The following is a 54,390-nucleotide window of genomic DNA, read 5'->3' as shown; positions in this document are numbered from 1 at the left end:
ATTTTGAATTTCAAATTTTGAATTTGAAATTTGAACTCTTTGATCAAGGTTTTCATATCGATGGTCTCTGACGCCTGATTGCCCATCGGATTTGGACTCAATATTTATGAGAGGTTTAATTAATGATTTAATCACTAATTAACTCAATTTGATTGAGTAATAATTTTTGGATCAAGTCCAATTGAATTGGATTCAGTTTGGATTGACCCGATTAGGTTAAATGTTGACCTAATCGCTAAGGTGGTTTAGTCCCTGATTTGATCAGAGATTAGATTTAGTTAATTTCTGATTTGATTAGAATTTTATTGAGCCTAATTAAGCCTAATTATGTTGGATTTAATCTGGTCTAATTGTGCTTAACCTATTTTAAACTAGGTTGGCTCAATTTGAATCAAACCACTTTATTTTAAATTCCCTGCGACACCCAACTTCCTTGCACCCATTTGAATTCACGAGAAGAAACTTCTCATGAAATTTTTCTCACACAAAACCCTTCCCCACGCCCTCATTTGTGTGCCATATGGATGGATAAAATAATTAGTTAGCCATTCAAATTCAAAGCATGTTTGAATTTGAATGGATAACTTATCACTTGCCCTTTCATCCTTATCCATTTTGTGTGCCACATTACTTACACGAGAAAAGGTTTCTCGTGAAACATTTTCCACGCACAAAGAGCCACGCCCCTTCTCTTCTCACGCCCAAAAGGATAGGGATAAGTTGGTTTTCGTTTGAATTCAAATTTGATTTGAATTCAAATGTGCAACCACTTATCTTTATCCTCTCACGCGGATAAGACACGTTCGACATTGTAGAGGAGAAAGGTGGGACGTGCGTAGAAAATTTAGGAGAGAAACTTTGGGGCGTGAGGAAGGCTTCTGCGTAAGGTGAAGGTCCAAAACCTTTCGAGAGAAAAAGAAATAAAAGAGAGAAAATTGGGCGCAGGGTTTTTGGTGTGTACCCTAGGGTTTCTACCTAGGGTTCGGGAAGTGAGATTGGTGTGCCACGAGTGTCGTGAGTCCACCAAATTTAGAGAGAGATCCATCAGCCTCTCAAGCAACTGTGCAGATGATCCAAAGCATCTGAGAAGTCGGCACACATCGATCGAAAGAGTTCGATCAACATCTGCCATCAAAAGGGTGAAATCACGAACTAGCATTCGTGAGGAGCTGATCAGACGGGAGCTTCGTGTGGATGATCCGCAGAGGCCAGACATTTGTGTGGCTACGACGTGATGATCAGAGCCCCCAACGGTGATCAGATTACGGTGATCGACTACCCGCAAAAGGTGATGTGTTCTGAACACAGTACTGTAAAACGTTTACTGATTCAAATTTGAATTTCAAATTTAAATGCATGCTGTGTATCATATTTAGATCCTAGTGTAGGGTTAATTAGTATTAATTAATGAGATTAATTAATAATTCTGCTGTAAAATAGTAATTTTGAAAAAGTTTTAAAATTACCATTTGCCCCTGCACTAAATTTTCGCTTCAGAAAGGTGGGGCTTAAATAGGCAACGAGGCCTGGCGCAGTTATGGTGGCAGGTGTCCCTAGGCCAACCAGTGCCCACCACGTGTCCCGCGTGTCCCACTCACCGCGACCTGGGGTTGACCATTCGTAAACTTTCATGGCGCGACGCTTGGGATCACGTCCCGGTGAGAGTTTCGAAAAGACTCTTCGGGTCACCCTAATCGAAAAAAGGCTCTAGCATGCGCGCATTAAATGCCAAAATATCTGAGGACGATCGCGCGCAGGCATCGAGGGAGCAACTTCGGCTGTGACAATCTTTCTGTACTTCCTTCATTCAAAATTCGAACTCGGAAGTAGGGGGACTGGTGTTGGGTATAAAAAACCCTCAGCCGAAGTTCTTAACAGGATTGACCCTCCCGAGACTCCTCCAGCTTTCGACCGCAGATGGTATCTCCCCGGACTTCTCCAACAGCCGGATTCCCGCAGTGCTGACCGAATTTCCCCGACGGACGAACTCCCACTACACCACCCGAGCTCCTTCGACATGAGTTCCCCCAATCATCTATTAAACCGCCCCGAGCGCTCACTAAGCTCCGCCGACAGCCGACTTTCTATGACTATCAGCTGCTCCCCGAATCCCTTCCAGACTTCTTCCAGCCAGGTTCAACTCCAATCCGAACTACTTCGGACTCCGCCGACAGCTGAACTTCTCCAACGGTAAATTCCTACAACTACCAGATCTCAGCCCAGACTCCTACAGGAGCCGGATCTCATCCCCGACCTCGACTGCGGAAAGACTTCGCCCGGACTCCTATGGGAGCCGGGCTCCGCCCTCGACCCCGATTGCTGGTAAACTTCGTCCGGACTCCTACAGGAGCCGGACTTCATCCCTGACTCTAATTGCAGGTTGACTCAGCCCAGACTCCTACGAGAGCCGGGCTCCATCCTTGATCTCGACTGCGGGAAGGCTTCGCCCGGACTCCTACGGGAGCCGAGCTCCGCCCATGACTTTACTTACAGGTAAACTCCGTCCGGACTCCTACGGGAGTCAGACTTTGTCCCTGACCTTGATTGCAGATGGACTTCGACTGGACTCCTACGGGAGCCAGATCTCGTCTCTGTCTCCAGCTACGGGCAGACTTAGTCCGGACTCCTACGGGAGCTGGACTTCGTCCCCAACCTCAACTGCTGGAAGGCTTCGCCCGGACTCCTACAGGAGCCGAGCTCCGCCCATGACTTCACTTACAGGTAAACTCCGTCCGGACTCCTACGGGAGCCGGACTTCATCCCTAACCTTGATTGCAGGTGGACTTCGATCGGACTCCTACGGGAGCTAGATCTCGTCTCCGACTCCAGCTACAGACAGACTTAGTCTGGATTCCTACGGGAGCCGGACTTCATCCCCAACCTCAACTGCTGGAAGGCTTCGCCCGGACTCCCATGGGAGCCAGGCTCCGTCCCTAGCTCCGGCTACTGGAAGATTCCATCCGGACTCCTACGGGAGCCGGACTTCACCCATGACCCCAATTGCAGGTAGACTCCGTCCGGACTCCTACGGGAGCCGGACTTCGCACCTGACTTTAATTGCAGGTAGACTCCACCCGGGTTCCTACGGGAGCCGGACCTCATCCCCGCAGCTTCAACTGCAGGCAGACTTTGTCCGGACTCCTACGGAAGACGGACTCCACCCGCGATCCCAATTGCAGGTAAACTTCGTCCGGATTCCTACGGGAGTCAGACTTCACCTTCAACTGCAATTGCAGGTAGACTCCGTCCGGACTCCTACGGGAGCCGGACTTCGCACCTGACTTAAATTGCAGGAAGACTTTACTCGGGCTCCTACGGAACCGGATCTCGTTCCCAACTCCGGCTGCAAGAAGACTTCATCCGGACTCCTACGGGAGCCGGACTCCGAGCTCCTCTCAGACGGGTGGCTAGCCACCTCTCCCCGCCAGATACTCCAGCCGAACTTCGGCCGACAGGCCTAGGCCCACTGGTAGGCCGCAGCAATAGCCACGACCCTGCTTTACCTCCTGCAACAGATTCCGCGCGGCTCCATCACTCCCTGGCAGGCCGCAGTGACGGCCACGACACTGCTCCACCTCCTGTGATGGATTTCACGCGGCTCCATCACTCCCTGGCAGATCACCATAATGACCACGATTCTGCTCCACTCCCTGCGACGGATACCGCGCGATTCCTCCCACCTCCTGGCAAGTCGCGACAATGGACGCCGTTCCACTACCCGCAATAGAGTCCACGTGGCACGTCCCGGCGGTGGCCACGATCCCACTCCACTACTCTTCGCAACAAACTCCGCCTGACTCTGGGCAGCCCACTGCCAGACGGTTACGGATATCGCTATCAGTCTGCTGCCCCCTTTCGCCTATAAAAGGGGGCCCCAGATACGTTATTCTCTAAGCTCTATTTTCTACTCCAAAACTCTGCTAAAATTTTCGTTCGAGTACTCCATTCTTGTTGAGGCAGAGAACTGACTTGAGCGTCGGAGGATCTTGTCGGAGCAACCCCACCTCCGATTTAGACTTCTTTTGCAGGTCCCGACGGCGACCGCGACTCCCTCGACTCCAGTTCTCCGACGCAAGCGATTTTTGCACCAACAGTTTTCAATTTCAATAGTAGAATGAACTTAGGTTGCTACCCGATTATATTTGAGTTTCTTCTTACTTTGGGCAAAGTTGAATGGGTAAAACTATAATAACTAGTAGATAAATAAATTTTCTTCACTTTAAAGATAAAGCTATTATGAAACTCAATTATACTATCTTTATAAATAATTAAGAAAATCAACTTCATAAAATTTCATGGAACTACTAATGGTGTCCTATTTTTTGAGCCAAGCTCATAGCAAGGGTTGAAAGTGGGCCCATGCTAGCCCAAGGCCTGTTAGGCTAGGTGGGCTTCCTATCAGGCTTTGTGCCTACCTGAGAGGCTTAGGCTCAAGTTTGGGCTTGGATAGTAAAGCATGAGGATGCGCATAGGCTGGATTAATTCAGGTTAAAAGCTAATCCATAACGAACCCAACCTCAATAATTTTCCATTTCTTTAGAACAAGAATTGAACAAATCAACATTGAAACCAGTCCAACCTAACCTAGTCAAGAATGGGTCGATTCCGATTGGTCCTCAAAACATCTAAAACTCAAACAAAAATATCCATAACAAAGTATTGATTTCGTTCAAGAAACAAATTAATAGTGAACAGTAAATAACAAAAAAAAATATAGCATATTCAAACATCTTATGACAACAAAATTAATAAATCTAGCGATAACATGTTCAAAGTAATATTTCACCAAAATCATTAGTACACAAAAAATTTATGAATTAACCATGTATTATATTTATATAATTGATGTACTATTATAAATTAAATTTGTGTGGAAATAGGGTGGCCTACTACTCAAGGCTCCTGCCGCTACAAGAATTGGGGAGGGTTAAATGTAAGCAGCCTTATCCCTGAATGGGAGAAAGCATATAAAAGACTATTATATACTTTGAACCTATAACAGCTAGGTGACAAAGAATCAAGCTTACTATTAAACTAAAAATCATCCTCTTTTATATAGACAAATATAATACCATATATATATAGATCAGTTCAGTCAAGATCATCCAATCACCTCCGTATTGCATGCACCAGGTGCAATTGAACCGTGCAAATCCCACGATGGATAACATGCCACGCTACCCTTTGTATTTCACCAATTCCTAATTGCGCATTCTGCACCGTGTATATGCTTCGGGATTTGCCCTGGTTCACTTGCACCTCGTTCATGTAATAATTTCTCCACCTAATCCCTTAACCTAAACCCAACATGGTATGATACGGTTTCTAAAATTGGAACCAAAATTAACCTGATCTAGCTTTGAACTTAAAGAAGAATAGCCAATGAGGGCAGTGCAATTTAGTCCTTGGGTTGAGCCAATCCTGTGCAGACCCCTAGCAAAGCCCAGTTAAAAATCAAGCCTGACTTGAAGCCTAATTTGGAGCCTGACTTGGCCCAGCCCACTACGTAATCCCCCCACATCCCCACCCACACCTACCCACTCCATCTACATGTCCTACCCCTCCCCTCCGACCTCCCTCCCATTTCCCTCCCCCCACCCTACCTCTCTGCCTACCATACTTTCTCTCCCTTCTCACCCATCTCTCTCACCACCCTTCCTCTTACCTCCTCCCCTCCTCCTGCCCCCATTTCATTCTCTTCCCTCTCTCACTCCTTCCATCAATCTCTCCTGATTCTATACCTTACGCTTTTCCAAGAACTACCATGAGTTGCCATCCCCACCATGCTGAGATCAATTTGGGTCAAGCTTAGATCAAGTTAAGACCTGACCCTGCAAAACAGTTTCAAGCCTGGGCCCAACACAAAGCCTGAAAAGATCATCCAAGATGGACCAGCTTTGAAGTTACAATATATATCTCTAATTTTTATAGATAAAGACCAGCATTACAATTACAAAATGTATTACTCTTTCATATATAATGTCTCTGTTATGTAAAGAAGCTAGATATGGGGTTAGCAAATCAATTAGAAAATACATAAAAAGATGAGGATTTGTGTGGTTTAGCCTACAACCTCCGTCCATGGGCTGAGAAAATCAAAGAAAACTCAATAGTCAACATTGCCGACGCTCAAAAGCCTCAAAGATAAGAAATAGTCTCCGAACATTAGAAAGGGCAAATATACTCCTCTTGATGGGGTGGGGCGGGAGGTGTAGGGTTGGGTTGCTAAAGTTGTGGGGGATGGCATCTTTAGTCTCATATTGGTGATGAGTCAAGAGAAAATATGACTTATATAGATTGGAACCTTCTTTTCCATATGAGACGTCTTTTAAAAGACAAAATCGTGAGACTCCAAATGCTCAAGATCCACTGAAGCTCAAATATGATTAGAGCCAAAACGGACAATATCTCACGTATATAGGCACAGAGTCAATTCAGTCATCTAAGCCATTTGACCTCTTAATTATGTAGAACTATTTTTCATATGTTTCAGCGTCCTAGAATTCATTAAGCAACAATCCTTCCTGGCTCATACACCTGACTCTAGTATCACACCCTTTTCAATTGATAATTTACAAAACTAAGCTTAGCAATTTGAAGAAGAATAAGCAGTGTGCACAAGGTACTAGTGCAGAAGCAAGACACTAACTAAATTGCATGGGGGAGACAACTGTAAGATGAATAAAGCATGTTTTAAGAATTGATTTAGCTATCAATGGTCAGGCTCGTTGATACTACGCAGCATGATGGAGAAATTTCTGATTGGATTTACCTCACTAAAAACCATAGCATAGAATAAATGGATAAAATCCCCTTTGCATGTAGTCACTTTGAACTTATAATTTTTTGGCCTTTCTTCTTTAGCCATCATAAATACGGTGGAATCCACCTTTTTGTCTTAATTTAAAAAAAAAAAAAAAATTCATGCACCCTTCAACTAACAAAGATGTCAACGTTTCATATATATCACTCAATGCTTGTACTGTTTGCAAGTAAATCAATGTATGTACAGCAGCTTTAATTAAATAAATATATATTGTTGCTCTCTGAAAAAGGAAAATCTAATGCTTGCTTTTCTTTGGCTTGGGGTTAGAAGAAAATTTAATGGTCATGAAATACAATGATATTGCCTCTTCATTGGCATATTAGAAATAGCGAAAGAATGCAATAACTAAATTATTTGATGAAGAAGGAATGTTTACAGAAGTGTATATTTTCTCTTCAAGAGAGATTCAAGCCACTCGGAAAAGATTTCAAACATTCAAGCTAATTTCTAGATAACAAATACATGATACAACAATGAATAAGTACTAGAACACAAAGGGTTGGGACTTGGGATTCGACAGCCGAGCTGCAATAGGGTCAGGGACAGTGTTTACCTTGGGAAGGTGGTGGTTCAGTTTCTAGGATGGAAAGCTCCAACTTTAACTGACATGGTGATTTATTGGAGGGTTTAGATTGGTTGGTTCCCTGTACGTTCTTGTTCACTTATCCACAAGCAAATTGGCCCATCAGAGCTGAAGCAGCGGTAGGCTGGGCACCATAAACAGATGCATGCATGAACACGTGTACAATAACAGATTTACGTACTCGAACACATAGGCACGAGAAACACGTGCGCCAACATATATGCAGACCTTAGCATGGACATCCAAGACAGCAAGAACAAACATAGGTAACGAAAGGCTTGCAGTTTTCTTTTAAAAAGCAAAGACATTGCTGAGCATGATCAAAGCTGTCAACACACTAGACTGATCGAGAAATCTAGATAATCCACTGGATGGATTGATAACTATGATTTTCCAGAACAAAGTCGTGTTTAAATTAAAACAGTAAATCCTCTCCATGCATCATTGCAGTGACATCAATAGAGCTTTATTCTGGTTTGAATTGAGCTGCGACAGATGGGGCAGGACGTAAGTTTTGGTCCACAGTCACAGCACGTCTGCAATGGGAGAGAAAAATAATCACAACGATGATAATAAGAATATTTAAGATGGGGTCTTGCACATAACGCTGTAACATGTAATTACTTCACCTGGTGCCCACAGCCAAAGGCCATGTCTCTGGGATTCGAAAGGCAGACAGGACAAACCTACCCAAGATTCATGAGATGCAAATTGGTTAGCAGAGCTATATATCATGACAATATGCATCTGTGCCAACGGGCAAAATGTAGATCCATCCTTGATTAGAAAAAAGAAAATGATAATTTGTCAGGAAATTAATTGCCCGTTGCGAGATCAACCAAATGAGCATAATCAACATTAAATAAGATTTGTAAATACTACTATAAAGCATAAGCAACAGAAAGGAATTGCTCTTCTTCGCCCAGCTATTATAGGCAGGATAATATTTGCCAACATTATGACAGAGCCCTATATTAGAGAAAAATTTGCAAAATTTACAGAATTGGAGGAACGATCCAAAAACGTAAACATAGGTATGGGAGCAATAAGGAGAGAAGAAGGCAGCAAGAGAACGTTGTACCTGGGCTTCCCATGAAGCGCTCGCAGTAGGCGCTGTAGTTGGTATCGCTTTATACGCACTGTGCCGGTAACCGGTTGATCCAAAAGCTTTTGGGCCAGAGGAAGCTGCACCAGAACTTCCAATAGGTGGTGGGAGAGGGACTCTTTCAGGAGAGTTTGCAACTTCATGACTACCGAACATTAAGAAGAACAGTAGTATTGGTGCATCAGTCAATAACAATTAACATAATTAACACAAGATTAAGAATACTGGTCCTCAAGGGGCCTTTAATCTCCATACCCTAAGATCCCAAGTTCTACTGTTGCTTTGTACTGTGCAGGGATTTCCATCAGCGCTGCAAGAGCAAACTCCGTCTCTTTTCTTGTTTGAGGAATGTTCTTCGACATAGTCGCGGTAAAATTCACAAACTAGAAAAAAAAGAGGGACCTATTCAGTTACAACTAAATGCACACATAAGAAAAAGGAAACTACTTTCTATTGTATTTTCTAATCTTACTTGGAAATTATCGAAAGATCTAGCAGGAATATTATCGTCAAATTCCTTCATCATGTCCCACGGTCCATCCCCAACTCCAACTAAGATAATAGATAATGGAAATTCACTGTAGTGTGAAAAGCACGAAACAAACATATATAGCACAATTAGATAAGACCAAAAAAAAAGGAATAAGTTCATGATAATTGTATCTCTAATTGTTCATTATAATTTTTGTAACAACGCAGAACTTTATCTAAAAAGATCAGTTAGAAGATGTTATTTGGATTTCTTAGTCCTGTATAAGTATCCAAGATCTTTTTAATAAATAACGGATATAGGACTAAATATATACCCATATGGATCCTCACATACTCCACTATTTAAGTCCTGGTATGCTCACTAAGATATATATTTAGTCTCATATTGATTATTCGCTGAGAAAATCTTGGATACTTATACAGGATCAAGAAATCCAAATAACACTTTTCAGTTAGTCTTTTTGGGTGAGGTCCTGAGTTATTAAAAATGACATGAAAGCCGATTCAACCCATAACCCATGTGGACTAAGGGATGCTATAACACGGATTCATTGGGGCTGACCATGAGCCAATCATGTTGTTTAAAAATGGATTTGCATGAATTTGAACTCTTAGCCCAGTGAGGACGCTATGACTCAAAAACAAAGAGAGTATGTGAGGACCTATACAAGTGTGTATTTAATCTCACATCAGTTATTCGCTAGAAAGATCTTGAATATTTATACAAGATTAAGGAACCCAAATAATACTTTTCGACTAACATTTTTGGATGAGATCCAAGGTTTCAACAAATGGTATTAGAGTTGACCAGCCCAGCCTATAAGTTTATATGGACTAGAAGATACTGCAACACAGGTTCATTGGGACTGACTATGGACCGATCGTAGTATTTATAAATTGATGCATGAAATTGGACCCTTAGCCAGGCAAGGATGCCAGGACTTAAACGGACAGAGTATATGAGGACCCTTATAGATGTTTATTTGGTCTCATATTGGCTATTTGCTGAAAAGATCTTGGATACTTATGTAGGAGCAAAAAATCCAAATGACACATAGTGGTTAATATTATCACTTCCTAGATTAATTAATAAGAAATAAATTTATTTTGACTTCTTAATACTTCATATCATCTAACAATTCAGTCCAAAATAATCATATAGAAAGATTCATAGAAATTATACATCATCTAGTGATCTAACTAGCATTACCTAGCTTTGACAATGGCATCAACTGTCTTATGTTCTTGTGAGCTTAACTGGCCAAACTCAGTATCTACACTTCTGGTAACCTGTAACAACCAAAATCTCTAAATATATAAATAATATAAACTACAAGCAGAAAATCACTTGACATTATAAGAATAGTATAATATGGTCCAACTAAGGGAAGAACAATCATAACTATTTTTTCCACCTTTCCCTTTTCTTTTATTTTCTATTTCTTGCTAAGATCCAAAGCAAAAAAAAATTATTGTGCATTAACAATAAGAAAAAGTTTATATTGTGTAGAGAGAGATTCTAATCCTAGAAAGATAATTTCAGCTCAAACACTCACTCTAGAACACATGATGGGTCATATAACTTGATAAAACAACATAATCAATCATAGTATCCAAGACCCTTGATCATGATCTTTGACATTAAAATATTTAAAAATAGAAATTCATATGTTTCAAAGATTTTTTAGATACACATCAAGTGAAAAACAATCTAAAAGTTACTACAAAAACTAAAATATCCAAATGTATGGTTCTCGATGCTTTATCATTTTCTCAACAAATTTACCACTCCTATTAGGATTTCTGTAATTGAAGGTTGATCACACAAATCCCAAAATCTAGTGTAGCATTCTATTCTATGTTAGGTTTCAATATTCCTACATTACATTGTTCAAGCCCATGATAGACTAATTATGTATCCATTTCTCTTGCAACATAATTGAGAGCATGGTTGGCACTACACTGAACCACCCGATTTAGGGCGTAACAGACTGAACTAATGGAGAACTATAACGGTTTGTCCTATTGTCTCAAAAAATAGGCTCCACTCAATTTGAGCCCAAATAGTGGTTTAGGATTGAACTAAGACAAAGTCGGTTCACCTCAGTTTGGCTAGTTTGAGCTCAATTTTTGCTAGTTGGGGCTATAATAATAGAGGTGGGAGGCTAAGAAGGCCACCTGTGCCTTCTTAATGTCCCCCTCTCTATTTTTTTGACTTGCAGAAAACAAGAAAAGGCCTGATTTTTTGTGGATCTCAGCCCAAATCGATGCTAGAAATCAGTAAGGGGCCTCTTCATTGTCCTTTCCAATATATCATATTTTATATGTGATACCTAACGAGTACAACTAAAATATTTCAAGATATTCCATTAGCAAGGGCAAAAACCTCCAAGATGATAAACTATCTTCATATAGTATAAAATAAATAGGAATCTCAAACTCAAACTAGATCATTTGAAATTCTTGAGTAATTACCATAAGTATGAAGTCATGGATTCAGAAATTGCTATAATGGGATGTATGACTTGTACCATATTATTTGAGAGCGAGCCGAGACCAATATGGATGCCAAGATGCCAAAACCCTGATACCTATACATACTGTCAACACCAATACATATCGATAGTTTTTCTTCCCTTTTCTTTTAAAGCTACCAATTTTAGTGCATAGTAGTGTTTGAAGCCCATTGACCCCAAATGGCCGAAGTTAGCTAGTAGGTCAGAGGTGAATGGTTCAACTATGGGTTGACCAGGGGTTAATTGAATGACTTGCAACATGGTAAATGATCTTAAAATTCACACATGATAAATTGGATAGCATGTTAATTTGTAGTTTGGTATTTGAATGTAATTTTAGAAAATCGAGCAAATTTATATTGAGTGTTTATTATCTTAAAACCTAGGTGGGCGATCTCAGCTTATGGGGTTGATCAATCCAAAAATAACAAAACATTTATATACCTAGTAAAGCACACTGGCCTAACAATTTAAACTTTTGAACTACCAGGTTAGACCATTATTCGACACATAAGTAGTTATTTAGATGGCAGGGAAAAAACAAAACAACCTTTTAGCCCTATAAAACCACTTATTGAGTCTCTCATTATTTGATCTAGATCAGTTTCTCATCACCCCATATGCTTTTTATTATCCTTAGGACATCTTTGCTCTTTTCCAACATAGGAAAGACACATCATTGCACTGATAACCATTAGGGGAGGACTGAAATCTGAAAATATCATTGGACTTATTGCTTAATACTAATTTTCTCAATTTTTACCTCATTTATCTACATGAAACATCACCTCTTGTTTAAATCATCATTTGAGCAATGCTATTATTGTTTCCATTGCTATGCGAAAGAAAATTAATGGGGTATGATAAAGGAGAAAGTTGGTTCCCATTGCTAGTTGCCATTGCCAAGGAGAGAAGGCTGATTGTCAAAAGGGACAGCTTATATCTAGCATTCCTACCAAGGAGTAGGTTAGAATTTAAGATGGTGCTAGGATTCTATGATGCAAATAAGGAAGGAGACGGATTTCATCTAACTTACATTGTAAAATGTTAACCCATAATTTGACCATGACCAACTACAAACTTGTTGATCACTACCAAGAATCAATATGTTTAGTATTAAGTGTTTTAAGGAAGTCAAGAAAACATCGAAACATCTTAAATTTTGTTGGAAAATCTAAATGACCGGTAGTAGTTGTTTTGAGGAAGTCTAAGAGTAGTGCATAGTCGCTATTATAAAGGTAAGTGAGGAGTCAATTAAAAAATTTATATATAAAACTCAAGCGATAATATTTAATCAAGTTAGAACATGGAGTAAACATATTCAAATGTTTATAGAAAATGAGTCTCCATAAGTAGAAGCAGAGCTCTATGATTGGAAAGAAGACAAACAAAATAAACACAAAAGGAATAGTTTGCTAAGGAGAATAGTAGATGGGGGTTGTATAAAGTGAAGGTTCGTCAAACTAGTGCTGAAGGTCGTGCTGGCCGTTGAATGATTTGATACAATATGAGTCCGTACCATGCCATTTTTTAGCATATCGAAACAAGGAGAACCAAAGAGAGGGGGAGAGGAAGGAAAGAGGAAAAGAGAGAGAGAGAGAGGGGAGAGAGATTGGGAGAGGAGGGGAGAGGGAGAGGGAGATCATCATCGAGAGAGCGCAAGAGAGAGATAGTACAAAATGACCTTCGAAATTTTTATGAGCTAAATATTATTTAATAGATTTGGCTCATTTTTGTAATTTAGTTTCTAATTACCTTGGTAGAATGAATTTAGGTTGCTACCCAATTATGTTTGAGTTTCTTCTTACTTTTGGCGAAGTTGAATAGGTAAAGTTACAACAACAAATGGATAAATAAATTTTCTTCACCACAAAGGTAAAGCTATTATGCAACTCAAAATGATACGATCTTTATAAATAATTAGGAAAACCAACTTCATAAAATTTCATTGAACCACTAATGGTGCCCTATTTTTTGAACCAAGCTCATAGCTAGGATTGAAAGTGAGCCACACTGGTCAAGGCCTGTTAGGCTAGGTGGGCTTCCTGTCAGACTTTGTGCCTCGTTGAGAGGCTTAGGCTCAAGTTTGGGCTTGAGTCGTAAAGCATAGAGATGCACATAGGCTAGATTGATTCAAGTTAAAGGCTAACCCATAACGAACCCAACCTCAATCATTTTCCATTTCTCTAGAACTAGAATTAAACAAATCAATGTTGAAACCAATCCAACCTAGCCTAATCAAGAATGGGTCGGTTCAGGTTGGTCCTTATAACATCTAAAAGTCTAACAAAAATATCCATAACAAAGTATTGATTTCATTCGGAAAATAAATTAATAGTGAATGGTAAATAACAAAAAGAAATATAACATATTCAAACATCTTATGACAACAAAACATAAAAAAAATTAATAAATCTAGAGATAACATGTTCAAAGTAATATTTCACCAAAATCATGGGAAAAATTTATGAATTAACCATGTATTGTATTTATATAATTGATATACTATTATACATTAAATTTGTATAGAAAAAGGATGGCCTACTACTCAAGGTTCCTGCCGCTACAAGAATTTGGGAGGGTTAAATGTAAGCAGCACATAAAAGGCTATTATGTTCTTTGAACCCATAACAGCCAGGTGACAAAGAATCAAGCTTACTATTGCACCGGGGCTCACCCTCTTTTATATACACATATCCAATACCATGTATATATAGATCAGCTTAGGTCAAGGTCACCCAACCCCTCAAACCTAAACCCAAAATGGTATGATAGGGTTTCTAAAATTTGGAACCAGAACTGACCTGATCCAACTTTGAACTTGAAGAATAGCCAATAAGGGTAGTGCAATTGGTTCTTGGGTTCAGCCAATCCTGTGTAGACCCCTACTAAACCCCAGTTAAAAATCAAGCCTGACTTGAAGCCTAATTTGGAGCCTGACTTGACCCAGCCCACTACCTAATTCCCCCACACCCACACCTACCCACTCCATCTACATGTCCTACCCCTCCCCTCCTACTTCCCTCCCATTTTCCTCCCCCCACCCTACCTCTCTGCCTGCCGTACTCTCTCTTCCTTCTCAGCCATCTCTCTCACCTACCCTTCCTCTTACCTCCCACCTCTCTCCTCCTGCCCCCCAACTCATTCTCTCTCCACTCTCACTCCTTTCATCAAGCTCTCCTAATTCTATACCCTTGCTCTTTCCTAAGAACTACCACTGGTACCAGGAGTTGCCATCCCTACCATGCTGAGTTCAATTTGGATTAAGCTCAGATCAAGTTAAGACCTGACCCTGCAATAGTTTCAAGCCTAGGCCCAACACAAAGCTCGAAAAAATCATCCAAGATGGACCAGCTTTGAAGTTACGACACATAAGTTCTCTAATTTTTAATAGACAAAGATCGACATTACAATTACAACATGTATTATTCTTTCGTATATAATGTCTCTGTTATGTAAAGAAGCAAGATATGGGGTTAGCAAATCAACTAGAAAATATACAAAAAAATAAGGATTTGCATGATTTAGCCTACGACCTCCGTCCATTGGTGGAGCCAATCAAAGAAAGCTCAATAATGGTAGAAGAGTACAAGAGAGGAAAATTTCAAATATAAGGCTCTCTACTTCGCTAACACTCGAAAGCCCCAAAGGTAAGAAATAGTCTCCAAACACTAGAAAGGGCAAATATACATGTGGGAACACACCATAATTGTGTCTAAGATATCATTTTGTCATGTAGAACTACTTACTCTTCAGATGTTTCAGCTTCCTCTAATTCATTAAGAAACGATCGTTCCTGGCTCATACACCTAACTCTAGTATCACACCCTTTTTCGATAGATAATTTATGAAACTAAGCCGAGCAATCTGAAGAAGAATAAGTAGGGTGCTCAAGGTACTAGTGCAGAAGCTAATTGCATGGGAGACACAATTGCAAGATGAATAAAAGCAAGTTTTAAGAATTGATTTAGCTATCAATGGTCAGGCTCTTTGATGGTACACATAACATTATGGAGAAATTTCTGATTGGATTACTTAAACATTGCACTTCACTAAAAACCATAGCATAGAATAAATGGATAAAATACCCTCTTTGCATGTAGTCACTTTGAACTAATGATTTTTTGGCCTTTCTTGTTTAGCCATCATAAGTATGGTGGAATCCACCTTTTTGTCTTAATTTTAAAAAAAAAAAAAAAAATCATGCACCCTTCAACCAACAAAGATGTCAACGTTACATATTCTCATGTCATAAGCTGTAGGAAGTTCATCATCAGACTAATCTGTTGGCTCCAATTAGGTAACTGGGTTGGAGAAAACCCACTAATTGATCCAATGCAATCAGAATTATGATACAAGCCAAAAAATGCCAAGGATCATGACTGATGCTGGGTAGAAGGATAAAGGTAATTAAGTGGTGACCTCTGTGGTTCAATGAAATGAGAATGTAATATCTGAGAAGCATACCATTATTTGCATGCTGCAAGGAACAAAATATAAATGTGACCATGTGGGACATCATGAAAATAAGTAGCCATGGCCATGGGAGGTATAGGATGAGAGCCTTAGGCAGCAGCATGGGAGATCATAGGAATGAGTGTGCTTAAAGATGCAAGCCTTAAACAGGAAGGGAGCTGAAAAGAGAAGAAAGCAAGAGAAGAAGAAGAAGAAGAAGTAGAAGAAGAAGAAAGGTCAAATCAAGGGAGAATATTTACAGGGGATTATATGGATAGTAAACTCAAAAAAGAACTGAGATCAGGAAGGACAAAGAAGCTGTTGCAAGAACAGAATCATAAAGTCCAACCACAAAAAAAATGTTTTGAAGTAAAAATAAGAATGAAGAGGCAAAAAAAAAAAAAAAAACATTTCAAGAAAATCACTAAAGAAAAAGCAAAATAACCCATGAGGAAGGCTAAAAATGCTATAATTGAGGTTCCCACTTTCAGGATAGTCTAGCTGACCCAAAAAGGGATTATTTCATGGAAAAACAAATCATCTAACTAACAGGGAACACTGCAAGGAGCCTAAAACGCAAAACTAAGAACAAGGATATGAACCTTTCAATAGTAAACAACACTCCAACGTTGTCTACTAAAGAACAATATCTTAAGAACTGGTCAATTACCTAAAATTGGTCTAGGTTCTGCATTCGTTCGCCAATGAAAAAGAAAAAGACACATCTGGCACACTTAGCAGTTACCACAAGCAATTAGATCAGTGGTATTTTGATGATGATCAGAGAATCACTTCTGGCAAGGGTTCCACTATGGTAATATTTAGATTATCACATCAAACATTGGAGATTTACTTATATCAATCAGCCATAGTAGATCTATATAGAGTTCACAACTGAGGAAGATGATTTTGGGAAGTAACATGATGGATCTTGAGCATCTAGGTTGATTGGTCGTCGCAGAGCTCTTTTATCATTTTTTTTTTTTCTGAGAGAAAGAGACAGTAAACAAGAAAGCAATATATTAAAAAAGAAATAGCTTTAGATCTAGAATTACCATGTGTTTAGCCCTTTAAAATAGCACAAGCATGATGCATGTCAAAATATTTGGTGAATTTGCAAAATATGAGAAATTAATTAAAATATCTCGAAAATTGTATGCGTGCTCAAAAATGGAAAAGAATATAACATCAAACTAACTTTGCAATTGATATAATGACCATAATCAACAAAAAACAGTAACATCTCCCGGAAAAGGAGGAAAGTTTGGACCACAGATGTTATACCTGCCCATCAGCAATTATTAATAAAACATGGTATTGCCTCCTGCTCTGCTCCACGATGGTCATAGCCATTTCAATTATTGGAGCAAAGGATGTTGGCCCTGGAGAAAAAGAAGAGCAAAGGAAAAAAAAAAATTTAAGTTATATCTGTTTATAACTTGTCTTGCATTTATCAGAAATAAAGCAGCTGAAACAATGTAGCTACCAGCCAATCGCAGATGCGGTACAATTTCTCTATATCGTGCTAAAGCCTCTGCAAAGCCATTACAAGGTCTTTCATCTGGGTAGAAACTAAAGACATCTTGATCATGTGTCGATGCTGCCAAATAACACAGGAATCCATCCTTTCATCAGAAACAGAACAGCTTTTAGAATACTTCGAGAGTATTAGATGAGATATATATATATATATATTACCATCTCCAAACCCAAAACAAGGGATTAAGTTATCCTCATCAAATGTTGACAAGGTTTTTCCAATGATAGATATTGCTTGTTCATAAGGATTCTGAATATCACTGATGTAATGCAAGCTGTGGTGGTTGAATGAGTGCTTGCCTGCTTATAAAGATAAATCAGATCAAGTACAAAATTCTATAAGTAAAATAAGAAAATACAGGTCATACCTGTCCACTCATTGCTCTTTGTGAAATCAATACCAACAATTAGATTTGAAGATTCAAGTCCAGCTTTTGCAAGAGCCTCAGTGACCTGTAGTGGTGATATAGCAGTAAGCATTGGTTTGATGGAAACGAAATGCTTGATGTAGCATCATATATGAGACTGACATAGTGTCCCCTGCCAAGGATTCCTGATTACCTTCCTTTATGGGCATAGCACCATCAGATAGCAACAATATTAAGCAAAAAGTTCACAACTTGATGATTTTCTGTGATGACATACATAACTGACAGAAAACAAACCCTATATGAACCAGCAATTTTTGTCCTTGGACAATCCTCCATTGAAGCATTCATGCAATTGGTATTTCACAAATTTCATGAATTTTTATTGCATAATTAAACTCATAAGCATCAAGCCCTGTCAAAACTATTTAGGACCAGCTTTATGAAAGAGAAGCATTCTTTAATGCCCACAAATGCACAAAGCATAAGAGAATAAAAAAAGATCTGAAGGATCTCTTTGTGTGATGACTTCTTTCGAAGGAAGCATCTACTTGAGACATGGATCCTCTTGTTGATTAATGTTTTCCAAAATTCTTTTTTTGATACACGATCAGGTTGCTCATTTGCTTCTTTTTGAAATCTTCAACAAATTTATGTTTTGGTCAGGTTTCATTTCATCTGTTTAGCTTGCTTGGATTCCTTTTTCAAGGTTTGCTTCCAGTTCTTACATATTATAAATAAGGTCTTCCCTCCTTGATGCTGGCATGAAAGATTAATATCATCTTTTTAGTTTTTTATTTTTGTCACTGAGTATCATTTTAAGCATTATGAGTTATTATTTGATTTCCGTGAATTAAAAGAAGGGAGAAGCATTTAATTTTTATTTTAACAATTGTCATTATTTATATTTCAGGTTATTTGAAATTTACATTTCTGTATGAATAAACTAGAATATTCCTTGCATAATGCATTATGGCATTCTGATATATCACATTTACTACTTTAATTATCTTCCTACTATAGAATATATAAGAAATTGACCAAGTCAACGGTTGACACATTCAGGTCAATATGAATTTGAAAAATTCGAGCTGAATCCAAGTTATGAGTTTTCAGTGATGGGCCCAAGAAGTTGCATCAGACAAATCCAAATTTCCAGCTGCAAATTAGTCATCAGGGTGCTATGTAGGGGTGCAAAAATCTACACCTTGATGCAGTACCCATCTGTATCTTGTTTTATGTAAAGCTTGATTCATGATATCATGGATTGTGATGTTACATAGCATTTAATGTTTGAATTTTTAATATTATTCCCAAGGCTGCTGTCTCTTTCTCATATCTGCCGTAAGCTAACAAGCCATTGGGTTTTCTTTTTTCCTTTTTCAAATTTTTGCACTTAGCCGATTAATCTATGGTATCCTATCTACCGTATAATGTCAGCCATATACCAAAATCCTTTTCGAATGAAGTAAGCATTAGATAAGTCGAATGAAGTAAGCATTAGATAAGTAGAAGATATCTCATTGACCTTATGATATTTTAGCAAAAAAACCATTAAACAGCAAACACAAACCAGACATAATGACTTGGAAAAGTATTAGGGAAGTTAAAAAAAAGATTACCTCTTCCAACGAGTTGTAATGATCAGTGATCTTCGAATATCTTTTGTCCAATTTGGGATGCAAACCGGCAGCAGGTGAGGAAGGATTTTGAAACTGAGGAGGCATTGGATGTCTTGAAGTTTGTGGTAGGTACCCTTGAGGAGTGTAGCCTTTAGGTGGGGAGTCTCGTTGAGGCACAGGGTAGTCTCGAGATGAGGAATCATGACCTTCAGATGGAAGAGGATATGGAGTCCATTCGTGGGAGGAGGAGCTCTGATTAACCTGCTCTTGTCGATAGCTGCGACCATGAGAAGTAGGAGAATGCTTGACATTACGGCTGCTGGCTTCTGTGAAGCTTTTGCCTTCCATTAATCCAAACAATCTATGCGTGCTCTACAAATTTAAGCAGAGAAACCACAACAGAGGTCCAAATCAACAATATGATTAGAATCTTGTGGCAAACGAGAACCCTGGCTTTTAAAGATGATGCAAACAAAGAGAAAGCAAAATGAGAGGTAGGAATGTAACAATTGAACATTGAAACGAATGCTGAAGAGAACATATAGAAAAGAGAAATTGTTTCTTGCAACGAACATCCAAAAGTCTTAACAAGAAATATAGAAAGGGAATGTAATTTCCCGGCAAGAATCCACAGAGAACGCAAGATCAAGCAACCACGGAATATATTAATTTAACTTTTTTATTTTGAAAAGAAGTAGACATGCTTTCCCTTAAAATAATGAGAGTGGAAGCTTAACGGATCAAGTCAAGAAGATCCAAATCCATAAAGAAGACATCTAAAGCAACTAAACGAATACAAAATATGTCCAAATCAGTTAACACCTCTCCATGGGCAAGTAGTAACTACTGGACATCTAAAATAGCATTGAACGGGGAATTCCGGATGCAAGACATAGATATGCAATTCCAGAAGAAAGTGACACCGGAGAAAGAACCCAAACCGTAGATAAAAAACGCCTTCTCAGAAAATGAACTGGCAACTACTGGCGAGAAGAAGCAATCAACAGAGTTTTTTTTTCTTTCCTTTTTTTTCTCAGAAAAATGAAACTCTACGGATCAAGTCAGACGGCATGGACACGGTCAGCTTAACGAAAGCTCTTCCACTTTCATATTCATTATCTCCATCTAGTTCTTCGAAATAAAACTGCTAGACTTGAATAAAACACCAGAAAGTTGCCCAAAATTTCTTATCCAATAGTTTCCTCACCTTTTCCTCTTCACTAAAGAGTACAATTTCGACATATTTCTCAAGAGAGAACAAAGTTCCGCACGCCAAAACAATCTCTTCTTTTAGAAATAATGGATTTCTTAGGATGGATTTAGGCATTACCTTTAGAGAGTTACCTCTCGCTGCTCTTCAAATATACAATCCTGCTCTTCTTCTCCTCTCCGCTTTATGCATTCTTTTCTTATGTTAATATCTGGTTAAGGAAGGCGCAGGAGGGTTGGAAGGTCAGTTAAGTAATTATACTGCAGAGGTGTCAGACTCAGTAGAGCAGCAGCTGCATTCATGAAGACACAGAGAGAATTATATTTTTCTTTATAGAGATTTTGAAGCCGGCAGGATCAACGAGCGATCCTAAATATATTCGTAAAAGAAAAATCTGTCTTAACCATAAAATAATTTTAATATGAATATTAGCTAGATATAATATGACCATCAAGTTAGTTTCGGTGTGGATATGATCTATATTTTTGTAGCTTGGGTGATCGGGTTGACTGGGTGGGGGTTGTATGGGAAAGAGATTCTATCTTCGAACGAATGTAATTATTATAGTGCTTTTAGATTTGTATGAGATGTGATCCAATGATCCACATCATCGAGGAGGAATAAGATGTGAACCTGGTGAGAACCATATTTTATATATATATATATATATATATATATCAAATTATTTAATAAAAAAATTATTACATCATCTATTATTAGAAAAAATATAATTAAAAATTTTTAATAAAAAAATTTTATTGATTGATTAATTTTTATTTTTATTTTTTAAAAATTAAAAAAAATATTTTTTTAAATGATATAATAGCTTCTCGTTGAATGATTCAATATGCATATGGCGAGGGCCCATAACCCAACAATCCATTAATATAGAGAAATACTCTGTATGTAAATATCACATCACAATAAAGACAGGATGGACCATCCTTCTATTTTTATCATATATATATATATATATATATATATATATATATATATATTTGGTAAAGAAAAGAAAATGTGCATGATAAACCATTCTGAACAATAATTTTCTTATAAAGGATCTGATCGGGACGTCAACCCAACTCTCGGCGTCAATGCTTGGTGGGATGTTCGTGGCCAGATGACGTAAACGCTGATCTCATAAACATGACATCAAGGATTGGGATGTTGTCTCTCTCACCATCAAAACAAAGTTCGGATCTTGCCCCGCTCGCTATTAAAACGCGCAGTCTAGTCTCCCATCCCCGCGGTCAGCATGCGGAGAAATAGCGGATAATGGGATCACGTTGCACGGGATTTATATGTATATTATTTCTTAATTTAAAATATATTAGATTTTTCATAGATTTTTCATATCAGATTTTGTGAACAAATCTGAGAAAAAAAAAAATGCAAAATAAACTTCACGGATATTTCTTTCTCATGCATGCACTTGGAGGAAAATTCTTTTTTCTTTTTTTTTTTCTTAATCTCTTAATAATTCATAATCTAATTAGAATTTTCAATGGCTTGGAAATTTGGAATTGGAATTTTATTAATTATCCACTGCTGCGCTCTTTTATACTCACCCACGCTCCTAAGTCTCGATTGCAGCTGTTTCATGATTTGAGAAAGAAGAAGATTTTCTTACCTCTACAACAAGTTTCCAAAAGTGAATAATGTATTTTCTTACTTTTACAACAAGTTTCCAAGAGTGAATGATATACTTACCCACCGTAATAGAACTCTCCCTCTCTCTCGATAGGAATGGAAGTGCCCCATGCCAAGCAAACCAGATTAGTCGCCAAATACTTTACATATATCCTTCTTAGATAGCCGTGAACTGAGTCACAAAGCCATTGATCCAACCAATAATGGTCTCTGAATCCCCATCAGTCCAATGCTTAGCAGGCTAAATGAAAAACATGATGGAAGCAATGCCCTCTCATGCCACTTGTAGCATAATCAAAGGAACCAAGGATGACCTGGCTCTCAGCGCATGGCCTGTTTGATCATAAACAAAGTAGCTTACTACTCCAGGGAAGTCAATATTATGAACACAATCCAAGTTAGGGATTTATTGGGTCCTTGGCAGCTTCTTCATCTACTATTTAATAACTCATAATCATATCTTGTTAAAAAAATATTTATTACTTGATAATTTTAAACAGACTTTCCAAGTACTAAAATATTGTTTAATAGATAAAAATAAGAGCATTTATAATCTCAATCCAAGTGGTGACATAACTTTGAATCCATTCCACCTGAATTTGTGCTTTCTTCAGTATGATTATTTTTAGGAAACATCTACCATAATTAGTGTTGGACAATTTATTTATGAAAATATATGTCTATTCAAATACAAAGTACACATTAAAAAAAAAAAAATCTGCTCAAATTTAATTGTTCATATTGATCCCTTGGTTATAAGTTTAAATAAACCCTATTTGGCCGCTCCAAAAGGAACTATTTATAGCCAATATACAGAAATCTTTTATGAAGAAGATACATTAGTTACATTTATATATGGAAAACTGAGATCCAGTGATGTAATACAAGGTCTTTCAAAAGTGGAACAAATCTTAGAAGTGTGTTCAATTAATTCAATATCAATGAATCTAGAAAAGAAAGTTGAAGGTTGGAATGAACATATGCAAATAATTTTTAAAATACTCCAGACATTCTTGATTGGAGCTGAGCTAATCATAGCCCAAAGTTATCTCTTTGGTTAATAAGAGCCAAAAAGTTTATCGATCCTAGGGGGCACAAATCCATATAATAGATATAGAAATTATTGTACATCAAGTAGTATCAAAAATATTTGTTTCAGAAGATAGAATATCAGATATTTTTTTAATCTAAATAATTAATAAATTTTTACCAAGCAAAGTGAGCAGGGCATACTTCAGACAGAGAGTTATTATTTGCCAATCTTATTGGAAATAATAAGGGCATCTTTAAATACTCAAAAGTTTTATATCTGAAGTAAATTTTTAAGACATCACTCGAGTTTTATGAAAAGTTGCTCCATGATATTACAATGGTTGGTTGAAAGGCCTGAAAGAGAATATTATTTTTGGGAGAGGGAAGGCGGGAGGGGGGATTATAATTAGTACAACATCAAGGCAAAACAAGAATATTCATTTAGAAATCAAATGAAACAATCTATTCAAATGTAATTTACTTCTTTTATTTATATTAGTGCATCTAAACCCCAAATTTAGATAAGATTTTTTTATAGTTAAAATAGATTAGGATTTTCTTAGAATAGTGATCAATAGGAATAATCATAAAAAGCTAAAATTCTTCGTGGAGCTAACTTTGTCTTCTAAAGTATTACCTAATTCCTTATAAGCTGAAAACCACAAACTTGTTTATTGTTTTGTTCCACAACCATATCTAATTTTGGATCTAAATAGCTTCTAAACTTTTCTGGCCTAATTATGTTCCCTTTCCACCAATGTTGGAGCATCATCACTGACCAACTTCTTGAACTTGGCTGCACGCTGGGCGACTATCATCCTGCTCTACTCTAATCTTTCAAGCTTCTAAAATTTCTAATAGAAAATACTCTAAGAAAGATATTTCTTACAAAATGATTTCATAAACCTATCTCAGGTGAAAGGTATAATATAGACCTACTTCAAAACTAGATGGTCCACTTGAATCATCTGAGCTCAGACCATTTCAAATGGATTTGTATTTAATTTTTAAACCTGAAGAGCTGAGCTAGGTTGAAATTTAGGCCTGCCCATTAAACAAATCAAGCTCATGCCTCCATCAACATAGCTCGAGCTTGACCTAAACCTGATATTTATAATATATATAATATAAAATATATTATAAAATATAAAAAATAATATAATATTTTATTTTTATCTTCTTCCTCATCTCGTCCTTCTTGCCTCTCTTTTCCTATCTCATCCTCCCACCATTGTCCCATCCCACCTTTTCCTCCCCTACTCCTTCCACCGCCCTATCTCACCTCCCCCTCCCCTCCTCCTCATCTTCCTCATCAATTTAGTCACTCTGACTTTCTCATATCCCACCTCTCCCTCCTTTTCTCCTCCCACTACTCTAATCGCACCCCATCTCACCTCCTCCTCTTGTCCTCCTACTGCCCTGATCGTCCTCTATCCCACCTTCCCTTGCTCCCCTCCTCTTCCTCCTCCCACCACCTCAATCAACCCCTAGTCCCACCTCTATCCTTCCCTCTGCCTATTTTTCCCCACCAAGCCGACCACCCCCCATTCTATCTCTCCATCCTCTCATTAGTAAATTATATTTTACATCACATGCATCAATATGGCCATTCATCATGCCAATTAGGGTCTGATTTTCATGTGTCAATCATTGAAATGAACGCATGATAAAAGGAGCCTATAGAAATGGGACAACTTGGTTAATATGGTGTAAGACTATATGGTGTATGCAGTGCATGATATAATTTCTCCTCTTCCTCCTCCTCGCACCACCCCAGACACTACCTGTCCTACCTGCCCCTTACCTCCACGTCCCCATTAATCCGACTGTCTCTTGTCCCACATCTCCCTTCTTTTCTCTCTCCTCTTCCAAACCAACTTCCTCCCACACCCCCTTTCCCTCCTCAAATGTTTTTCTCTTTAAGGGAGAGATTCTTTAGCAAAGCCCACAGCCCAACTTGAAGCTCGATAAGTAGTGGGCTTGGATTTAGGAAGCAAGCTTGAACATTGGATCAAAACAGACTAGATTTAGAAAAGCTAAATAGCTTAGGTTGAGCTTAGCCAAAACCTAACCGCATCCGTTAAGCAAGTCTAGTGTAACATCAGGCCCAATTTTCTTTCCTCCATTTTCGACCAACCACTTGCCTCTCCTTTTAGTATAAAGCAAGTATAGGAAACCATCTCCTCATCCAAACACTTTAAGACCTTAAAAAGCTTCTCTATCTTGCCAGTTGTCAACCTCCAATAAATCGAAGTTGTCCCTAAAATTGGTGGGGCAAACTCTTAAAATTTGCTAAAGTGATGCAATTCTCCTTATGAGCTCCAATATTTTATTAGGGTTGAGATAGTAATATTGCTATTACTACAACTAGTGTTGATGCAATAAGTACTATTGCATCAACTATTACTACATAAATTGATATTGTTATCGCATAAATTATTATTATTGTATCTTTTGTTATTACATAAATTGCTGCTAATATTGTGGCATCTCTATTATTGTCACCATATCAATTTTGATAGTAGCTTATTGTTGCACCATTCTAATAAATGTTTACGTAACCTAATAAGGGTTAACTTTCTCACTAACATTATTCTCCAGTTACCCTGATGCCCCTATTATTTAGGCACCAAACCAATGATGTTTTTGAGAATTCTCCACTATTGCATGCCACATATTATTTTGATATTATAGTGGTATTAACAATGATAATTATAATATTATATATTTATACTTATATTATATCATTAAAAATTATTATTATAAAGTATTGATAAATAATAAGTTATTTTTAAATTATTTTTCTTAAAATTTTATTATTACAACTCAAACTTGAGTCACTTAAGAAAAATGACTTTCAAACATATCAAATAGAGTTTTTACTTAAAAGCAATGAATCAACAGTTTTCCTAATAGACCTTTTTCAACCTTTTGAGAAGCTAAAAAGCTATGTCAAAATTTTTATCAAATATATTAAAAATATCTAAAAAATTATCTAGCCCTCCCGGAAGTATTTTTTGGCCCTCTAAAAGCAATGCCAAAGTAGATAAATGGTAGACCGTAGATTAGAAAACTTATTTAGGAACAAGAAAACTTGATAGATAAGTCCATCTCTACGTGGTAAATTACAAAATTGGTTAGATCATACCATTTGTTGCTTTGATGCCATATTTACATATTGAATTCAATATGTGATAGTTTTGAACAAAAACTAAAGAAGATGTTTACCAGTAGTAAGAAGAAAAAAATTGAAGGTGCTAGTTTATCAAAACTAGGCAACTGGAACAAGCACTCAAGATTAAATCATTTCACTGAGGTTTGAGTGATGAAGATATTTGGGAGAGGGCTATCTTCTGTTACATAGCTCATTCCCTATGGGTCTTTGTATCATCGTCATAATTATCCAATATTTTTCTCAATTATATGGGATCAATTTTATGGATTCTTATTTGCAAGCAGTCCTATCTAGGGTCACATCTCATATTATTCTACATTTCTCCATATCCTTTCTCACAACCTCTGTCTATGCTAATTTGGATCTTTCTTTTTCTTTCTTACAATCTTCTATACAAATTAAACTATTTGAGTCCCCTATGGGCCCTTATATAGAAAAGGATGAAAAAGTGTCCAATGCCAAGAGAAAGAAATGATGCTTTTGTAGTTGATGCAAAACAATTTACTAGATGATTGGTCTGATAAGGTTTTCAATTAACCATCACTTTTCATAGAGCATCAGTTAGGTAGGTGAAATATTAGAAAATGAATAACTTTAAACTCAAATGCTAAGCACGGAAACTTGTAACAAAAATAACTAACATAAAAAATATAGATTGGGAATGATTATTTGTGAGTTATTTTGTTCTTTTATATTTTCACCAATTCCCTCGACAATAGGAACAATTTAGAAACCGCAATATTAATATGAAATTATAAATAGCAAAAGAGAGACTTATGTTAATTTTCATAAATATTTTTATTAAGTTTTGCTTAGTCACATTTATGATTTTTTTCTCAACACATGTGGTAAAACTTATAATGCTAAATATGCATCTTATCAATTAAAGGGCATTTTTTTTTGTATTTTATCCAAATTTTATGTTAGTTTTTAAGTTATTGAGTTAACATTTATGAATTTTTCTTGTGATTTGAGCTGGTGGTTGTCAAGGATGCACTGTTTTCGTCGAAGATAAAGTTGGACTCCCATCTAATATCCACAACATTGGAATTAAATATTTAAAAATAAGATGGATGGATTTCACCTCCAAATCGGAATTCCAAATTAACAACCAAACATTGCTATTCGAGAAATTCTGTTTCCATCTGATATCCATATGACTTTGAAATTAAATATTCAAAAGTGAGATGGATGGAAGTGGAGATGTGTCCATTTCCTTTTTATTCAATTCTTAAGTTCTCTTTTATCAGTTATCCAGCTTGTGTGAATTACATGACATGTATGTTTAAATTCACGTTCGACGAGGTTGTAACCTGGGAGTTGATTAGCTGACCCGCTACTTAGTTTTTGGCCTTAGTATTTTCATGCAGAGAAATTTTTTGTGCTACGCCTGCGGTGCAGAAAATCTGATGTGAAGCATATCACTTCATTTTAGGATATTATTTTTTTCATGCACATCTAATATCGTAGTTTTATTTTTTCATTTAAAATTTTGAATGATGAAAATACTCTTCTATTTTGATAAAATTATGACATCTAAAGTAAAAATTATAACATTATGGATCAAAATTATGATATTGGATGTTATAATTTTGATTCAGAATATCATAATTTTTATCTTAAATGTCATAATTTTATCAAAACAGAAGAATATTTTTGTCATTCAAAATTTTAAAAAAATGATAATTTTACTGGATGAAAATGCCCTTCTGTTATGATAAAATTTTGATGTCATAATTTTATCAAAATAAAGAAATATTTTCGTCATTCAAAATTTAAAAAAAATAAAACTATAAATATTAAATATATATTAAAATGATCCAATAAAATAAAATGGTACACTTCATGTTAGGTTTTGTACACCGCAGGCGGTGCGCAAAGAATTTCTCTTTTGGTCTATCCATGGATGAACATTCTAGGCCCAAAGTGGGCTGGGCTGATCCTGGGGTAATCTATCAATACTACTCAACCCAGCAAATACCGCTATGAGAGGTGCATGCCTGCATCCCGCCTCCATTCCTCCTCTCTTAACATTTTTTCCCCGTTTTAAGATAACCTGTCAAGATATGCTAGATAATATAAGTTTATAGCTTTTCTAATGAAACCAACAAATGAAAAAATAGATTTTTTTACCAAAAAATAGATTTTTCAAGAAAATAAGTTTTCTTTCATTCAAACATAGATTACAGGACATATAAATTCCAATGAGACGTGGTCCCACGCGGGTTTCCAAATTAGAATCAAAATTCCATCACTCAATAAGAAAGCATGACCGGTCGGCATGGGAAGTCCAGCGTGCTTCCGAGCAGCATTCTTCTTCTATTCTCTCAAATCAATAATCAAAATTACATTCTTCCCTGGATCGACTTTTCTCACTAACCAGTACATGATGCTTCACTGTGTTTGATTTTGTTTCATGGGATATTTTCTCCAAAAAAACAATAAAACTAAAAAAGTTTCAAAAAGAGTCTATTGTTGTTTGAGATCATTACCTGTTCTATTATGGGGCTGATTTTAAAAAGAGTCTATTTTCCTTAAATTGTCGATTTATGAAGCTGATTTTGAGGCATCCTCTTCTACCACTCTGATTAAAACATGGTATTCCTTATCACTAAATGATCAAAAAAATACCACAAGGTTCAAGATGATGGAATTCATAAATCCTCTGATTCCTCAAGTTTTCAATCATCTCAATCTTTTCAAAAGTTCTCATGCAGGCAGATCTTATCCAAGAATTAACTTGCCCTTGGGAATCCAAACAAGTCCTAAAAAATGCTGTTATAAGTTTGCATTGCATCTCAAGCAGTAATAATAATGACAGCATAAGCTAGCATCCCTGACAGCAGTAAACCATATGACATTTAGTGCCAGCAGCCAGGCCATTTGAGACAGATACTTGTGAAAAAGAATAACACATTCTAATTTTCCATTGACTTTGCACAATTCTACCCTTCTGTTCGTTCATCAAAGACTATAGGAGGCAGGATCCTAACTTTAGATACGAAATGCTAACAAAGAATACAAAACTTGGCACTATTTCCTATTCAAATTACTAGTGCTCACTTTTGTTTATAAATCAGATGAGGGGTTCTGAGAGTTCCATCTCATTAGGACTTCCCTGTGTATCAGTATTGTATCTTAGAAAGTTTAACCCTAGCCACTGCCATGGCCAACAAACATATCTGTGACTGTTCTGATTCCTCGAATCATTTGTATTTTCAGATTTCTCAAGCTGCTGCATCAGCTCCTCCAACCTCTCCCTCAGCCTTGTTGATCTTAGGTCTGCAAGCCTCAAAGATTTCTCAGCTGCATCTCTTGCAGCCATTGCTGCAGCTGCGGTCTCTTCCTTAAACTTGACCTTGTTCTCTGAATCAATCAAGGCTTGTTTTGCCTCATCCAACTCCTGCCGTAGAGTTGACAACTGCAACCAAATCAAAATTCATCAATAATTGTAGTGGCACCAAGAAGATGATCCATATATGAAATTACTAAATTGTATTTTAAGAATATAGGAATGGAAGTATCATCCTGCATGATTGATTAAGAATGTGAGGATTATCATAAAGCACCAAAATTTAGTTACTTTTTATGGTGGTAGTGACAATGGTTGCGGGGGTTTATATAGTGTCTTGGAGTTTGCTATGAAGCCTAATTTTATAGAGCTAGTTGTTGCCCAGAATCAACATGGTTAACAAAATACTATAATTGGCTGAGGTGTATAGTTTGAAATGTAGGCTCGAGATGAGCAAAAACCACATGAGAAAGATCAAATAGATGTTGATGAATCCCAACAACAGAAGTTCCAAAAGGTTCAAATGAGTATGGACTCAAAAGAATTACACTGGTGATGAAGAGGAGTTACGGGCTGTTATCTAGATTACAGGAAAATGGCCATGCCATTGACATCATCACCAAATTCCACAAGTGTCAGTGACTGATGTGCAATCCAAAAGTCCTGATTAATTGGCAGTGATGCTGCACATGGTCTGATGTGGACTTGGAAGGCATGTGGCAGGAACGTTGAGTACAAACAGTGTCAGAAACTAAAGTATGTTAGATGCTAGGAAAATTCTCCAGCAGGGCTTCTATGTACAGACAAGGTAAGCAAACCTGATATAGAAGATTACATGCAAGATTGTGGAACATATGATTAATGGTTTCCTTGCTTCATAAGCTTGGTTTTATTTTAACAAAGACAAAACCATCCACCTCACTCTGGCTGTAACAAGGAAAACTAGGCAATTTTTGCTTTTAATTAGCTTCCCACTGACTGGTGCAAGCAAGGAATGTTGACTTCAGGAGCAGGTAGCTGGCTTCAGGTTGACAACTGATTGCAAAATCGCGAAACATTTATGGTGCTTCTAGACCTGGATCTACAATAGGTTATCCAAGTATTTTGGAAACATTGATTGTTCATTCTGGCTGTAACAAGGAAAACTAGGCAATTTTTGCTTTTAATTAGCTTCCCACTGAATGGTGCAAGCAAGGAATGTTGACTTCAGGAGCAGGTAGCAGGCTTCAGGTGGACAACTGATTGCAAAATCACAAAACATTTATGGTGCTTCTAGACCTGGATCTACAATAGGTTATCCAAGTATTTTGGAAACATTGATTGTTCATTCTTTCTGGCTATAGAGAATATTTATACCATTGAAAATATTCATCATCATTATATTAACTTTGCTTAGGGTTACCAGTCATCAATTAGAAGAACAAGACTATTTTTAGCATAAATTATTGATTGACTCTAGGACTCCTTAGAAAAAAAAGCAAGACCTTATATTAAACCAAAATCCGCAATCTCGATTCTAGGTACCATATCCATATGTTACAGGTTCGGTATGATATGGGTCCGGTATGGTGCACATCTCATACCAAGACAACCCTAGAGCAATTTTTCTCACTTTTTATCTCAACACAGCTTGGTATGCCTCGATACAGGTCAGCATGCATCTTGGTTCATGCTCATACACCTCCAAACAGGTTCTATACCGACCTGAAAATGATTTTCATACTGATTTTGACCTAGTACCATAGGGTACACCCCAAGCTGGGTGGTTTGGAACAATGTGGCAGTCCATGTATAAAACCAAGATCTCATTTTAGTGAAGTCTATTGATTTCTTAATATAAATAAGTCCTTGACCTCTTTTACATAAATCCTACTATCTTAGAAGTCCTTGTAGAAGAGAAGGGTTCATGCCCCACTTCTGGTTATGAGATCGAGGGATCTCTTCTTTTCTGAGTAACAAGGAGAAGAAAGGTAATTTTTGAAAGTATGATGACTAGCATTTCACCCCCTTTTTTTTGAAAAATTAGAGATTGAGGGTTATCTCTTTTGAGTGTTCTAGGATAAGAGATTTATCAATGCTTCAAGTAAGCAACCATCTAAATCTTAGATGCCTTATTTTTTTTATAAGAAATGCAAAGGATCCTGGCAGATCAAATTAGCTGTCAATATTTTCTGTATGAAAAGATACACGACAGATATAAAATATAAACTACTCTGTGAGCATACCTGTGCAAGAAATTCTTGTTCAACAGCTCTGCCTGCTGCAGCTTCTTGCTCTGCTGCTGTTTTCCATCTTACAATTTCTTCTTCTGCAGCTACAATGTCCATCATCAGGCCTTCGACCTTTAAGAACAAAAAACATTCTGCTTAAGTCCAAAAAAACTAGAATACACCTTATATGAATAGTGCTCACAAAAGGAGTTTGCACTGCATAAAACTTCTCATACTATGGAAAGTTACTTACACTTTCATTTGCCATCTGCTCCTTCTCCTTAAGTTCTTTAATTTGTTGCTTCTGCTGAGCAATCTCTTTTGTTTGAGAATCCACATATGCCTTAAGTAGGCTAGTCTCTGCCCTTAATCCAGTAAAAGTATATGCACAAAAAAATCCACTTAGTGGAGTGCAAAGAACCATAAGGCCCATGCTAAAGACAATTGCCAACATATTTGCTTTTAATAATATAGTTTATGCATACATCAATATTTCGCTAATTACTTCTTAAGGTGAATCTAATGCACGACTTACACCACACTGACAATCATGGGCTAACTTTAGAAATCCAATAATTATGGTATGCATCAAGAGCCATGCAATGATATGTTTAATGGATCCTGAGAAACATGTATATGTGGATCACAAACCGAAACATTGCATTGAAAAATTCATTATGAAACCCCATGGAACATGCATAGGTCACCATAAGCCCAAATGCAACAACAAGATCCTAAAGAGAACTGAATTTAGTACTAATTTTGAGGAAGATGCATATGTAGATCCCAAGCCCATATTTAGCATGGCAAGTGATGCTCGGACACTCCAAATTTTGGATTATTACACTTGGACATTTGATACACTTGGGACATTTGATGACACTCAACACATCATACAATCAAATTATGATGCCATTACCATTATACATCTGCTTATCTCACTTCTACATGAAAAGTTCTAGGTCTTACATAATAATTAACAAACATTTGTCAAATTATGAACTTAAGAAGCACAAAACTGGATCCTAATTCATTATATGCATACATTAAGAAATATTTACCCATACATATATAAGATATAAATGTGTCCATGTGTCCAATATTTAGACGATTCCCATGTCAGATTCTTCTAGATACCTGGAGAGTTGACACTGATGTCACATATCCAAGTAACATTAATGGGCATAAAAGGCAGAAGCCTATGGAACCAAATATCTTATGGTTTCGTAAGAAGCACATATATATATGTGGATCATCAGGCTAGCCTAAAGAACATAAAGACGGTATGGGGTCAAGGTTTTGATTCATATTATCTGAATGGTCCTATAAGTTATTTAGGTTATTATTCAAGTATCACTTTAGCTGCACATAGTTGCTGATCCATCAACATGTAGGGCTCAATCATGACTATGCTGGGCATGTGGGAACAGTTTAGCTGAAGAGAGCATGCAAGACCCACTTATGGCTTTGTTGGGAATATGACAGCAGACTTGGCCACACCTATGGCCTTGATGGACCTTTATAGTAATATAAGGCTCTTAATGGATTTAAGACCAGAATTTTAGCTAAGTAAATATCTGAATCACAAATTTCTAAAAGAAAAAGAAAAATGAATTTTGTGGCTCTTAACAGGCTTCTGGTCTACTTAGACAAGGGTGACATGTGAGGCCTTGTGGCTTTTAAAGAACTATTAAATTTAAACCAAACTAAGAAAAAGTAGATATGAGAGACCCACATGCTGATCTAAATGAGTTTTTAAGAGCAAATATATTCAAGCTGGACCTGCAGGGCCTTCTTGTGTGTCTTACTAGGTTATGAATGCCCAAGCAAACACGAGAGGGTTCACTTGTAGCTCTCAATAGAGCTAGATTTAGTTTACTAAATTTGAGCTTGTGTTGTATAAATCATGACTTAGTTTAGGAGTTTTCTTGAGGATAATAATTTAGGAATTATTTAGGTCCAAAACAAGACCAAATTGGCAAAATCAAGGATCGTATGGCTTATACATAGAACCTACAAATAGTTTCAGTCCAACACTCAACTGGATAGAACATTTTTTTGGCTCAGGTTGGGACTTGACTAATTTCCCAATAACATAAATTTGGTGTTCATTTGTTCCATTAAAGCTTTTTTTATCGAAAGATGTGAAAAATCTATCTGGAAAACATGATTTTCCATAGTAATATGAATGGTAACTTGAGGGACTGTGTCATACATCAAATCCTCAAATTCTCCTTTTCAGTCAAGTATAAAAATAACCATGCACATATGTTTAATCTCCATATTCTCAATATCATTCAGTCATTCTAGATAATAGGGGCCATTATGTCCATAAAGCATAATCAACCATGTTTTTATTAAATCTTCCAAACTCCTGCAGTTTAAATTTACTTTCCCCTTTTCTATTGGTTTGGTCCGTTCTCTCTTTGAGCAAGGTTATGTCATAGACATCTAGAAAAGCAGAATAAGTATTTCCAAGTCTCAACCTGAGTAGCTAGAAATGCTTCTCCATGTTTGGAAATAGAGACAACTCCACAAGGCAAATCAAGCATTGTACACAGAGTATTCCCAAGATTAAACTTCTTAAGAACATGTATGTTTTTTGTCTAATTTTACGAATAGAAAAAGTATGGTGATTGACATGGATTTTGCCTTAAGTTTTAGTGGAAGAGAGCAATCGGGTCTCTGGCCTTTCTAATATCACTTTCAAAAAAAATTTGGATTATTCAGGATGAAGATTGGCAGAGATAGGACTATGACTAAATTTCATCTTTACCAAGAAGGATTTAACTTATTAATCATTGACAATTTTTCAACACAAAGGAAAGCTTAGATGGAATATACTTCTCGAATATTATATACACGTTTAGATCTAGATATAGCTGACCAAGCTCCAGATTCATTGAATGGACAAGATTTCTTGACATAAAATCTGTGATCGTTTAGGATATTTTGCTCTTACATCACTCTTATGTCACTGATAATATCAAGAAAGCATGGAGAACCCACGGGAGAAAAGATAAGCATCAATTGCTTATTAAGAAAAGAGGTTTATCCAAACAATCTGCTAGCTAAACACTACATAGAAGTATATTTTATTTGCTTCAAGGCACATGTTGATTGGTACTAGAGGTTCTCATGAAGCGTTTAGAATCCCAGGGTTCGTCAAACGCATACATGAAAGCAAATTCTAACACAGCCACTCCTTTACGGCTTGCAATCATGCTTTGCCTTAATAACTCTCTATATTTGAGATTTTTACAGGAGGCTGTCTTAATCCCAAGGCTGTCTAACACACGCCCGCACACGCAAGACCAAACTGCACACAGAGAGAGAGAGAGAGAGAGATGAATAAACACTCTTAATTTGAACTACAAATTTACCTAGTTGGTTGTTGACTGCAGCTTATTGCAGTTCATTGATCTATTGGTCTTCAGATTTGTGTTACAATAGGACCAAACTGCAGAAAGCAATCTACACCACACACCACACACAGATGAACAAACACTCTTAATTTGGACTACAAATCTACCTAGTTGGTTGTTGACTGCAGTTTATTTCAGTTCCTTGATCTATTGGGCTTCAGATTTGTGTTACACTAGGACGAAACCGCAGAAAGCAATCGCTACCCAAGCAAAAGAACCTCAAACTGATATTGCCAAACATGCAAATTGCTTCCTCAAACACTCTCATAGTATGCATGCAAATTGCTTTCCCTACATCCTCCACCATCTCAATTTTTAACAAAAAATCTAACTCTTTCTGTCCCAGAATTTCCATTCTCATAGGAATCAAGTCCCAGATGCCACTATTTTAAAATTTAATTTTACCCCACACTTAGGAAATGCACTCATAGAGCTTTGTGTCAGCCACTATGCTCCATTATGGTTCATAAAAGTCTCCAAGATGAATATAGACAAATTGAACCAAAGGAACAGGTGAGGAATATAAGGTGAGGAAATATATTCCCATCACTCTCACCATACAGAAGCAAGCTCTATACTTAACCTCTTTTCAGAAGGCCAAACCAGGAGAAACACAAATGCTTTTTAAAATTCAATGCATCAACCCTACTTTGGAAGATTTAAGCAAATTCGATGGGTGAGTTGGAGATAATAAAAATTCACATTGATATCTCCTCTAGTTTCCAACTATCATCTCATGTCCTATGACAAGGCCTGTACCTGCAAAGGACAGACTAGATAAGGTTGAGCTCCTCAAGTTATGGTTACCTCATGTGGGGTGTCACATAACTCAATTTTATTAGTCTTTACACTTATTCTAAACCAGAATTTCTTTCTCTATGACAAACAAAGAAGAGCATCCTAAGCTTCTCCATCGACATCTGGGTGCAATGATAAGGTTGCTCTATTATAACCTGGGTGTCATGGTTCAAAATATGAAAACAACCTCTCTACATACAGAAGTAAGGTTGCATTCATTTGACCCTCCCCAGGCCCCACAATGGCAGAGCCTCGTGCATTGGGTTGCCCTTTTCTATCCTTGGTTCCTTGACAAGATGGTGAAAACTTGAAAACCCTCAACACAGCATGCTTAATCTAAAAGATTTAATTCCTATCTAGGACACAATTCCACTAGCTTGAGACCACATATGGGTTGAAAGTACTATTCATGAACAGTCTCCTCGTATAACCTAGCCATAAACAACCATCCTTGACTTCATACCTTAATGGAATAATCTCCATAATAACTTCCCATGGGCGATTTTCATTTTTCAAATTTATCCTAGCCCAAGCTCTCTCCTCTCATTAGTTGAGAGACACCATTCCACTTCAGGCTAACCATCCCAAATAACCCCATTCAAAATAAGATTCATCTACATTTTCACCACTTAACTAAACAACCAATGGTCTACCAAGAAAACTCAAGCCAAGCCATGAACATGTCAAAGAAAAAAACAATATAAATGTGATTATTTCTTAAAAAGAACTAGCTTGGCTGGTGATATCTCTGATTAAATGTTTATTTTCTGCCCAGCAAGCCCTGTCTATACCAGATCAAAACATGGATTCAAAAACTACCAGCATGAACCTTTGGTACCAGCACTGATATAGATGCTAACACTGAAAAGGTTTGTACTGATACATATGGGGCATGCCTGTCTGTAGAAGTGAGTACCATATAGACTGTACCAGTCAGCACCCAGAGTTTTTTTACTCTTTTTGACATTCTTAATTTCAGTACATACTGTTGTAAATGGTACCGTTCCGATAGATGGGGCTCATATCGATATTTAAACTTCGGACCAAAGTGCACCTTCAAACCTCCTATCTTCAAAACTTACCTGGAGTACCACAAAGAAATTCTCTTACCATGCAGCCCATATAACCTGCCACTTGCACACATCAAACACATCAGTCTCCAAAACAGTTGTCTTACAGAAGTTCACTTGAATTCCTCGAATATATTGAAACATCTTGGCAGAAACTTAAAGTTGCTTTCTGCACCACATAAAAGTTCATGTTTTATTACCAAATTTTGGGTACACCATGTTCCAAACCACTCCCACACTAATCGTCTCCAACTACCGTGCCCTAGGAACTACAAGAAACCTCCAAAACAAGAGTAATAAGAAGATGAGATGAGATAAAAGGATCACTTGAACACAACCCTTATAAGAGATAAAAATATGTCCTTTATAGACACTTAGTGAACATGCAAATGAGAAGCCAAAGAAAAAAATTATAATTTCTGGTTCATCCATTTCCTTCTCAACCCATTCTTTGCAGGGTGTACAAACATGAGGCACCTAGTGCCCTAGCTTTCTGATGTTCCAGCTTACACAAATAAACCAAGTAACTAGAATTAAGTTGAATCAATAATTGAATCCAAGAAAACCATTCTGTACAATTTTTTCAGTTGTACATATCATTTTAAATAGTTGCAATAAGCATTTCATAGACTTTCCTTTCCAGCATGATTTTTATAATCTTGCATGTTTTGTCTTTAATTCAGTTTCTTAGATGTGGTGATAATCTAAGAATAGACTTTTATCTGGATGAAAGCAGAATGGTATTTTAACATAGATATCTAATATGTGCCTTAGAAAAATTTATTGAAGTTTAAAATGAATATTTGTAAAGGAGGAGCATCGGAATAGGGAATAATATATATTTTGGATAAGAGAAGGGAAGGTTGAAGCACATATGGAAGTTATTAGGTAAATGGAATGACCCGCTAATGATGGAGCAGTATTTTGAAGAATCCACAGAACCCATAATGCAGATACCAACAACATTGATATTGATTTTGCTAGTTGTGCAAGAACAGAGCTCTTCAAACAATATAACAGATACCTTAGTGCTTCCACTAAATGCTGCAGCTTAACGATCTCAAGTTGAGATGCTTTCACAATATTCTGCAAAGCACCAGCCTGTACAAGGACATGCAGAGCAAGTTTCAATAATCCACCTCATACAAAATCCAAAATCAAGATCATCATACATCATTATAGTAATAGATAGACGAACAATATTTAGAGAGATGTATACCAATGTATAGACTTCGTCTTCTTCTCTCTCCTCCACACCATGCCTCCCATGACCATTGGTCTCAAATCTATCCCAGCCTCTCTCAGCCCATTTTCTGCCATTTGCAGCACCTTATCTGTCTTTGATGACAATGTGCTTCTAAGCAAGGTACCAATATGCCGCTTCTCCACCAATAATTCAGCCACTTTATCACTCAAAGCTCTTGTCTCTTGTCCTTTCTCTTCCATTTTTTCCCTTAATTTGTCTACAGCAACCTTGGCCAGCTTATAGATAGAAATCGATGCTTCCAACAAAGTTCGTAAATTCAAGTCCACATCCAACTGTTTGCCCATAGACAAAGAATCCAACAACTCTGATTGATCCAATGTCCTTGCATCCGCAATTTGAATAATATCATAAATCTGTTCATAAGCCTTAGACATGTGATTCAACAGATCGATAAGCAATGGCCTCTGCAACTCTATTTTGGTCTCCAAGCTCCTGGATTTGCTATAAAAATCCTCCCTAAACTGCCTCAGTTCTGAATTCTCCCTTCCCCAGATATAAATCTTGGCATCTCTCTCGGCAACCAACTTCTCCAGTTTCTCAATCTCAGAGCCCTTCTTAGAGACCTCCTCTCTAAGCCCACCAATTGTTGCTTCAAGCTCTGAGACCTCAATGGCAATCTCATAGTTCCTCTGCTCCACCTGCTCACGAGCTGCATCTCTGGACCTGGCCGCCGCATCAATCTGCTTCACGAGCTCCTTCACGATCTCGTCCGCCCTCTTGACGACGCCGTAGGCCACGGCCGGCATCCCGGTGTGCTTCTCCGACCTCGGCAGGCCGCCGGCGGAGAAATTCTTAAAGTCGGCGACTTTTCCGGAAACCTTCTCGATGCCGGAAACCAGCATCTGGGCGGCAGACTCCATCTCCGACCGGAGGGCGTCCTTCTGCCTCAAGGCCTCGTCCTTGAGCCTCACGGCCTCGGCAAGCTCCCCCGCCACCTGGGCAGCGGAGCGTGCGCCGTCCTCCTTCTCGCGAAGGGCGTCGTCGCGCTTCCGGATGACGTCCTGGGCGAAGGCCTTGAGGCGGTTGTGGGTGGACTGGAGACGGGAGAGCTCGTCCTCGGCGGCCTTCCGGACGCGGCGCTCCTGTTCGAGCTCGGCCAGGAGGTTGTGGACGCGGCGGTCGTCGGCCGTGGAGAGAGGCTGGCCAGAGGAGGCGGGTGCGGGGTTTGTGTCATCGTCGTCGTCGATGTCGCTGAGGACGGCGTCGTCGTCGAGGACTTCTTGGGCCATGAAGGGAAGCGAAGGAATGCTCGGGGTAGCTACGGACCAGTTTCTTGCTGCCTAAGGGTCTAATAGAGTGCATCTGCCCCTTCTTTCTTTGAAGTTTAAACAAACACTATTTATATCGTGCCTTAATTTTCGCAATTTTGAACGAAGGATTCCGATTTCTGTTTGGATTAGGGTGCCTTAGGGTTGTGTCAACCTGGGTACCGAATCAACCCAATCTTATTGGGTTGGTTTGTTCCAGATTTTACGTAGGATTTCACCTATTCTTGTTCAATTTTTTCGAAATCCAATTGAACTAGATTTGAATCTATGCTAAAGGGTTAGGTAAGCCGGGCCTGACATGATATGATCCATAAACATGCACACTATTTGTTGGATTGGAACGTGTGAGATTTCTTCCATCATTATCATTATTTTTTTTTCCCTCTCTACTTTGGAAAGATAGATTTGCTTATACTTGTTTTAAATATTTAAATAATCTTAGTGATATCTATACTCAATTCTCTTCCCCTTATTTTATGTATTTAGAATCGTAGATCCACTATTAATTTTTTGACATGAATAGAATAAGTTTATGGTTAAGTCCTGGACATAGAATTTGCTTTCATTTGTTAAGTTAGAATTTGTATTAGACAACTTATAACTTTATTTTTTTAATTTTTTATAAAAATTAAGTTATTATTGTTGGATTTTGTTTTTTATTATTTTATTAAACATCTTCTATGATAGCTTTAAATTTAAATTTGTTGAGGCTCGAGATGTTATATTGTTCTCGAATAAAATTTATAATTTACTTGTGTTTTTGAAAATGGAATACCTCGAGAACCAACCTGATCTTGATTCGGTTGGGTTTGGGTTGGGTTTCGGCATTGATTGGTTTAGTTCCGATTCCAAAAATTAAGGACCTATTCGAATCAAGTTGGTTCTGAATCAATCTTTGACCTAAACCAACTCACCCTAATTGCACCCTTAGTTTGGATTAGTTTAGGATTTGAATTTTGTGGGCTACTAGCTAGGCCTAAATATATAGGGTTATGAACTACTATTAATCTTGGCCCCAAAAGCCACATAAAACCATGATGGATAAACACAATCTCTGTCCCCTCCCTCTCTCTCAGTGAGAAAAGGATGAATGCTAGCTCCATCCAAGTAAGGTATACTTCATGGAGAAACACTTATATTCCTAGAAATTAGCATAGTGGTGAGCCTATTGATTTTGCAAATATAAAAAAATAGCCACCATAATAATAATTTCAACATAAAGCAAAATATAGATGTAATAATTTAGTTTGCAATTTAATTGGAACAAATAGAAAAATGAGTCAAACATTCAAAATAATAGTTTACATCAAAATGAACTGGAACAGTGAAATTGTTTAGAAATTAATAATTTATGGTGTTTAGAATAAAGTAGATATGGTGAAGTATGAAGCATAATCTTCGGATTTTAGTATATAATACTTTGTTTTAAATCATTCAATCTTCATCAGAATACACGATTGCATTCTTTCTTAGTTATTTAAATGTGGTTGATGGTTGGTATTCATGGATGATGTCATCAATTATCTTTTCAAGATCAATCCTTAATTTGAAAAATGTATGTCTTACTACATAGTTTATTGATAATAGGAGGAATGTCTTTAGCATCACCATGTTGTACATTTAGAAGCTCCATGGCTGATACTTGGACTAATTTTTTTCATTTTTTTATCGAATATCACAATAATGGTAGATCTACTATCATCTTCGATATCAATGTGCACTTTATATCTATGGATATTATAGACTCTATGAGCACTGGGGTCCAAAAACAATATAAATGAATGATACACTACAAGAAAATATTAAATTATTGACTTTTTTTTGCCGACGCTTTTGGAAAGCGTCGGCAGGTTGCGCTGACCTGCCGACGCTTTTAAAAAGCGTCGTTTGTTAACGACGCTTAAAAGCGTCGTAACATTTGAGCACTGTCAACGCCGACGCTTTTAGCAAAAGCGTCGTTAAATAAAGAAAATACCGACGCTTTTTAACGATGCTAAAAAGCGTCGGTAGGTTCGTTTAATACCCCCCTCCTCCCGTGCCCTAATCTATCTACCGCCGCCCCTTTAATTTCCACCCATTCCTCCACTGACCCCGGCCCATCTCCGCCGCCGGCACCGCACCCGCCATCCATGCGCACCCGCCATCCACGCCTCACCTCCGTCCGTCGCTCCCCTCTGCTGCCGCGTCCGTCGATGCCGCGCCCGCGTGGTCCAAGCCATACGCCGTCCGCCCTCCTGGAAGCAGCCACCCGACCGGCCCTCCTCCCCTCCCCCCTCCCGGCGGCCATCTTCCCATCACGATTCCCTTCGATTGCCGTGCACTTTTTCTTGGATTTTGTTTGGCGCGGACTGATTCGTGTTCCACCGATTAAATTTCGACCCAAAGGTTCGATCTCTCTCTCTCTCTCTCCCTCCCTCCTTCCCTCACTTTTTATCTTTTCTCTCATGTTTCCCCCCTCTCCGAGGGTTATTTTGGTTGGATTTTGGATTTTGGATTTTGGTTGGATTTTGGATCAAGTCTTCAGGTCTTCCGAATTTGAAGAAGGAAGAAGACAGATAAACGTAAACCGTCAAATATTTAGCATCTGTTGGAAAAAAAATAAGCATCAGGATCTGATTTTGGATGCAATCTTAATTATAATTTGATGCATATTTTTTACTTGTTCAGTGTTGCTCTTGATGGATGGGAGAAAAGTAGCATCTCAGGTTCCAGGACGCATAATGGTCGACAGTTTTAGCAGATTGGTGCCATCTTCTATGGCCAACAGAAGTTAGGATGGCAAAATAAATAAGCTTTGTCCAACCTTGCCGCCGCCATGGCAACTTTAGGATCCGTTTGGTTGGAATTAATCTAGTATAAAAAAATAAATTTTATATCAAAATATTATATTTAATATAAAAAATAAAAAAGAGGTGGTAAAAAAATTAATGAGTCTCATATTTATTTTTCGAAGGGAGAATATAAAATAAATACTCTGGAGGATTGATATTTGTAAAGTTTTTGAGTAACGATAATTCATACTTGACAAAAATATTTTCAATATTTTTTTTGAGGCTTCTCGAATATATTTAGTTCCTTCTTCTTTTCATGAGTGCTTGATATTTCACTCGAAAGGAAAAGAGAATTCTAATCTTAACAAATTTTTATCTCTCTCGAATCCATCCATCACCCAAGGAACCTCTGTTGCTCACACAGGCCATCATATTAAATTTGCTTGCACACTTTCTTTCCTATGCATATGTGCACTAGGCCATGCAAGAGAGAATGGACGAGCAATTGATGCATTCTGTGTGAGTAGCTCAGCACAATAGCTTAATTATATAATAGCGAGTTTTTGTTGGATTTTTGGGATGCAAGCTTGAAATTGTTAGCAGCTTTGATTGTCGTAGAGCCGGTAGATTTAGCATGGATCACCCTGGAGCCTGTAAGCTACAGGGATAGAGACCTAATGTTATCGTCGACTTGTATGCACATGAGCTTGCTTACTTCAACTGCCCCTATTGGACTGATGATTTGGGTTGAATTCATGGAATGCTTCTGATCTTTCCATATTCTCGATTCTTGGGTTATTATATACTTGCTGGAGATCAGCTGGTGTAGAGGGTTTGGAACATGAACTTCCTAGGTTTGGAAATGTAAATGGCTGATTTTGATTTCGATATTATACGTATTTGGAGAAATTATTAGAATGATCAGATCCGGTGGACCAATCTAATTGTCACTCACCATAATATTACTTCTTGTGTGTATACTCTTTAAGATTAAAACAAGGATGACAATTCATCCTGTTATCCACCATACATTTGCCCCAGGCTTTGAATCGGTCCACTGGGGATATCCATCTAATAATTTCTACGTGTTATGAATTATTTTTTCATTTTTTGGGGTGTCAGTTTTCCATCTTTTCTTGTGGGTTTTAAAAGTTCCCAACGTGGACTTTGTTGCAGCTGACTAGGTGTTGTCCATATGAAATGATTTCCAGCTTAGATTTAATCTCAAATGGTTTTCCCAAAGTCTTTCCCCAAGGCCTTTAACCTCAAGTAGAAAGGCCTTCTTTTTGGGCAAAAAGAAAACAACTTTCTTCATGCTTTATGGTGTCTTCTGTATGTTGACGGTATAAAATATTCGGTTTCATATGTTTGATTGGAATTCTAGATACATCATCATTCTCTATCAAATTCAATATTATTTTGAGTTATTATTCTGACTTTTAGAAATAGTGTTATATGTAATTAACTGTATTTTGTTTTTGATAAATTAGCTGTATATGATGTCGCCATTATTTATTATTTCTGATCATGTTGACGGTGGTAATGATCATTTTTGTGCAGCGATAAAATATTTATAATTTAGTGAAAATAGTAGATTGTTCAAAGGAGGAATCAGTTTTTGAAGATATGCCACCACCATCAGGACTTGAACTTCAACCTAGCTCTTACCAAAAATATAAAAATAAAAAAAATATTATACACAGGAGTGGTGCCAACCAGCAAAGCTAATATATTATAGCTCTTGATGATAGAATTAATCATATACATATAGAAAACTAGCACCAATTAAATATATGCTAATTAGATTTTGATTTTATTTGGCCTAGATAGAGGATAAAATGACATGATTTGGAAAATTAATTATAAAAATTGGCTTAACTACATAAAACACTGAGTAGGTCACTATCTGGTTGGTGTAATAAGTTTTTCATGATCTAAAAAGAGGGGTGAAAAAGAACAGAAAACCAGCACATGATAGCACATAACCAGAATAATATTGAGATTTTTTAAAGATAATGACAAACAAATAAAAAATCTAATATCGAATGATGGTTGGTTCATATGTACTTGTGGAGCGAACGTATAAGTCATGATCATCTTCATCCACACCTCTCCTAAATTATCAAATATGGTAAACATGTATAGCATAAAATAAATGATATAGAGCTAGATCAATTTACAACCACACCCTCTTAGTATCTCTCTATGAGGTTCACCTGAAAATATATAGTACAATTAATTAAGGTTGTGATACATGGTTGATGAATGGATAATTTCATAGTTTCATGAATCCTGATTGATTGCTTATCTGATATGTGGCGCTCGTTATGTGGCTGGACCCTGATATCGTGTGGCCTACGTTATCCTTATCTTCGTGACTGATGAAGACTAAGCATCTGGATTAAGCTGGGTCAAGTTTCTTTATCCACTACTCCCCAAGTTAATATCAGGTATTAAATCAAGTTAATTATGAATTAATTTTAAAAAAAATTACATTGCATAGAAACATAGACCCGTCTTTTGATTAATGTACATATTCTATTGTATCTGTACATTTATTTATTTTTATACGGATAAAAGAATTATGTACATTGATCAATTGATTGTGCAGTATGGACAGTTTGAAAAATGTGAGTAATTCTATAGGTCATTACCATAATCAAATGGTATGCTGAGGGTTCGAAAAAAATTTTGGATGGTATTTTTCTTTTGTTCTTCCTATACGGAAGAACTAAGGAGAAATGCTGCCGAAATTTTTTTGGCTCTTGTTGCATATCATTTGATTTCTGTAATTGACCTATAGAATTAATGCATTTTCTGAATGGGATAGGACCTTCTTTACCTATTAGTTGATGATAGCAAGTATTTACTATATAAACTTTATCTAGCTGTTATTTTTTTGAATTTTATGAAATGACTGATATTTTTTACTCATTGCATTAATATAGATTGTATAATTTTTTTTATTTTTAGATAAATTACAAGTTCGATCATTTTTATCCTACAATGGACAAAAGTTGGATAAATAAATCAAGGAATAGTAAAGAATATTTAGATGGAGTTCATGACTTCATTAAATTTGGTATGGAGAAAAGTAGTTTGAATGGAAAGATTTTATGTCCATATCGAAAATGTGTAAATAGTTCTTCTTTAGATCCACAAAATGTTGAAGAATATTTGGTATGGAATGGTTTTTTAAGAGGTTATACCGACTGGATTTTTCATGGAGAATCTATGTTGCCATCATCATATAACCAACCCCTGACTCATTTTCGATCCACTAGCCTACAAGACAATTCTGCAAGAGATGATGATATAAGGGGTTTGATCACAGATGCTTTTGGATTTGGTGTTCAAAATTTAGGAGAATCCAGTAGTATATAAGAAACAGTTGGGATGTTTGATGGATGTACGCATACGGAACGTATGCATGTTGAGGAGCCCATACATACATCTAATGATGAGACAGCTCGTTATCACACCTTAATGAAAGATGCAAATGAAGAATTATATCCGGATTGTACGAAATTTTCTAAGATTTCTTTTCTTATACATTTATTTCATATAAAATATTTGAATGGATGGTCTGAAAAAGTTTTACCATGCTGCTCAAGTTATTAAAGGATGCATTTCCAGAAAGCACTCGTTTACCACCATCGTATTATGAAGCCAAGAAAGTAGTAAAGGAATTGGATCTTGGATACGAAAAGATTCATAGTTGTCCGAAAGATTGTATGTTATATCGGGGTGAAAACGCTAATCAAGAGTCATGCAATGTATGTGGATCTTCAAGATGGATAACACAAAAAGAAGATCGAGACGATGTACTGAATGAATTGGATGCAATGCAGAGTAAAAAGAAACCGGCCAAGGTATTGCGTTACTTTCCTCTTATACCTAGATTGAAAAAGATTTATGCATCATCAAAAACAGCTTCATCAATGAGATGGCATCATGAAGGACGTACAAAGCATGAAATGTTGAGACATCCAGCAGATAGTCTTCAATGGAAAGTATTTGATGATAGGCATCCTGATTTTGCCTCTGATGTTCGCAGTGTTAGGTTTGGCTTAGCTTCTGATGGCTTCAATCCATTTCGGACCCTGAGTTCTACCTACAGCACTTGGCCAGTCATTTTGATACCTTACAATTTGCCACCGTAGATGTGCATGAAACAATCATCACTTATCTTGTCAATGGTTATTCCAGGAGATAAGGTCCAGGCAATGATATTGATATTTTTCTACAGCCTTTAATAGAGGAATTGAAACAGTTGTGGGAGGGTGTTGATGTATTTGATGCTTCCAACGGCCAAACATTTAAACTACGGGCAGCTTTGTTATGGACTATTAATGATTTTCCAGCATATGCCAATTTATCTGGCTGGAGTACAAAGGGACGGATCGCATGTCCTTGTTGTGGAGATTCAACACATTCAATTTGGTTAAAACATGAGGTAAATTTTGTTACATGGGACATCGTCGATGGTTGGAAGTAAATCATCCGTTTCGATTTCAGAAAGATTTGTTTGATGGTACTATAGAATTGGGATGTGCCCCTATTCCACCTTCTGGAACTGATGTTCATAGACAAATGGATGGCATCAATTACAGCTATGGTAAGCACTCAAAGTCCTCTAAAAAAAGAGGAAGGGATGATGTTGAAAGCTCAGTGCACGAAGGGTTACCAGAGGAAGTCAGTATCAGTACTATAGATGCAGAGGTGTTTCAAGATCCAGATAATTATTTCGAGGATGAAAATGAGAAAGACACACAGATAGCATCTACACAACAGCCAAGTAAATATTTATGGAAAAAATGAAGTATCTTTTTTGACTTACCTTATTGAAAAATAATCTTATTCGGCACAATCTTGATGTCATGCATATAGAGAAGAATGTTTGCGATAATTTACTTGGAACATTTTTAAACCTTGATGGAAAGAGCAAAGATAACATGAAGGCACTCTTGATTTAAAAGAAATGGGTATCCGACAGGAACTTCATCCTAAAATGCTTGCTAATGATAGAATTTATGTGCCTCCTGCATGTTACACAATGTCTGCTCGAGAAAAGGATAATTTTTTGGGAGTTTTGAAAAGTATCAAGGTACCCGATGGATATGCATCAAATATTTCACGATGTGTGCATCTAAAGGATCGAAAACTTTCAAATCTTAAAAGTCATGATGGTCACATATTGATGCAAGATATTTTTCCAATAGCTTTAAGATCGTCATTGCCGAAATAAATTGTTACAATTGTACTTCGATTATCGTCATTCTTTAAGGCATTATGTTCCAAAGTTATTGATCCTCGAGAACTTGATCAGTTAGAATCCGATATTGCAATTACACTTTGCCAGATGGAAAAATTTTTCCTCCTGGATTTTTCACTATTATGGTACATCTGCTCATTCACCTAGCTTCAGAAGTTAAAGTTGGTGGACCGGTACATTATAGATGGATGTATCCTATTGAGAGGTATTATTGCAAACCTTAAATCTTTTGATAATTTTATTAGAAACAACAGCATACTGATATTTTAATAAATATTTAATTCTTGAAGGTATCTTGTGCGTCTTAAAGATTATGTGCGAAATAGAGCCTATCCCGAAGGCTCGATTGCTGAAGCATATATTGCGGATGAATGTTTGACATTTTGTTCAAGATATCTTCAAGTGTAGAGACTATTTTTAGTTGACCTCAACGGCATAATGACTTTGTGGAGAATGCAGAACTGTATAAGTTCTTAACTGCTAAAAATTCTTGGGAAGAGCTGAAAGTATTGTACTTGATCAAAAATCTTAGCACAAGCACATCGTTATGTGTTACTTCATAGTGACATAATATCTGACCATCGCAGGTTAGTATATTTAAGGAATGACATCAAAATTTAAATTTTATATTAGATATAATGTTCTAAATGATATATTTATATTTTATGCAGTGAATTTTTAATTTATCAGAGACGAGCCAATCATAACATTCGTCCTAATGCAAGGATTGAACAGCGATGGTTGGTCGAGTTATTCCTATGTGGCTTTCGAATCAGGTGTGATTTATATTTAATTATGGAATATATTAATTTTTGATACATATTTAATATCAGATAACTCAACAGCACTTCGTCATATCATTTTTTTTTAGGTATCAAAGATGATGGAGACAAATAATTCAGATGAACTAATAGCTCTTGCTCGAGGACCTAACAAGATTGTGAATAGATATAACGGTTTCATAATTAATGGCTTTAAATTTCATACTAGAGAACGGGAGAAATTTAGAAAAATACAGAATAGCGGTGTTATGGTGGAAGCGGATGGAAAATCCTATTATGGTGCACTTAAAGATATCTATGAGTTGGATTATTATGAAAAATTTAAAGTAGTACTGTTTAGATGTGATTGGATAGACATAAACTCACCAAGGGTTTGAAACAAGATGCAAATGGATTTACACTTGTAAATTTTTCAAGGTTGATAAACACTGGTGTGTTATTGAAGATGACCCATTCATTTTTTCATCTCAAGCTCGTCAAGTATTTTATGTACAAGACGCAAAAGATAAAGATTGGTTTACTGTCATCAAAACAAAACCTAGAGACTTATATGATATGGAAAACAAGTGGAGGATGATGACGATGACACTTATACACAATGTATGCCCTACAATTTTGTGCCAGCTGATGATTTAAATGCTACGACGACGTTGGTTAGAACAGAATTTGAAGGAAACACTACTGCTTGATTGTTACTGGTAATAATTATTTATGATGTATATATTTTCATTAATTATTGTGTTATTTTACTCCATATATTAACTGATTCTACTTTTATTTATATAAATGCTAGGTGACATCATGCGTCGCAGGGGACGATATGCTGGTGTGCAGTTCCAGTTTTCACAGACAGAGGCTGGTACGTCTTCTTCAGCACAGCAGCCTGAGGCCAGTTTAGCTGCACAGCATTCTGAGCCCTGTCCTTCATCATCAGCACAGCACGATCCTCCTGTTCATCAGCCAGATGATGAGATACACGTGCAGGGTATATATTGTCTTTCATGTAATTTTATTTTTATTTTATTTTATGTATATTTATGATATAGTTACTTTTATATATTTTTTACAGACGGATCCGGGAGAGTACGCCCCAGACGCGGACCCACAGTAGTACGAGATGTGTGGCAGATGCGTGAGGAGAGAGGATTGTTGTGGAGTGCAATCAGCTAGGTCAGCCAATTAAGAAAGCTGCCTGCTTATTGACTTCATTTTTGGGGACTGTTGCTGGAGGCCTCAGCTATGTCCGTTGGGCTATGCAAAATGGAATGACATGCTTCCAACGTACAAAGTTGAGCTCCTCCGAGTTATAGAGTAATGAATTGATGTTCATACTGTATATTAATTGTTAATCATTTATATAATTTATTTAATTTAACTTTTTTTTTATAGAGCAAGTTTGTTCTCCCTCCATCCACTCATGATTTTGTAATGAAGTCTCTCAACCGCAAATGGAAAGAATATAGAGCACAATTGAAGAAGGACTATATGAGACAGGGTATGACAGAGGAGGAGGTTGCTAGGAATTGTCCTCCTGATGTACCCCCTCATCAGTGGATGGAGTTGGTTCATTATTGGTTCTCCGAGAGGGCACAGGTATATTATCTGTTATTATCTTTTTTTTTAAATATTTTATAAAAATATTGATTTTTATTATATATTATATATATAATAAGTTCTTTACTTTATTTTACAGACTTATTCTGCTATTGGTAGAGCTGCACGAGCAGCTCAGTCTGTTCCTCATACATCGGGGTCGAAGAGTTATGTACGACTCCGACAGGAGTTTGTATGTTCCTTAAACTTTCATAATTAACTTTTAATTTTTATGTTGAAATATTTATATAACTAATATCATTATGTATCGTGGACCATGTCTGTATCATGATACTCATATATTTTTTTAAATTATTATAACTGTTTGCTTAAAATTAAATTATTTGTGTAGGTGGATGAGCATGGGAGGGAACCCGGATAAGTGGAGTTTTACCGGATGACTCATACTCATCAGGATGGTACTTTTGTCGAGATGAGTCGAGAGATTTATATGTACGGTATTATTAATATTCTATTTTTTGCAATGATTTAAATTTAATTTTGTTAGCTATTAATGTATAACTCTTGTTTTCAAAAAAAATACAGGAGAGGCTACATCTTCATTGCGGAGCGTGACGACGAGTCCGCAGCATCTACGCAGCAGAGCCATATCGAGGCCGAGGTGTTCACAGAGTTGATGGGACCAGAGCGCTACGATCGAGTGAGGGTTATGGAGTAGGAGTCACCCCCACTCAGTTATCTGAGGTTAGTAGATATACGCAGCATGCTGCAGCAGATGCTCAGGATTCACGCGTTCGCAGACTCGAGGCGGAGATACAGGAGATTAGACAGAGTCGTGCCGCTGAGATGGAGGAGATGCGACAGAGCCGTGTCGAGATGCAGGCCATGAGGGGATAGATTGATCGCCTTACATCTTTATTAGAGATGTATGGTCCATCTCAGGTAAACACATATTATTAAATATATATTTTTATATTAATTTAATGATTATATATTTTTATTTATAGATATGCAAATCATACTTTTGATATGTTTCTTGTAGGCTCCTGACACATCAGGCACCCGTCGAGACAGCGGCACGTCACGTGGAGACAACGACGACCATCCGCCTGCGGATTGATATTATTTTATTTTTATTGTATTCTTATATTTATTTATATTACTCTTGATTGTAATGGACGGTTAGTACTTTATTTTTATTTATATAAAATAATATTTTTTGGTTTGGTTAAATTTGCTATTTAAGTTTGCTTTTGGTGTGAATGGTGGTGATTGTACAGGTGTGAATGGTGGTGATTGTACAGGTTTATGTTAGAATAATTGATATAATTTTGTACAGGAATGTATGTATTCTTTTTTTTTGTATATAAAACTATATTTTTTTTTTCTCTTAAAACCTTTAACGATGCTTATAAGTATCGTTAAAATAATTTTAACGACGCTTATAAGCATCGTTAAAGACAAAAAAACCGACGCTTCGAAAAGCATCTTGGTAGAGTGGAGGACGCGGAGTCATTAACGACGCAAAAAAGTGCCGTTAAAATTGAATTTTGCGACGCTTTAAAGCGTTGTTAGAAATATGTTTAACGACGCTTATAAGCGCCGTTAAAACATATTTAACGACGCTTATAAGCGCCGTTATAATTTAATTTTACGACGCTTTAAAGCGTCGTTAAAAAATAACGACGCTTTTAAAAAGCGTCGGTGTTTTCATCTCAACTCTTACATAGGCAACGCTTTGGCGATGCTTTTTGAAGCGTCGTAAAGCTTAATGGCGATGCTTATTAGCGTCGTAAAATAACCTTAATAGCGTCGTTAATGACCCTTTTCACTGTAGTGCGGTCAAGTGACATAGTATGATGGAGTTAATAATTTTAAATAATTTATTAAAAATAATTGGACCGTAATTGATATAACTCGAGTTTGCCATTTGTCAAAATCATATCTACTAATCAAAGGCGTAGCATGCATGGGTTATGTAAAGTCGACGGTCAAATAAATCTTCAAATAATTAACATAGTTCATTATGATCTCGACAGATCAGATGAGAAAGATTGTAATCGTTTAGTGCAGTAAATAAGAGAAGATCATAAGAGTTCATCTGGAGATTGTGTGATCTGAATGATGACATCCTCCATTTTATATAAATCAGATCAAAAGTCCCTAGATAAAAGATTTTTCACATTGCTCTTATCCCGTATTTTGCTCACATTTATACTGTTTATTCTTAAAACTCTTTTCAACTTAAACATTGGAAAATCCTCTGCTCAACATGTTCCGAAAACCCCTGACACATCCCTTTGATTATAGGTTGGAGTTTGTAACATGTAGCTCATCTCCAGCCAAACCAAGCAGGCTCCATCAGACCAGCTTTCTCATAGCTACAGCATCATTGAGATTTCATCGTGTGCAAGAGAAATTCTAAAACTTTGTCATCCTACAAGAAATTTTTGTTAATAAGAAATCTTGAAAGGAACCAAGAAATTTGTTCGTGGGCCTAGAAAATTGGAAGGTTCACAAATCCTACAACGCGACAAAATTTGATGAAAAGTTGCGTTACCGACTCGTCCCAACTGTTTCCATGCTGAAATGTTGGTTTGAGATCCGATCGGGCCCTTCATATATTATATTATCTTGAAACGGGGATATCCGTGTGTCATGGTCCACATCATAAGATGAGTAGGTACGTAAGAAGGGGGTTATGTCTCATTATGAGGGCAGTTTAACTTAGCCTGGTACGAGCGGTGCAATAATTAGGCATCAGAAGCTGGTTGCCCTTGATGCGATGGAGATGGCCACGCCATCCCTGAGCTTTCTTTTCAAACATCTTTGGACTTTGGATGGTACTCAGACTACCGACACTCGGAACCTCAATTATTAGATAACAGGAATGATGAATACTTGGATGACCTGCGACTTCAGAAGGACAAACTGCCTGCAGATTGGCACGGCAGCGCCACCAAAAGATGTTGAAATTTGAATGTGGATGGAGGAAAAAGCTTATGGAGAAGGTAGGGCGCCCTCTGTACTTTAAGTGTTCATCTGGTCCAATTTAATAAACCAACAATTTTCACATTACAAACGAAAGAAGGAAAAAATAAAAATAAAAAGATACTATCATTATTTCTTTATCATACATATAAAATAAAGATTCAAATTATACTGATGATTGATCTTTTAAAAAATAAAAAAAAATTATTAGATCACACTTTGCATTTAAATCTCAAAATGTTCTGAACTTTTCATTCATCAATTTATAGAGCTCTTAAAGTAGCTGATACATAATTGAACAACTGCAAAAGATGGATCTTTCTTTTATGTAAGAGATGTAAACTTTAGCTATAATATAAAATTATATATGGCAGCCTAGTTAGTACGATTAGTCAAATTGTGCCAAACCATGATAACATTCAAGGAAGATAATATTACAAAATTTATTTATGAAGATTTTTTTTTTTTTGTATTTAAACCTATAGTGCAAGCATTAAAATTAGAAGTATCTCTGGATTTTTATACCAATGATTGATCCTCTAAAAAAAAAAAAAAAAAAAGATTATTAGATCACATCTTGCATATAGATCTCAAAATCCACTTTTCATTCATCTATCTATACAGCTCTTAAAGTAGCTGATATATAATTGAACAACTATGGAAGATGGATCTTTTTTTTATGTAAGAGATATAAGCTTTAGCTATAATATAAAATCATGTATGATGGTCTAATTAGCTAGTATGGCTCGTCAAATTATGTCAAACCATGGTAACATTCAAGGAGGATAATATAACAAAATCTGTTTATGAAGATTTTTTTTTTTATATATTTAAACCTGCGGTGCAAGCATTAGAATTAGAAGTATCTCTGGATTTTCTCTATGACATTAATCTTACAATTCATTAAAAAAATAAATCAATCATGTCACATTGCACTAGATTTTAACAGATTCATTTTTCTTTCCACATCGTCAGCGGTAAATGTTTATCATAATCATTGCATAGATAGAATTGCTAAAAGGATATACGAACGGCACTTAACGAAGGATGGAACAAAAAGATGGAACAAAGGATGGAGTGAGGTTTTAATATTTTCTTTCATCATCCACCAATA

The 54,390-nt window shown here is 37.0% G+C and overlaps 2 protein-coding genes across 2 annotated transcripts; both read right to left on the bottom strand.

Moving 5' to 3' along the window:
- Positions 1–7,676: 7,676 nt before the first annotated feature.
- On the bottom strand, positions 7,677–20,941 carry LOC105031945 (E3 ubiquitin-protein ligase RGLG3). Its single transcript, XM_010906245.4, has 12 exons — positions 20,837–20,941; positions 19,507–19,878; positions 17,885–17,969; positions 17,676–17,816; positions 17,464–17,577; positions 17,262–17,359; positions 10,217–10,296; positions 8,987–9,092; positions 8,770–8,897; positions 8,491–8,659; positions 8,039–8,095; positions 7,677–7,945 (listed from the first exon to the last, which is right to left on the bottom strand). The coding sequence occupies exons 2-12, from the start codon at positions 19,852–19,854 to the stop codon at positions 7,865–7,867; spliced, it is 1,407 nt and encodes a 468-aa protein (XP_010904547.1). The 5' UTR covers positions 19,855–19,878; positions 20,837–20,941; the 3' UTR covers positions 7,677–7,864.
- An 8,469-nt stretch (positions 20,942–29,410) lies between these two features.
- LOC105031946 (uncharacterized protein At3g49055) lies at positions 29,411–39,941 on the bottom strand. The gene is given in 6 exon segments (XM_010906246.4): positions 29,411–29,994; positions 32,091–32,207; positions 32,329–32,440; positions 38,393–38,469; positions 38,588–38,646; positions 38,649–39,941. Coding segments are annotated over 6 exon segments (1,926 nt in total). The 5' UTR covers positions 39,865–39,941; the 3' UTR covers positions 29,411–29,649.
- Positions 39,942–54,390: the final 14,449 nt, after the last annotated feature.

Source organism: Elaeis guineensis, chromosome 9, assembly GCF_000442705.2.
Source record: "Elaeis guineensis isolate ETL-2024a chromosome 9, EG11, whole genome shotgun sequence".
In the NCBI taxonomy this organism is placed as follows: domain Eukaryota; kingdom Viridiplantae; phylum Streptophyta; class Magnoliopsida; order Arecales; family Arecaceae; genus Elaeis; species Elaeis guineensis.
The sequence above is the reverse complement of the archived record's forward strand: the minus strand, read 5'-3'. Positions and strand labels throughout refer to the sequence as shown.

Bases quoted from the DNA above. Each gene is read 5' to 3' on its own strand.
- LOC105031945 (XM_010906245.4), bottom strand. From the start codon at position 19,854: ATGGAAGGCAAAAGCTTCACAGAAGCCAGCAGCCGTAATGTCAAGCAT. The intron at 10,297-17,261 runs GTATAACATCTG...TGGTTGTTACAG, and splicing joins TAATAATTGCTGATGGGCAG to GTTACCAGAAGTGTAGATAC. The intron at 9,093-10,216 runs GTAATGCTAGTT...TTCACACTACAG, and splicing joins GATGCCATTGTCAAAGCTAG to TGAATTTCCATTATCTATTA.